This window comes from Schistocerca cancellata, chromosome 6, assembly GCF_023864275.1.
Source record: "Schistocerca cancellata isolate TAMUIC-IGC-003103 chromosome 6, iqSchCanc2.1, whole genome shotgun sequence".
Taxonomy (NCBI): Eukaryota; Metazoa; Arthropoda; class Insecta; order Orthoptera; family Acrididae; genus Schistocerca; species Schistocerca cancellata.
Window position 1 is genome coordinate 455,369,274 of NC_064631.1, and position 72,089 is coordinate 455,441,362.

Consider the following 72,089-nt stretch of genomic DNA (forward strand, 5'->3'; position numbering starts at 1 on the left):
TGCAGTTCTTTTATGGCTGCTTCGTGATTCTGTAATGCATTTTCATGCCGCGAAAAAATAGGTTGAAAATGCTCACAAATTTGTGTTTTTACGTCATTACAGACTTTTTGACATTTTGATTCAATGTTATGTAACTCAGTAGTTAAATCTTCACGTGTTTGTTCAAGCATAGTGTAAACAATTCCAGTGCGTCTAACTGTTGCTGTGTTTGTCTCTGATTTTGTTCCATTGTGTCTAACTTTTGAAGCTTTTGTCCCATTTGTTACATTAATTGTAATAACAATGCACTGGTGTCTGAAACATGTTCCTCAGTGCTTTTCGGCAGTGAAATTGCACCAGCAACATTCACATTTTGACAAGCGGAAAATGTGTCTTGACTCATTTGAGAAAACGGTGAGAACCCAAAACCTGAGTCTACAGTATTTGCAATATTGTGTTCTGTCATTCCCGATTCCTGAGGCGAGCTGTTGCCGACCGATCGATCGATAATGCTTCCCTGTTCACTACCTGTTTCACTGTCTACACCATTATTTGACGCCCGCTCCATTTCCCTATGCACAGTTACCAAATTGCTACTTTGAATATTAGTTAATTCATTACATGGTGGCGCTAACACACTGCTTTCGTCTTCACTGGTCTTCACTGTCATTTCTCAGTTTACTGTGGAGCCTAGTATTGCGTTTTTCACACGCCATTATTGTCACAATATTTCACTCGACAACACAGAAAAACACAATTTGAAGAGAAAAAATAGGGGAACACATTAACATAGCACTGAAAATAATATCTAGTTAATTGCAAGCGCAGCTGCGAAATACTTGGTGCAAATCTACATGCATGCCACAACTGTTTTACTGTACAACAATGAAAGACTGCAACTACAAAGGAGATTCTCTCTACAATTACGCAATAGCAATAAACAAAATCTACACTAATTACACAAACTACAAGAACAAATCAGAAGATTCCAGTGAGATATCCTCGGCTAAGGGTCGACATATGAAACGTCCCCTTAGAAGAATTGTATACGAGACTGTGCTTAAACTGACACACAATATTTTTTAGCGCAACTCTATCTGACTTTCAAAAATCCCTACAAAAGAATGGCCCTGACTAACATTAACCTGTACCTTTCACAAATCACTTACCTCACCAAAAATCTTCGTTACTCGAACTACTGCAATACAGCGAACGCCACTACTGCCAGCTAAATAAAAGATTCAAACTACTGAAGGCACTAACTACTGATAGGCATAGTTAGCAAATGAAAGATTTTAATAGAGAACAAACAATGTATTTACCTTAATAGTGTTCAAAAGTCATAATGTATATAGCAGTTCATGATATCCAGTGTTGCAAATTTCAAAACTCCGCCATCTCTCTCCTCACATCCACCACTGCTGGCGGCTCACCTCCAACTGCGCAACGCTACGCGCTGTTCACATCCAGCTGCCGCTGCCCAACACTACAATGGCAGACAACAATGCAAACTAGCCACAGACTGCACACAGCACAGCCAGTGATTTTCATACAGAGCGCTACGTAACGTTGCCAATAAGAAAACATAAACAGCCTACTTACAATATGCAAAGCCGTCAGAGGACACTGCGAATCTGGAAACCATGCAAGAACGAATGGATTTGCTGGATGCAAGTGTCACTATGACAATGCTGGCACAATCGTTAGCAGACGGCGTATGGGATGCACGAACGACGAGCTTACAGGAAGCTATTCATCTTGCATTACATGGGCAGGTGACTGCTGTCCTATTATCACTAGCGCAATATTTGTCGACGTTGCAGAAAGTGCAAGGGGAGACCTGTGATTGATTTCGGCGCCCAGTAAGCTGAGTTTATCTTTTATTACCAAATGACATCAACAGAGGTGAGAACTGATCGGGCATGGTTGTACATGCTGGTTAGGTTCCCAGTAGCGGGGAAGCATGCATCATTCACCGCTGTCCGGTGAAATGGGGAACCATAGGAAAGTCTGTATCGGTGAGGATAGGTGGTGTGTTGGTGATATCTGAACAGGGGGCTAGACATGTGGTGATCGCACAAGAGCAACTGCAGCATTTTCAGAGGGGAAATGTTACAATGTGTCCAACCCAAGTGATTTAAACTAGCACATACAGATGTGCATTGCAGTTATTCACGGACAGGAGGAGGACCGGATTCTCCGAGTGCTGATTGTGGAACCTAAATCTCATTTTCAGCAAGGAGGGTAGCATTATATGTATTCCATGAACGATAACTAGTAATGGTGGCGAGTTGCTACAAGCAGAGAAGGATAAAACACAGTAAGGGCGGGAGCGATGGTTAGGTTTTTCAAACGTTAACGAAAACCTCTGCTACCCCCGCAACTTTACGTTACTCTGAGAGTGACAAAGACGCGCCTCGCGCCAAGAAGATGGCAAACGTTAACAATTATCTTTATCCTCCAGTTGAGTTGCTTTGGAAGTGAGAAACATGTCTTTGAATGTGGAAGATGACTAAATGTGGGGCCACCATGGAGAGAATCATTGCCACTTTCGAGTTCTAACGAAAATTCCTGTCCACCACTGAGTAGAGACAGCCGGTTTTGGAGTTGAGAGAGGAACGCAGGACTGGAAAGAGGCAGAAAAACGTGTGTCTCTCACGGCCTTCAATTTGTGTGTTTCAAATTCACCGGTCGTCTCTTCCCGTTCTACTTACGGCCGAGCACCTTTCTGGAAAAGACAAGGAAGTCAGAGTTGTAAGTCTTGTAATGCTTGAATGTTTCAAAATCTAACGAGTTTATCCTCTTCTTTTGGATGTGAAGCAACACTCGTGAATGAGTAGATATGGTGAACGAGAGAACTAGGTATAGATTCTGACGAAGATAGAAAGTTTTGTACGGCTGCTGGAAAGATTATAATGTTGGTCACTCCCAAATTTAAAGAATTTTGTATTTCCCTCTCCTAAGCACCTAACAATGACCTGACTTGCGCCAATGATTTTCGAACAGACGAGAGTGGCCTAGTAGGCAGCAACTACAGAGCGGTAATGTGTGGGCGAGATGGGGGATGCAATGTGACGAATGGCTACAATAAGTGTGCCTTCACGGGTGGATGGAGTTTTTCGCGATTCTCTGGAAGTCGTTATTTAGGCCGTGAAATGTCGTTTTCTGTCGTGTTTTGTTCACTTGTATCAGTCAAATCTATATTAAGATGACGGTGAGTTCAGCAAAAGCATCTCTTACGGCCGAGTCGTATCCTGTTTTTAAATAGTAGTCTGCAGCTAAAAAGAAGTATGATTCTCAGGTGTGTATGTAGATGTTTGCCTCTAATAAGTAACAGACTGGTCATCTCCTTCCTATGTTAGTGTTATCCCATATCTTTACAGAATTAATGTGTTAGGGGACCACAACTTGATGTGTAGCTTTCAGCGATCATTTATTGTCTGTTATATTTTGCCATTGTTTATGATTTCTCTGTTAATTAAAAACGACTTACTCTATGAGTCATGGAGACTTCCACAAACTATCTGTTCACTGTTGTTATATTTTCCACTTCTACAGTTCATCAGATTCCACCTATGTCAGTAGACACCAGAAGACTTCCAATGGTTTCCAGGTGCTGCGTTGAAAAAATAATGCAGATTGTATGTCGCAGGAGGAACAGTAGTCTAGGTTTCATTTGCTCAACAAGCAATCTCAGCATTTCACAGTGTTTGGTGCGCCGGTTACCAGTCAAAGCGAAAGGAGTGTTTCTGATCGAAGATTGCAGGTAACATTGTGACTGTCCTTGAGTCTAGAAGGTCGTGAGATTTAGCAGACATCGAGGGCATAATGTTAACCCCACTGACAGTCGGCAAATTTATGGTTGCCTTTCAGACATCTCATAAAAGGTAGGTATCACTTCATCTATAAAAAACTGAAATTAAGAACCCACCTAATTTGACTGCATCTACATGACATCTGTTGAAGCGTTCATTTGATCTGCAATAGACACAAATCTCCATTGTAGAGATCCACCCCCAACTCAAATTCTCTCATCCACGAGTGTACTTACTGATAATTTTCTAGCTTTGCTGTTCTAAATTTCATTCTGTTTTTCTTTTCCTTTACTTTTTACATATCTTAGGAAGCGAGGCTATAGTTGTCAGTCCCAATATTTTATTTGTTGTCTTTCCACAAACCTCTTTAGCAGTCCTGGGATGGTATAGACGGTGTGACATTCAAAAGACTTTTTACATTGAAACAAATCTATAGGTAGTGTTTCCTAAGAAATAGTAGCAGAATCAGCGAAACGAACACCGGGATGTCCGACTCCTTTTCGCTGGGTCTTGTGGCTTGTAGTGAAATTACTTTACCTCTCTCGATAAGCAAGAAACTTGCATGCTACAAGAGTGAGTCTATTAAGACAAATGTGTGGCGCCATGGGACTGGATAACATCGTTACGAGCCATCAGAGCGCTAATTAGTGGCTGAGTATGTACACATGTTTCCGAGCAAGGTGATGATGGCATGTGCTGTATTGTACAATCGGTGAACATACGGTATGGAGGACGAAACAGATGGATCTTACGGGAAGGAAGAACATGTGAACATGAAAAGCGTGAGGGACTCGCAGAGAACTGAAGAGGCGGTAAAAAAATTGTATTCAGGAACTGACGAAGCTTAGAAAAGGAGGGTAACTATTGTTGTTTCATTGGATGTTCTGGGCAGAATGAATCTGTGTTTTAAACATAGAGTTACACGAAAATCGCCTCCCATTCGTCTTTGGGTTCTTTCCCAAGTTCATATGCCATCGAAACCGTGAGTGTGTGAGTCAACGCATACTTCTGTCGCTGTATCTAACTCGTAGACCACCAAGTTAAGTTTCAGGAAAACTATATGTTATTCTCCAAGAAAATTTCTTAGAGTGATGGTTAGGAACAGCCTTTCTGCGTACAAGTGATCTCAATGCCTGAAAAAATTCAAGTTTCTCACTGAAAGCACAAACGTGCAGTTGCATCTGATCTCCTATGCTGCTTAATACCCAGTTGTTACCACGTCTCGTCTGGCGTGGTTAGTTCGTGAAATAAATGATGGTTCCACAGTAGGGTAGACCAAGTCTAGTACCGTAATAGCTGGAACGAAACTTCCACAGAACTCTCTCTAGTCCGTAATGCTGTGCTGCCATCATGCCTCTTTCAGCAACATAGCTTCTCTAGAACATAATCGGCAGCTGTCGACTGACAGACTTCCCGAACTGCAGAGGTCGCCGAATGTTTGTATCTAGACGTTATCAGCTCCTACTCGCCATTCACTCCGATTCTCTCAATTTTCAGTACAATTTTCTGACTTCTATAATGTGATGCCGATTTTGATATTACTTACACAATTCTATGCTCGCTTACCTGCTTGTGAGTTTGGAACCTTATAATTTATAATTTCATGCCTGTAAAATCATCAGCTACAAATTTCGTGCAACATATGTGGAGGTTTGCGTGATTAAGAAATGTCGTAAATCCAGTTGCTGCTTAAGTGTTCGACTATTATAGTTTAAGACGGAAGTTGCGAGATAGAGTGCGACCGGATGCACCTCATGTAGCACCCCTTCCCTTTCCCCAGTGGAACAGGGAAGGCTGCGGCTTCAGGCAGACACAAGAAGCACCCACAGTCACGCACCGTCAGGGGGCTTGCAGAGTGCAAGATGTAGATGTAAATCCTGGGCTGATAAACATTCGCAGTTTCCCATTATTCTTCTAATGAATCGTAGTTGACCCTGTACGATCGCTTCGTTTTCTACGTACTGTTATTTCCTAATACTGTCGGAAATAACTAGTTATGAGCCCTGCACAGGTATGGTGCGAAAGCCAGCAGTGAGCCTCAGTAAAACAGTATGTAGACTGTCTTCAACTCACTAGTCCTTCCATTGGTTCCATGACATCTTCCACATTCTGATATTTTTCTGTGTGTTTAATTTTTCCTCTCTGAGCAAACAGATCACGATGAATCCATAATAATAAGTGTAGTTTCTTCTCGTCTTCTTCTTTCCATTCAATGAAGAAGGAATATATATATAACAAAAGACATAAAAATAACAGACATTCAATCCAAAATTAAAGACATAACAACCACAGAACCATTCAAATTAAGAAGTTCTCATTCAACAAAAACTCTATAATCAATTATTAAATAATAGATACCTAAAATAATGATTATAGTTCTTGAAAAAAACAAAGAAAAAACTCAAAGAACAAATAGAAAATAATATACACTGCCCAAGGGTTAAATAAATCTGAATGATTATTTACCAGTTCCTTCCTCTGACAAGATCTCTTTCTTAATCTCCTTTCTTTTTTTTTCTTTTTACTTCTTCATTTATTACTTTATCTCTCCGCTTAGTTATGATTACTAGTTATGACCCTTTTATCAGTTAATCACGCTTTTTAAAATATGTGAAGTGCACTAGCGTGCATTTCTAAATATTATGAATTAGTTACCAATCTGATAAACACTAATATCAGAAAATTGAGTCCGCCTTGATGCAAAACACCTTGTTATTCGTTTTTTTCTTTATTCTCCGAAAATAGTTTCGGTGACAAATATCACCATCATCAGTGGGTTTTTTTTAATCTTATTTATTGTATGTTACAGCATGTTTTAAGCAATTATGGTCGTTGCCTGTGACATATTTTCCGTGCGCTTTTTTTCTGTTGCCGTTTTTTACTTAGCGAACATCATGTCATGCTCATTGGATGGTATGTGGCTGCTTTTATACACAGAAAAACAAAACTTTCGCACTCTGTTTCTGATCCAGATCATTACGCCATCTTGCTGTTCGCGAACTTGCTGAGTGAAAAGGCGTGACATTGTCCTTGCTTCTTCATGAGGAGAAATCCTTTACTGTTGCTATTGTTCTCTTTCACATCTCATCCAATAGTGACAGCTGGTGTGGACCTACTCAAGGCTCGTTACTGAGGAGTCAGGTTCTCAGTATGACGTTGCATTAGCATATTTATACGTCTTCTTCATCGACTGGATTGTAGGACTCCACTCAGGGGTTCTTTTGTTGGCTGCCATTGCTTTTAGCCCATTGATAAAGATGCTCTATGGGTTGTTGCATCTTATACGCACTAATAAAGAGCATATTTATACAAGGTACTCATAAGGATATGATGCAGGAAAATAGGAATGGCATTTGGTACTGCAACAGGTTAACTGGATGTGCTGTCTGACCCCTGGTCGACTGTATGGCTCTAAGAATCGGGTTAACACTGATTTCAGAGTGGATTATCTTATCTCCATTTCACGTGATGCCAGCTCATGTTGTTGCTTGACTTTCACTGCTGTTTGCAGAATCTTTTTTTTCAGTGTCCAATCTCTGCCATCAACGAATATCGTACCTCCAACCCCACCATCTGCGTCTGCTTCGATGGATGAATCGTAGCATTTGCTGTTGTCTCGTGATCAGGAAACTATTCTGTAGGGACGACACAACCCCCCATGCAAGATAGTTTGGGCCCCTGCTGCCTTGCAGTACTCGCTTTCTGCTCTGTAGTCTCGTAACGCAGAAAGTGGATCAGTCAGCCCGTACTTTCGCTTTCGTAGCTGCTGGTCATCTTACTGTGGTTTTCTTCTAGTCTCGAGAGCGTGAGATCCGCGCACCAGAGCTACGTGCTGGGCCTTCTGCACGTTACCTCCAACTAAATATTGGGTGCTTACAAACAATTTGCACTTACATAGTAAATCAGAAATTAACATGATTAAACCTTAACTGAAACTATTCCTCAGTAAATTATTTATGAAAGTGTTTTGTTTTTCTTTTATAAAAGCTAAATTCCTTGGCTCAGTCGCCTAAACCATTCAAAGAGATACAATAAATTCTATATTTATTTACTACCTGTAGTAATAGGAATACATTAGGAGATGGATCTCTAGTTCTTTATGAAAACTTATGTATAGACTCGAGTGTGAATTGCTAGCTTTATTAATAATTTAACATGTCCTAAAATCCCATCGCCGTCGTGGTGGTATAATCGTACATGTTTTCATGCTCTTATGTAATTTTAACCTAATAGACTTTCTCTCACGTTTAGACAGCCAGCCGGATCAAATGAGTTCCTCCCAATCATGCTTGTCAATCTACATCCATTTATCTACTCTGTCTAACTACCTATCGATCGACTTTTTATATGGTACCTTCTCCTTATTACTCTTCCCGTGGTCGTTCTCTCGGATTGGGTGTCGATTTTGCCATAAACACACACCAAAGAAAACAGAAACACAAACAAACAAATCCTCAGGGTTTGATAGATAAGAAAAGCTGTTTTTCTACCTGATGGAAGAATACTTACAGGGAATATGGCCAATTCCATAGCCCTGTACAGGAGTTTCATAACAAGTACCGATCTACATGGATATTCTGCAAATTACATTTATGTGCCTGGCAGAGGGTTCATAGAACCACCTTCACGATTCTCTATTATTCCAAACTCGTATTGCGCGCTGAAAGGACTCTCCGTACGAGCTCTGATTTCCCTTATTTTTTCGTGGTGATGTTTCTACCTATGTAGGTCGGTGTCAATAAAATATTTTCGTGTTCAGAGGAGAAAGTTGGTGGTTAAAAAATAAATCGTATAAACAGGAGGAATCTACGTTTTGCGTGAGAAATTCGAGATGTATGGCTAACAACATCGGTGCCTCGGTTTGGGTAAACCAAACTTTTTAAACTGGTGGGTCTATGGGCGGATGGAACTGTCTAGAACTACTGTATATGTCCAAGCTGCAGCTGCTTATTTTCCAGTGAACTGTGACTGCCTGAAAGAGCTGTCACGAGGAACTGGCAACCAGAAGTAACAGATTAGGTCAACCTGTGACCTGTACAAAGAATGCGCAGACCTGTCTGGTGTTGCCCGCAGTGGGGAGGGCCGGAAAAGTGACCAGTGCGCTAGGTGAGAGCGGCAGAAGCGGACGTGTGTGTTTGTGGCGTGAGAGAAGATGCAAAATGATGGATGTATTGATAAAATCCAAATTCATACCGTTCCAGTCATCCCTGGATACCCTCCATGACCGGGGTTGCGCATTCTGTCATATTCGTGCATCCACGACTGCGGCTGCGGCCGCGGCAGTAATTTTCACGCCGGCAGGGGTGGCCGAGCGGTTCTAGGCGCTACAGTCTTGAACCGCGCGACCGTACGGTCGCAGATTCGAATCCTGCCTCGGGCATGGATGTGTGTGATGTCCTTATGTCAGTTAGGTTTAAGTAGTTCTAAGTTCTAGGGGAGTGATGATCTTAGAAGTTGAGTCCCATAGTGCTCAGAGCCATTTTGAAGTAATTTTAACTGACCTCTTTATGTCGACACTAGTGGCATATAAGGGCATGGCCTGCATGAGTTTTGACCTCAGGACATGAACGTCCGGGATGTGGAACTGATTTCAGATGTCTCCAACATCTAGCCATGACAACTACTGCTATAGATTGTATTGCGGTTTAAATGTGTCGTGTTTAGTGCTTCTCAATACATCGCAGTGGACTTAGTGCTGCAGTGGTACTTGCTGCTGTCTGTTCTGTCATGCAGTAGAACCTTTCTCCCTCCTTCCGAATGTAGTGAAGAGAATCAGTTTAGAAATTCTATAGTACTTTTAAGAACCCATTTGCGACGTCAAATTCCCGACTGATCAAGATCTTGTTCCGATAGTTGCATTACATGCATGCATGTGTTCGACACAAGTGGGCATGGCTTGCATGAGTATGGATCTCTCTTCCGGTTGGTATGGATGGGAGCTAAACTGTAGATGGTGAACAGCGCATACCTCACGATCGTTAGTTTGTGTAATCGGTAGGAGTTTTTTCCATCAGATATGTTTAGTGGTATGTTATGGTGGATTAGGGCGTATGTGCTCTCCAACAGTGGTGGATATTGTCGAATATATTTAGCACTAAGATCTATTTGTGGTGGGAATTTCGTTACTTGATTTGCATAATGTTTGTGTGTGAAACTCAGACAATGGAAATGTGTTTTATTACGAAAAAGGATCGCCATAAGGTGGATGTGAGTGTTTTTTAAGAGATCTGTTTGACTCCGGCAAATTGTTAAACAATTAATTTGATAGAGTAGTGCAAGTGGTTTATTTCACACTATTTTTGATATCGAAATTGCGTCACCTCTCCCTTTGTCGTCAGCTTTAGCCAACAGGAACACTGAATTCTTTGGAGTGATACAAACCTCCGTCTGCATGTTTCAGGATGTTGGTTCACACAGACAATCAGGGAGTGACTTTTGAGAAAGACAGACACAGGAAGCGAGTTTGGAATTTCTCGATCAACAGAATTCTACCACTTGATGCTGTGTTTGGGGACTGCAAGATCAAAGGAGGCCCATATGCGGTCCATGGTAGGTGGTATTTAGTAATGTCATCTGTACTTAGAATACTGGGTGGTTCTGACATTCGTAGCGGTGCCCTGATGATGACACATGCACAGGACACCCCAGATGGTGGCTACTATACTCACTTCATTCCATTCATGATCTATAAGCCACTTTTGCAGGATTTAACACTCAGTGCAATATGGTTGCTGTATGTTTCTGGATATGTACAAAATACAGTAGTTTGCCACTGAGATTCTAGCAATTTGTCCATCTACAGGAAGTGACAGTGGGTTTCGAAATATGTCATGAACTTTTAGATGTGTGATTTTTCTGATTTTCTCGTCTGTGCTGAGACACCAGTGTTCTTTGAAAACTGAGAAAAATAAATAATAAGAGCCTTAATATATCTGACTCTGAGAGCAAATATAAACTAGGCCTACTCAATGTTTCCATGTGCAATCTGAATAAAAAAGCACAGATATTGTTTAAATATTCCGTACTGCAATCGATTTACTGACAAATTCTTTAAATGAACTATATTCCATACATCACCTTGTACCCTGTATACTGTTTACATAAACAGTATTCCAAACACTGCAGTCAATGTCCCGACAAATTCTTTAACTAAATAAACTATACTCCAAACACCGCCTTGATTGCGGAAATATTTTAAATAAACAATATCCACACTTAGTCTAAATTGTGTAAGCAATATTCCACAGACCGCAATCGAGTTCCTGCCAAATGGCCAATCAACTACGTCTTCTTCCCATCAGTTTCCAGTTAGAGGATGGGAGCAGGAGGGCAGGGAGATTTCCCAGAGGGGGCAGTTAATTTATCGATTTAATTAATTAGGCAATCCAATTGATATCAAAAGTGTGCTTGTATCAGCGAAAGGAGTTCCCAGAGGGATGGGGGAGGTGGGGGAGCAGGAGGGGATGTGGTGGGTGGGGAAACAATAGGTTGAGGATCTGTCAAACAAATGAAGGATTATCGCCAGGGGATCATAATCCTCTTCGCAGAAGAATAGATTGAGGACCGGTCAATCAAAAGAGAACACCAGATTTGCCCCTGAATGTATACTTGCCTCTAATGTAAGCAACCTGCAATGTGCACAGAAACGAACTTTGTCCCACTACTGGCCAGAGTGAGTAAGTATTGCTCACTGCAAATAGACATGTGCATTAAGTCACGATACATGACTACACAGACATTATTGTCACAGTAAAGTTGAATCATTTCTTAAGCCATGCCTTTGTGCTTCATTTCTGCCGGCGTTGTTATTAAAGTAGCACTGAACGCTTTTCCCATTTTCTATAACATTGCAATATTTCAAATCACTGCAGATTGTACAATTAAAAATTACTCCTTTTTTTAAAAAAACGTTTACTTGAAAACGAAAAATTTCAGTATTGCTACTATGGCTAATTGATAATAATTATACTCGGTTATTAGAAGAAATAAAAAGCACCTATTATAACCGAGACCAAACAAATACCGAAAACTACCGACTATTCAGAACTAAAGTACCCGTATCGGGCGTAAGTGATCGGTTTTTTCCGTCCCTGACGCCAGGTGACACGACTCACGTACAAGTGTGGCTTCGCCGCCCGCCGTGCATGGCCGAGCTGCGGCGGGCGGGCGTGATTAAACCGGTCCGGTCCCCCTCACGTTTTAATCTCGGCCCGGAAGCGCCGCCTGTTACGCGCTCTGCCGGAGCCCGGCCCGTCTCGGCGCGGCTGCATTATTAAGATTGTGTTTCGTTGTGCGGGAATTATGCAGCCGTATCGCGTGGCGGGTCGCGGCCGCCTGCTGACCTCCGGTTCGCATAAATCATTTGTGAGCCGCTGGGCGGGCGTGGCGGACCGGCAAGTGCCTCTAAGTGGAGCAGGATTGACGGTCCGCCTGCACTAAACATGAACCCGCTGAATACGCGCCATCGTAAAAGCCACGCAATTTGAGTCCCCTCCCTTTCTCTGGAAAGAAAATTAGACCGCCGTAATAACTGCGCAAGCGTCGATTACGCCGCGGTTGGGGCTGTCTCATCTAGCTGTGCTGTATACTTGATGGTCGAGTTCGCCTTTACAGCGTCGTGAGGGATGTCTTTCCGCAAGAGACGCGTCTAGTGTCCGAGTTATCCAGTACCGTAACGGGACACGTGCGTGCTGCTTCCTTTATAGACATTCCTAGTTGAAGCGTGAATTATGGCAGCATTTCGTGGTGTTCACAGCTTTTAACCTGCTCAGGCAGAATGAAAAACCACAAATGGAGCAAAGTAACCCTAGGTGGACAACATTGGAAAGGCTATAGGAGATTATTGCATGCATTTAATTAGATGCCGGTAATCTACTGAATGTAACGATTATTCTCAACTAACCTAAATGAGAGTAGCAGTTCTGTCAAAAAACTGGGATGCATTATGAAGGGCTAGTGACTAATGAAGTGCCTTATCAAGCACACAAGCAAAATAAAGATTGCCAAAGCCAATTACTCTCGCTATGAATCTAATTTATTGATGTTTATAGACAGAAATTTTTCCCAAAGGCAATGTTTTTTCAGTTGCGTCAAGCGGTCTAACATAGTCTTATTGGCGTTTTACCCTAAATTACTAAACTTACAAAACTCACGATTGCAGATGGTTCCAGTTAGCGGAGCCCACGAATCTGGTCTAAGGTGTAAAACAGAACATAATTTACATATTTTGTTTGTGACATATCATTGGAGACCTTATAGTTGTAATTAACTAGGACACAAACTATAAATTACTACTTCCTTTGAATAAAATATCGAGCAGTAAAATGTACGATGGTTCAGTAAACAATGTAACATTTTCCCGCTCTTTAGTGTCCCCTGGTTAATGTGACATTGAAGTTGCGAGGTGCCAGGCTTGGAAGGTGGACATGTAATCAACGTTCATTTAGGGAATCTGTACTTCAGTCCAGAACCGCGCTGCTGCTACGGTCGGAGGTTCGAATCCTGTCTCGGGCACGGATGTGTGTGATATCCTTACGTTGGTTAGGCTTAACTAGTTCTAAGTGAATGGGACTGATGACCTCATACGTTAAGTCCCTTAGTGCTTAGAGCCATCAGAATCTGTACTAGTTGAGCTAATACACGCAACCCCCCCCCCCCCCTCCTTTTAACTGCCACAGTTCCTATCACGCAAAAGAATATTTATGGAGGAAATTATGATATGGTTCTGTTTGTGGTCACTTTAACAGTTACCCATAATTGTATTTGTGATGATTTCATAGCTGTTTACTCGTATCTGGCAAAAGGCACTGATAATATAGGTAAAATTCAACTATTAAATAATAGAAATATCTTGGTATCACAAAGTGATTTATTACGAGAATTCCTAAAGTATTACAAGACACAAGTATTGATTGGAATATAAATAAGAATAATGTACCTTGGATAATGAAACGTTTATTGAATTCTTGTACAGAAGTGGAATCAACTATCTAGCTATAGAACTCTATAAAGTTTGTGCGTGAGAGTGTGTCTTAACACGTTACCCCTGACTATTAAGAGCAATGCTGATCAGGAATGAGAGCCCTTGGCGCGTATCACACATGCAAGCCGTGGCTGTGTATGCCACAAAGCGACAGCATAAGCTGAAAGTGTCAAATCAATTAGACAGGTCCATAACGCGCCGGTGGTGCAAACACATTACCACCTGCAAGACTGGCCACGGTCCGACAGCTCGCAGCATTGGGACAATGTTGCAGCTGCTCTCAGTGGCGGTGGATTAACACCCAACCGAAAAAGAGTCAGTGCGAAAAGAGAAACAATAGCGACTGTTGTCACCAAATGGTAACAGACAGGCTCTGCCCCGGCTACTGTGACGGTAATATTTTTGACTCTTGCTGACCATGAGAGAGGAACTCTAACGTTCGCTCTGGCGGTCCAAAAGTGAAACCCGACCGATCTCTCTGGCCATCCAGAAATGAGCCCCACACTTCCAATTCACACCGAAAGATGTCCTCACTCCACAGGAATATTTCAAATTGTGGGGGAACGCAGAAACAGCCACCAACCGTACTCTTTAGATTTTAGTCCTATCGCGGTTTGTCCCGCCAAATTCGGAGTGCGCTCTTTTGCGCCAGGACAAATCATACCGCGTCACCAATCAGATGGCCTTATTCGGCCTATGTGTGGGAAAGCATAGGCCTGAAAACGCCTCTGGCCGTTGGACGGCAGTGGACTACGTGGGCGCCATACTGTCGACCCCCGTGGACGCAGACATTAAAATCTCCGAACCGCCATCTGCTAGGCGGGCAGCGGGCCCCAGTGCACTAACATGATTTGAGAGGCGCCAGGGCCGACGCTGTCCACTTCCCGGACACCATGTTTGCATCGCTACAAAAGGCGGAAATGCCGGACACACCCTATGGTGCCTACCTCTCCAAACACGAGGTTACCCGTCTATGTTCCTTGAAGCTCTCACTGAAGATTCCATTACTTCATTGGCGTTATTTGGCCGTCACCACTAGGGAACATAATGGCGAAGTTAAATCAAGGCAAAAAATGGAAGAGGACATACAATTTGACAATGGTGTCACATGGTGAGGTGTCAGCTGATTCAGGCATTTGCAACTGTGATCATGTTTTTATGTGGCTCAACGTCGATTTCTCGAATCAGACTGATGTGCACCATAAAATTTCGCAACTCTATTGACTGTTTAATACCTATTTCGCAGCACGGGGCAGCCGCATGGTCTTGTGCGCCTTGCCACGGTTCACACGGCTTTCTTCGCCGGAGGTTCGAGTTCTTCCTCGGGCATGTCTATGTGTGTGTGTGTGTGTGTGTGTGTGTGTGTGTGTGTATTGTCTTAAGCATCAGATAATTTAAGTTAGATTAAGTAGTGTGTAAGCCTGGGGACCGATGACCTCAGCAGTTTGGTCCCATAGGAACTTACCACAAATATCCAAATTTCCTATTCCTCATGTTACAGTGGGTTTCTTACTTATAATTGGCATTTACAATATTTTTATTAAAATTGTATGTAAAGCATAGGAAAGTTCTAATAACATCTCAGTAAATATTCTGTTTTTGGAATGAGATTAATATTCGACAACTCGTTTTAGCCATTGCTCAGGCAATAAAACAAAAGTTACAATTTTTTTAAATTTGTGCTAAAAGTGCGTCTTTACCATTATATATCTGCTAAACTAACACGTTTTAGTGTGTTCTCATTGGTTTTCTCTTGGAAAGAGCTGTTATTTGATATACATATCTCTTACCTAACTATACAACGTCATGTACCTGCCATTATGACTGTGGTTCCAAACAGTCCATTAGATTGCCGCATTCAGTTGGGGCATAGAAAGGACACAAAAAGTGTGTTCTGGAGGATAATAGCCAGTCTTGACTACCTATTTTAACATGCGTGTTTGTCAGCAAATCGCTCTGGCCAGGCAGGTGACGCTTACCATGGTGTGCTGCCCGAAACAAGAGCCATCCCGCTTCAGACATCTGTACTCTGCCGAACACGCATCGGGAAATTCTGGCCCTTCTTCTCAGACTGGCGAACACACTACTGTAAGTGACCTCGCTCTGTGCTCAGAGTGCTATACTAGCAAAAATATATTTTAAGAAAGTTGTGTTAGAAAATACGCCGACAGCTGCTAAGTGACTCTCTTTATTCTTTATTTTACTGTAAGTTTCGATGTAGAACATCGTCATTATATGCATACAGACACCACAGACACACACACACACACACACATACACACACACACACACACACACACACACACACACACACACACATTCAACAACGCCATGTACTCTCCTAGTAAGAAAGATACATAAAGTATCAATTTCAGTTTTGCTCGTATCTGACTTCTCATAAAATGTTTTAAGCTTGGGACAGAACGGCCAGTATATATAAAGGGTGAGTCATCTAACGTTACCGCTGGATATATTTCGTAAATCACATCAAATACTGACGAATCGATTCCACAGACCAAACGTGAGGAGAGGGGCTAGTGTAATTGGTTAATACAAACCATAAAAAAATGCACGGAAGTATGTTTTTTAACACAAACCTACGTTTTTTAAATGGAACCCCGTTAGTTTTGTTAGCACATCTGAACATATAAAGAAATACGTAATCAGTGCCGTTTGTTGCCTTGTAAAATGTTAATTACATCCGGAGATATTATAACTTAAAGTTGACGCTTGAGTACCACTCCTCCGCTGTTCGATCGTTTAGGTTACAATATCTCCGGATGTAGTTAACATTTTACAATGCAACAAACGGCACTGATTACGTATTTGTTTATATGTTCAGATGTGCTAACAAAACTAACGGGGTTCCAATTAAAAAAACGTAGGTTTGTGTTAAAAAACATACTTCTGTACATTTTTTTATGGTTTGTATTAACCATTTACACTAGCCCCTCTTCTCACGTTCGGTCTGTGGAATCGATACGTCAGTATTTGATGTGGTTTACGAAATATATCCAGCGGTAATGTTAGGTGACTCACCCTGTATATTCACTTTTGTTCGTATCTGACATTTCATAAAATGTTTTAAATTTGGAACATAACACTAACATGATTGAAATTGATATTTTATATTTTGTTTCACTTTTTATTTCTTTTTTACTGTGTTCCAATCCTCTATTAGCCTATCTCCTGCATCCCCTTTCTCTGTTCATCTCCTCCATCCCACCTCGCAAATTTACTTCCTCCACCCCTGTCTCTGTCTATCTCCCTGTCCATTTGCATATCCCCTTCTCTCTGTCCACCTTGTGTAGCCCCTCCCTCTATCCATGTGCTGCCCCCTCTTCCCCATCCTCTCCTACCCTCACTGTCAATCTTCTACTCCCCGCTCTGTCCATCTCCTCCACCCTCTCTCTGTCCATCTCCTCCACCCTCTCTCTGTCCATCTCCTCTAATCCCACTCTCTGTCACATTCCTAGTCCCTCTCTCTGCACATCTCCTCCCAACCCACTCTCTGTTCGTCTGCTCCTTCCCCTTTCTATGACCATATCGTCCTCACCGTTTCTCTATCCATTTTCTTCTCCCCCTCCATCTCCTCCTCCCTTCTGCCTTTCCATTTCCTCCACTCCTCTCAGTCCATCTCCTCCTCTCACTCACTAATTGGCCATCTCTTCCTCCCTCTGACCATCTCCTCCTCTTTCTCCTCCTCCTCTCTGTCCATCTCATCTTCCCTATCTCTGCCCATTTCTCCTTTCCCCTCTCTCTGTAATTCTCCTCCTCCAATTCTTCTCCATCTCCTCCTTCCCACTTTCTGACTGTCTTCTCCTCCTTTTCCTCTCTGCAAGTTATCAACTTCAGCCCAATAGTAGGTTGCTGGTTCGTATCCCCACAGTGTTTCCTATTTACAGATAGTAAGATGTGCACCAAATTTCATTGAAATCGATCTGGGAGTTTAGGAGAACCTTTTTACCCTTGACATTGTCTGCGTACCCACATGTCACATATATTTAATATATTTCACACAAATCTGTCCAAATATTTCACCTGTATCTCTATAGAAATTCGTCCTTCAGTTTCATGCGCACGCACCTTATTGTTTACGACGACGTATCTCCTGAACTATGTGTCGTACAATGATATAATCTCTCTGGTACAGTGAGTAGTATAAGTGAATGTCGTACGCAAAATGTATCGCGAATACAGTTACTAGCAAGGAACTAAGAAATTGATGCGGCACGCCCAATGCTGCACGCCCAATGCGACACGCCCAATGCGGCAGTTTTACTGCATGAACAACGGAAATTTAGTAACAGATGAAGTTTCTTACTTTCAACATTTTATGGGGATAGTCAGCGAGAAATTTTTCGTAAAGGTTTCAAATTATGTGCAAAGCTTGTTGCAAGTCACTAAGTGCTCTCATTCTAAAATACTGAACGAATACAGTCTGGCTATTTGCAAGTCCCCCCCCCCCCCTCCTCAACCAATTACCCATAGCCCTTGCCGTCGGTGTGGTGGCTCGCGTGTCTTAACGATACAGATACCTGTACCGTAGATGCAGCCACAACGGAGGGGTATCTGTTGAGAGGCCAGACAAACGTATGGCTTCTGAAGAGGGGCAGCAGCCTTTTCAATAATTCCAGGGGAAACAGTCTCGATGATTGGCTGCTCTAATCTTGTAACACAACCCAAGTGAGCCTTGCTGTGCTGGTACTGAGAGAGGCTGAAAGCAAGGGGAAACTACAGCCGGGATTTTTCCCGATGGCACGCATCTCTAATGTATGGTTAAATGATGATGTCATCCTCTTGGGTATAATATTCCGGAGGAAAAATAGTCCCCCTTTCGGATCTCTGGGGTCTACTCAAGTGGATGGCGTCATCAGAAGAAATACAGATCAGTGCGTGGAATGTTAGATCCCTTAATCGGGCAAAATGGCTAGGAACTGTAAAAACGGAAATAGATAGGTTGAAGTTCGATGTAGAAAAAATTAGTGAAGTTCAGTGGCAAGAGGAACAGGACTTTTGGTCAGGTGAATACGGGTTAGTTAATGCAAAGTCAAATAGGGGTAATGTAGAGGAGTAGGTTTAATTATGAATAAGGAAATAGGAATGCAGGTGAGATGCTATGAACAACATAGCGAAGGTATTATCGAAGCCAAGAGAGACATGAAGCTCACGCCTACCTCAGTAGCAGAAGTTTACAAGTTAACTACTTCAGCATATGATGATGAGATTTAAGAAATGTATGATGACATAAAAGAAATTATTCAGATACGTAAGGGAGACGAAAGTTTAATTGTGATGGGAAACTGAAATTCGATAGTTGGAAAAGGAAGAAAAGGAAAAATAGAAGGTGAACATCCGACTCTGCAAAAAGACTCAAAGAGGAAGCCATCTTGTACAATTTTGCACAGAGGAAAATTTAATCATCGCTAACACTTGATTAAAGACTCATGAAAGAAGGTTGTATACGTGGAAGTGACCTGGAGACACTGAAATGCTTCAGACTCATTCTGTAATCCTAAGACAGAGATTTTGGAGCAAGATTTCAAGTTATAAGATATTTCCAGGAGCATATGTGGACCCTGACCACAATTTATTGCCTATGAAGTACAGATTACAACTGAAGAAACAGCAAAAAGGTAGCAAAATTAAGAAAATTTGACTTAGATAAATTGAAAGAACCAGAGGCTTTTGAGAACTTCAGAGGGAGCATTAGGCAACGTTTGGCTAGAACAGGGGAAAGAATACAGTAGAAAACGAATGTGTAGCTTTAAGACATGAAACAGTAAAGGCAGCAGAGAATCAAACAGGTAAAAAGACAAGGCCTAGTAGAAAGCCTTGGATAAGACAGGAGACATTGAATTTAATTTATGAATTTTCATTAGGGGAAATTAGGTACCACGTACAGGAAAAGTGAAGAGAATTTTGGAGAAAAGATGTGTGAATTTCAATAATTCAGATGGAAAACCAGTCCTAATCAAAGACGGAAAAGCTGAAATGTTGGAATATATAGAGGGTCTATATAATGGAGGTGAAGTAGAAGGCAATATTATAGAATTGGAAGAGTACGTAGGTGAAGATGAGATGGGAGATATGATAATGTGAGAAGCATTTGACAGAGTACTGAAAGAATTAAGCCGAAATAAGACCTCTCGAGTAGACGACATTCCGTCTAAACTATTGATAGCTTTGAGACAGCCATCCATGACAAAACTCTTCCACTGGTGTGAAAGAGGCGAAATACCATAAGACATCAAGAAGAGTGTAATAACTACAATTACAAAGAACGCAGGTGCTGACTGATGTGAATATTACGATCTATGAGTTTAATAAGTCATGGTTGCAAAATAATTTGTTACAGAAGAAGGGAACAACTAGTAGAAACTAGCTGCGGTGAAGATCAGCTTAGATTTTGGAGTGATGTACGACCACGAGCAACGGTACTGTCCCTACGACTTATTTTCGAAAATAGGTTAAAGAAATGCAACCCTACGTTTATAGCACTTGTATACTTAGAGAAAGTTTTAACAATGTTGACTGGAATTCTCTCATAGAAATTCTGAAGATAGCGGAGGTAAAATACATGGAGCGGAAGATATCTAGCAAAATTGAGCAGACAGTAAAGGAAACAAATGATAATTTTGGAGTAGGAATAAAAAGAAAAAGGGAGAAGAATTAAAAACTTGGAGGTTGGCCGATAGCATCGTAATTCCACTAGAGACAGCGAAGGAATTGGAAAAGCAATTGAATGGAATGGACAGTGTCTTGAAAGTAGAATATAAGGAGAAATGTCAACGAAAGCAAATCAAAGATATTGGAATTAGTCGAATTAAATCGAGTGATGCTGTGAGAAATAGACTAGAAAACGGGACGCTTAAAGTAGTAACTAAGTTTTTTCATTCACACAGTAACATAACCGATAATGGCTGAAGTAGAGAGGATATAAAATGTAGACTGGCACTGGCAAAAAAAGCGTCTCTGAAGAAGAGAAATTTGTTGACATCGAACACAAAGTATTAGGAGTCTTCTTCTGAAGGTATTTGTGTGGACTGTAGCCATGTATGATATGAAATGGATTAGAACTCCTAACAGTGGCTTTTTCATTTTTGATTTATTTTTTATTATATTTCAATTTCTTTGTAATATGTATATACAGGGTGAACAACAATAAAACCGACAAACTGCAGGGACGGATTCCTGACTGGAAATGGAGGAAAAATGTACTACAATGTGAACATATGTCCAGAAACGGATGGTGTGCGCACAACAACTGATCGTCCTGGTACACAGCACAGATTGATACCATCTAACCATTGGTTTCTGGGAAACTTGCTGTTGACAATGTGGAACCAGAACCCCCAGATGTCAAATGGAAAGAAATGAGCATTACAGTCTTCCACACCGTCGACCTTTAGACGTCTGAGCATTCTGCCTCCAATGTGTTACAGGACTGCGTGTCAACAAGATCTTTCACTTGTGATGGGTGCGTTGTTGGAAGAATATTTGAGAAAATAAATGGAAATATGATACAGCATGACAGCACCGCAGCAGTGTGTGCCACATTGATTGGTGGGGCAGTTGAGTCCAGCATTACGATATCCAAGATTCAGTGAGTAAGGGATGATGAAAGTTCCCACCAGAAACTCAAAATGGTATGTATATGTAACGTGGTGGTTGTGGACCAAACCTTCACAAGGCTGAAGCCACTTTTTGTGAGAATGTAAGAGCGAAGATGATTGTCTAGTGCCAGATTTTGAAGAATGTGCCAGCCAAAATGAAGTACTCAAGGGCCTGTTGGAGTTGACATCCCAGGATCAATGGAAGAGAGAGTACGTGGGTGGTGTGGACCAATTTAGCTTACATGTATGTCTGTAGTGGGTTCAGGCTGTGCAGCAGGTTGTGATTCATGAGGTAATGGATCCACTGCAGCAACTGATGGTACATTTTTGCCATGGTATGCTGGGTGGAATGGATAAAGTCGATATTCGGGTAAAGCAGCATTGTCACAATAGTCAATGCTGGTGGTCCCTCATCTTGGAGTCCATGATCATCAATTTGGTAACATTGAGGTGATACCCAATGACTGCCTGTAATGTTGGATTCATGCTATGACTTCGTGTATTTCTGTGGACGTGTGTGCGAAAAGCACGAGGTTGTCTACATAGGCCTGTCACTGGAACATGTGGTCATGCAATGTAAGTCTCACAAGATGGGGTAGAAGGCCTTTGATGAGAAGCTTGAGAATGATAATGTACAAAATAGTGGGCAAAGGGCGTCCCTGTCTGACTGAATGCCAGAAAGGGGTCAGCCAAGCCAGTAATCTGTTCACCTGAACCACAGACATGGCACTGCAAAGTAAACAGTGAATGGCATCTATGAATGTTGGGGGGAACCCCATGTGTTCTGCCACTGAGAGAAGACAGCAGACTTGCTTCTAGGTGCTGCTTAAATTTGTCAACACAGGGCAAAATGGAGGTGGCAGGACACAGTCAGTGCAATATGGTCTCAACATTCACATGCGGCATCTGAAGGGAGGTCATGCAGCATTGTGATGTTTGTTCCAGAGAAAGTACTGCAGGGAGCACTGCATGCATGCTCCACCAAGGGATGAATGTAGACTGCATAATCCACCTTGAGTAATTTGAGAGGATGAAAGTACGTGATGTCAGTTTTGGCACCAGTATGAGAATGCCATTGACAAAATCTACTGGTATGGACCAGAAAGACTGCAAAACTCGTGGAACATCTTGGTCCAACATAGAAGCATCAGTGCACTGAAGGTCCAATAAAATTCAACTGGAAGACCATAGGGACCCAGGATTTGTCATTCGTGCCTTTGCCGATTGCACCTCTCGTCTGCTGTGATCACTGTGACCAAGGATCCCGCCTCTGTGTTGTTAAGGGTTTGGGTGAAGTGTTGAAGAACATCGTCAGAAACCACCGCTGCTGCTGGTTTGTCATTTCAAAATTATTGTTAATAATCAGTGATGGCTGTGATGCCCCTTCTTTGGGTGTTGACACAGTAGTCATCCTGGTTGGCAAGGATAGAGACAAGGAAATTCGACAAGGGAATCCATTGACAATGGAGGTCAGATGTGATATGAAACATGGATGGGGCTCGACATTGGTGGTATTATGACAGCATGATCATACCACACACCTCATAGTTTGTTGCATAGAAGGGACAGAAATTTGGATCTGATACATTGTAGTTGACAATGGAGGACAGACGATGGTGGGAGGGCATCAGGTTCACTTGATGTAATAATAGTGCATAGTATCCCAGTGCCACACTGCCGCATCTGTGCTGCTTTGGATGAACACCTTCTTGATTGCTGGTTTTGTGCAAGTAATCCATCACTGCAGTGTTGAACAGTACCAAGAAAGACGTTGCTTGCAGGGCATTCGTGTAGCAGCAATGCATTATGGACACATGGGATAGTGAAGAAGAGAGATATAGAGTTTACAGTGATCTCGAGCACACCAAACTGGTTGTGGCGGCAGGAGTAGAGCAGAGATGAATGCACGATGGTATCGCCTCAGTTGTGCGATTGGATTCGTGATTTCCTGTCAGAAAGATCACAGTTCGTAGTAATAGACGGAAAGTCATCGAGTAAAACAGAAGTAATATCCGGTGTTCCCCAAGGAAGTGGCCCTTTATTGTTCCTGATCTACGAGTATGAGAATAACTTCACACTTTTCTTTATTCAGGGTTAACTGCTCATTTTCGCACCATACAAATATCTTATCGAAATCATTTTGCAATTCAACCAAATACTTAGGGATTACATATACCCTAAATTGGAACGATCACATAGATAATATTGTGGGTAGAGCAAACCAAAGACTGCAGTTCATTGGTAGAACACTTAGAAGGGGCAACAGGTCTACTAAAGAGACTGCTTACACCACGCTTTGCCGCCCTATCCTGGAGTATTACTGTGCGGTGTGGGATCCGCATCAGATGGGACTGACGGATGACATCGAAGAAGTACAAAGAAGGCCAGCTCGTTTTGCATTATCGCGAAGTAGGGGAGATACTGCCACAGACATGATACGTCAATTGGAGTGACGATCATTAAAACAAAGGCGTTTTTCGCTTCAACGGGATCTTCTCATGAAATTTCAGTCACCAGTTTTCTCTTCCGATTGCGAATACATTCCGTTGGCACCCACCTACGTAGGGAGAAATGATCATCACGATAAAGAGAAATCAGGGCTCGTTCAGAAAAATTTAAGTATTCATTTTTTACGCGCGCCGTCCGAGAGTGGAACGGTAGAGAGACGACGTGAAGGTGGTTCATTGAACCCTCTGCCAGGCACTTTATTGCGAATAGCAGAGTAATCACGTAGAGATGTAGATACACAAATTAAGTTTGTATGGAACCCTTAGCGCAGACCGACTCGCGCATGTAGTTGTTCCGCACTAAGTTCAAAAAATGTGTGTGGGATCTTATGGGACTTGACTGCTAAGGTCATCAGTCCCTAAGCTTACACACTACTTAACCTAAATTATCCTAAGGACAAACATACACACCCATGCCCGAGGGAGGACTCGTACCTCCGCCGGGACCAGCCGTACAGTCCATGACTGCAGCGCCTGAGACCGCTCGGCTAATCCCACGCGGCCTCCGCACCAAGTCTCTTCCCACGGTTTCTCTGTTCGTTCAGACTGTGTCTCCACCGAAGGATGGAGGGAGAAGGGAAAGAAGAATGACGCCTGTTCTGTAACAGCTTCTTCGACGAGATAAACAACTCATCGTAGCTGTAATGCGCCGCCGGCCGTGGTAGTCGTGCGGTTCTAGGCGCTTCAGTTCGGAACCGCGCGACTGCTACGATGGAAAGTTCGAATCCTGCCTCGGGCATGGATGTGTGTGATGTTCTTAGGTTAGTTAGGTTTAGGTAGTTCCAAGTTCTAGGGGACTGATGACCTCAGATGTTAAGTCCCATACTGCTCAGAGCCATTTGAACCATTTTTGTAATGCGCCTTGCCGTGGTCGGCTTTGTCCTCTCAAATAGCAGTCCGTGAGTGCAGGTTTCTTGCAAACTGTTGCCAACTCGTAATGTATGTCACCTGAATCCCTTCTTAATACTGTCGCTAGGAGCGTAGTGAGAAGGCCTCAGTGGGATTGTCTGTGCCTGTATACGGTCTCTTGAGCGTGCTTCCACCGACAGGCCTGTTCAGTGACACTTGAAGCCACAGAAGACGCTTAGAGCGCACGTGGCGGGCAGCAGTCGAATCGACTTGAGCCGTCGCTTTCCTGTTAAAGGTACGTTGTCCAAGACGCGACGCACGCTAGCGACTGCGACGGGTCGCTACGTGACGTCAGAAGTTGCCTGCTGGCGCATGCGCAGTTCGAGTTTGGGATGCGACGCGCGGCTGTTGCGACAGCTGCCGCAGGACTGCACCAGTGAGCAGTGTTGCGACGGGAGTCGCACGACACAAAGACGTACGGCTGCCAGAAAGATGTCGAGCCAGTCAAGGAAAACTGAAATGAGCCACTCACAGGATGTGATGCTCTGTGAGCTGGTCTCGCAACATCCTTGCCTTTACGATTTTGAAGAACCCTAAATATAGAGACACTATGTTTAGAGACAGAATTTGGGAAGAAATTGGTGCACAGTTGAAACTGGCAGGTGAGAGAAATATATAATATTTTCCCATTAATGCAAATTTTTCAGGTCTGTTATGAAAATCAGTATAATCCATGCAGATGTAGAATTAGAATGATGAAAATGACCTTGAAGGTCAATTTTCGCATTACTCTTTTTTGTGACGATAAAATTTGAAAACGTCAAGTACATTATAAAATGAACAATCTAAAGTACAACGAGAAAGTTACATTTTACAATACCTTCACTTTGAAAGTAAACGGTAGATTGGTGTCTTGATGATACCTTCTAGTTGTGAAAAACCACCACCAGATTGTTGTACAGCTTTCTGTAATCAATAGATGCTCGTTTTTGAGGAAGGAGTTTCTCAACAGATTGCGCAAACAGTACGCTGCAATAAGTAATTTGTCACATTCGCTTCAATTCATTGGTAGAAGATGGTGCTCAAAAAAATTGTGCCAAAAGTGCACTACTGTTTTACAAGGCACTTCTGGTCTGACACAGTTCACAATTGAAATTCGTCTTTTGTAAATCCTGGAGTCATCTTTTGAGTGCAGCTTGGCAAGATTAAATGTTCATGTCATCCATAACGATGTATGCTGTCAGAATATATGAATATGGAAGTTCATTTGGATGGGAATAAAGACTCAGTCGGCTATGAAAGTTGCCTTAGCTTGTTCCAAAAGTTTCTGCATGGGAGAAACTGACAAGTATAATTTGAGGAAATTTTGTGAACAAGCACGGACATTATTTCTTCCACATTTCTGCCAGTGTATACTGTAGACGTTCAGAATGAAAATTCTAGAGATGTTTAAGGTGTAACCCTATCTTGTTGTCAGGAACTTGAAACAATGCAATGACGCAAGTGTGCGCTTATTGTTAATAAACTTATCTTTCATTGGAATTTTAGGTGAAATGTGCAAAAACAGATGGAGGAATATTCGGGACTCGTATCAGAGAAATAAACGAGAAAGAATGCTGGGAACAGGTTCAGATGCCTCAGCAAAACCACGAAAATGGGTTCTGCTTGATCACTTGGGTTTAAGAAACCTACATTTCGTGGCATTTTAAATGAAATTGTCAAGAGCATATGGAGAAATATTAGTAACTCATACCGGAGAAATATGACATAAAATGGTTTCATTAGGTCCAAATGTGTCAGCGAAACAAAACAAATGCATTCTCTATCGTGTGATGACCACACGATTCTCGTTGCGCGTCGTTAGAACTGGCGGCTAGTCGCGACGCTCCCGGAGATATATGAGTCCAAATCTCGGTAACGGAGTTCGATATCACTCTGATCTCAACTTTAAAAATAATTTCAATATGCTAGCTTCTTTTCATCGGCAACGATGTATGACCTAACGTAAACCATACGTAAAGTAGCCAGCGACCACATTTTTCACTGTACACAATTCAAATTTTATGCAGTAGGTTACTTGTAAATTAAGTATCGGGATAACTGTGACGAATATCGGAAAAATAGACACCTCATTATCAAGCTGTGATGTGAAACTGTAAGATACGCAAACATCAATTTTTTGTGCCTTTTACTTTCCTCACAAGTGATAGAGAAGTAATGTACAGCGAAAAAAACACGCAAAACCGGAAGAGATACTTTTCAATTTTTTAAAGTAAAAGCAGAATCTGTATCGAAAAACTAACTCTGGGAGCCGATGTAACTTTGTTGCATTAACATACAGTATTTTTTACAGCAAGAAAATCGGAATTCTTATTTTTCTTATGTATTTGAATCCGCCGCCGCCGACCGCAGCTTGGGAAACGGCGACGACTCCAGTCGTCTTGCGGCCGTTTCGCCGTCTGCCAGGGTGGGAAAAGAGGAGGGGGCAGCGTCGCAGTCGCAGCCAACTGTTGCGTCTTGCACAACGTAACTTAAAGGTACGTTGTCCAAGACGCGACGCACACTAGCGACTGCGACGGGTCGCTACGTGACGTCAGAAGTTGCTTGCTGGCGCATGCGCAGTTCGAGTTTGGGATGCGACGCGCGGCTTTTGCGACAGCTGCCGCAGCACTGCACCAGTGAGCAGTGTTGCGACGGGAGTCGCACGACACAAAGACGTACGGCTGCCAGAAAGATGTCGAGCCAGTCAAGGAAAACTGAAATGAGCCACCCACAGGATGTGATGCTCTGTGAGCTGGTCTCGCGACATCCTTGCCTTTACGATTTGAACCCTAAATATAGAGACACTATGTTCAGAGACAGAATTTGCGAAGAAATTGGTGCACAGTTGAAACTGGCAGGTGAGTGAAATATATAATATTTTCCCATTAATGCAAATTTTTCAGGCCTGTTATGAAAATCAGTATAATCCATGCAGATGTAGAATTAGAATGATGAAAATGAACTTGAAGGTCAATTTTCGCATTACTCTTTTTTGTGACGATAAAAATTGAAAACGTCAAGTACGTTATAAAATGAACAATCTAAAGAACAACGAGAAAGTTACATTTTACAATACCTTCACTTTGAAAGTAAACGGTAGATGGTGTCTTGATGATACCTTCTAGTTGTGAAAAACCACCACCAGATTGTTGTACAGCTTTCTGTAATCAATAGATGCTCGTTTTTGAGGAAGGCGTTTCTCAACAGATTGCGCAAACAGTATGCTGCTATAAGTAATTTGTCACATTCGCTTCAATTCATTGGTAGAAGTTGGTGCTCAAAAAAATTGTGCCAAAAGTGCACTACTGTTTTACAAGTCCCTTCTGGTCTGACACAGTTCACAATTGAAATTCGTCTTTTGTAAATCCTGGAGTCATCTTTTGAGTGCAGCTTGGCAAGATTAAATGTTCATGTCATCCATAACGATGTATGCTGTCAGAATATAAGAATATGGAAGTTCATTTGGATGGGAATAAAGAGTCAGTCGGCTATGAAAGTTGCCTTAGCTTGTTCCAAAAGTTTCTGCATGGGAGAAACTGACAAGTATAATTTGGGGAAATTTTGTGAACAAGCACTGACATTATTTCTTCCACATTTCTGCCAGTGTATACTGTAGACGTTCAGAATGAAAATTCTAGAGATGTTTAAGGTGTAACCCTATCTTGTTGTCAGGAACTTGAAACAATGCAATGACGCAAGCGTGCGGTTATTGTTAATAAACTTATCTTTCATTGGAATTTTAGGTGAAATGTGCAAAAACAGATGGAGGAATATTCGGGACTCGTATCAGAGAAATAAACGAGAAAGAAAGCTTGGAACAGGTTCAGATGCCTCAGCAAAACCACGAAAATGGGTTCTGCTTGATCACTTGGGTTTAAGAAACCTACATTTCGTGGCATTTTAAATGAAATTGTCAAGAGCATATGGAGAAATATTAGTAACTCATACCGGAGAAATATGACATAAAATGGTTTCATTAGGTCCAAATGTGTCAGCGAAACAAAACAAATGCATTCTCTATCGTGTGATGACCACACGATTCTCGTTGCGCGTCGATAGAACTGGCGGCTAGTCGCGACGCTCCCGGAGATATATGAGCCCAAATCTCGGTAACGAAGTTCGATATCATTCTGATCTCAACTTTAAAAATAATTTCAATATGTTAGCTTCTTTTCATCGGCAACGATGTATGACCTAACGTAAACCATACGTAAAGTAGCCAGCGACCACATTTTTCACTGTACACAATTCAAATTTTATGCAGTAGGTTACTTGTAAATTAAGTATCGGGATAACTGTGACGAATATCGGAAAAATAGACACCTCATTATCAAGCTGTGATGTGAAACTGTAAGATACGCAAACATCAATTTTTTGTGCCTTTTACTTTCCTCACAATTGATAGAGAAGTAATATACAGCGAAAAAAACACGCAAAACCGGAAGAGATACTTTTCAATTTTTTAAAGTAAAAGGAGAATCTGTATCGAAAAACTAACTCTGGGAGCCGATGTAACTTTGTTGCATTAACATACAGTATTTTTTACAGCAAGAAAATCGGAATTCTTATTTTTCTTATGTATTTGAATCCGCCGCCGCCGGCCGCAGCTTGGGAAACGGCGACGACTCCAGTCGTCTTGCGGCCGTGTCGCCGTCTGCCAGGGTGGGAAAAGAGGAGGGGGCAGCGTCGCAGTCGCAGCCAACTGTCGCGTCTTGCACAACGTAACTTAAGGCGCGGCCGAGTCGCGGTTCGCAGTAGCGCGCTGAGCTGAGCGACGTGAGTCGGCCCTCTAGCAGACACAATTAGCGCCTCTGACTGTGCGCACGAAGCCGCCCAAGGCCCCCTGGCCTTGCCAGCGCAGTCGCGACACAACACAACACAACACAACGGTACCGACGGTGATTAACAGAGCGGCTGTTGTCCGCGGCCGGGTGCGTGCTGCGTGACTGCCGCACGCTCCGTTACGCAACCGGCAGACCACCTGCGGATTGTCTGCTCTCGATGACTCATCTGACGCCAGGCTCTTTAGCACGGCACAGACGCTGTTGCTGTTTGTTCTCGCTACTGCCTCTGTGATAACAGCAGCGCTAAGCAAGCTACTTTTACACGTCTATGATTCACACTTACGAGCTTGGCAGAGAGCGCATAAAAACACTGTCACACTGTTTCTCTACTCCAGAACGTCTCTTGGGAAAAATGAGCACACAAACCATCTGAAGCCAAGGATTTTAGCACGGAAGGAACGCCGTTCGCTCTCGCCAGTGTCTTTGTGTTGCCGGGCGGGGTGGCCGAGCGGTTCTAGGTGCTACAGTCTGGAACCGCGCGGCCGCTACGGTTGCAGGTTAGAATCCTGCCTCGGGCATGGGTGTGTGTTATGTCTTTAGGTTAGTTAGGTTTAAGTACTTCTAAGTTCTAGGGGACTAATGACGTCAGAAGTTAAGTCGCTTAGTGCTCAGAGCCATTTGAACCATTTTTTGGTCATAATGTTACAGCGGCGCTGAGCAGACTGCATTTATACGCCCATGATTCACACTTAAGACTTCGGTGAATATTTTACATAACCAATTTCAGACTATTTTACTTCTTTAGAAACCATGTGGTAAAAACGAATACCCAAATCGTTCCTGCGAGCTCTGATGTCATTTCTCACTATGTACTAGGAAGTCAACATGTGAAAACTATATAGGTGTAACACTCCTAAACACAGCTCATAAGATCTTTTTAAGTATATTAAACGAAAGGATATAGAAGTGTGCAGAAGGCATACTAGGGGAATATCAGTGTGGCTTTCGACCAGACAGAGTAACAACTGACCAAACATTTGTCATAAGACAAATGATGGAAACGTTCTATGAATATGATATAGATCTCCATTTCCTATTCATCGACTTCAAACAAGCCTTTGACAGCATAAATCGGCAAGAACTATACAGAGTACTGAAAGAAGTTGGTATATGTGCTAAATTAATAAGACTAATCAGAATGACAATGACAGAGACAAGAGCAAAAGTAAAGGTCCTTAACAGAACAAGTGAAAGTTTTGACTTTAATGAAGGTGCGAAGTAAGGGGATAGTCTCTCCACTGTCCTATTAAATATAGCCCTGCATAGTGTAGTAAATAAAACCAAAAAAAGAGGCACCATATTTATGAAAACTAGCTAGATATGTGCATAGGCTGATGACATTGCTATAGTAGAAAGAAATACCAATACACTCCTAGAAACATACCCGGCAATGGTAACAGAAGCCTTAAAAATTGGGCTCATAGTAAATGAAAACAAAACAAAATATATGGTAATGTCGCAAACTGAAGCCAGAAGAAACCCTAAAAACCTAAACATCAATGGGATATGCTTCAATGGAGTGTCCTCTTTTAACTATTTGGGAGCCGTAACAACAAATGATAACAGTATTGGAAAGGCGAATACAAGCAGGAAACAGAGCTTACTTTGCAAATATGCAACTTTTAAAAAACAGCCTAGTTACAAGAAAAACTAAACTGCTAATATATAATTCCCTAGTCCGCCCAGTTATCACATACGGCTCAGACGTATGGACGTTGACAGTACACGATAAAAATGCACTAAGAAACATTGAGCGGAAAATACTACTCAAAATCTATGAGCCAGTAAGGGAGGAAGAAGGCTGGAGAATACGCTACAATGCCGAATTACAAGAGTTAATACAAGGCAGGGACATAGTACAATTTGTGAAATCACAGCGAATACGATGGCTAGGACACTTGGAGAGAATGGCACAGGATAGAATTCCAAAGAAAATGATGAAAGGTGTAATCCATTCAGTTAGGCGAAAAGGGAGACCTAGAAGAAGATGGATCGACGAGGTAATAATGGATATCACCAGCATGTGAGTCCGGGGGTGGAAAAGAGCAGCAAATAACCGAGAAGTGTGGCGGAAGATTGTTGAAGAATCCAAGGCTCACCAAGGGCAAATGATCTAAGAGGGCCGTTCAGATTGCGTTGCAACTCGTTTGTATAGATTAAGAACAACAGAAAAAGTTTCACTGATTACCCAGATATCACTTGAGGACCTCTCGTCAGTTACTACGAACTATTGTGATTTTTCTGACAGGAAATCCGAATGTAGTCGCACCACAGACGCTACATTGCAAAGGCACACAATTTGACTGGAAGCCGTATTTGATGAACAGTGTCAGAAGTCTGCAGGAAATTTAGGTATATGAAATTAATTTTAGATCCCTTGTCGAAAGTACTCATTACTTCTTGCGGATAAAAAGCCAATCGTGTTACATAAGAACGGTGTTTTCCAAGGCCGTGCTTATTATGTGTCGCTAGATCATCTTCTTCACGATGTTTCACGATTACGTACTCTCATAATGTATACAGATGGGTTTCTTATGAATGTATTATGGAAGCGGCTTTCGGCGCCACTGGCTTACATGTCGTAGTTCCAGAGAATAACGCAGCATATAAAGTGGTAAAATGTACTCAACTTTCGATACAACTGCATTACGTTTTCTGGAGTTTTTTTTTATATAAAATCGCTTAGTGCCTGATTAGTTATATCGTAAAGGCTGAATCTTTTTCTATATTTATGTTAATATGCTTTCAGACTTATAGGTATCAATTTTCTATAACGGAACATTTACCTTTTTTATTCACTCCAGACCTTTCAGTGGGCTATTCGAAGTATCTTTAGGACGTTTACATTAACTTGTAGCTCTTACTATAAATGGTGGTTGCTCTGTAGCAGGCGTTTCCGCTTTCACTAAATCATTCCAGTGGACATGGTACAGGTAATCTTTTGTTGTTAATTGGAAGGATAGTATCTGATTTGACTCTGTGAGACGCATCATTCTATTTTTTTCATGTTTAAGGAGAAAGACTAAAATTACATTACGACGAAATTTTTGAAATATTAGAGCAATCTCCAGCAGTAAATATAGGCAGAACAGCAGTTTCGTATTGATTTACAAATAGCGCATTTGGCAGATAATTAAATATTTGAACGTTGCGCACGTAGGAATTAACTCCAGATGTTGCAGTATTTCATCCTAATCTGGTAATGTTTCTCCGAAGCTAAAAGCAAATTAAAAGCGACTGTATTTCACGTTGTACCGTTTTCCACGAAATTTAGGAGTCCTTTCTTCAAATGGAGTACAACCTGGCGACTGGTTTAGCGATAGGAAAGCAATCGGAAAATTTAATACTGGACCCAGCGCTTCTGGGAAACATTTTATAACTGGTCAAGAAACCTGCTACGTAGGCAGTTAGTTAAACGCCACCTGTTACGCATGATTGGTTTAGAGGTACGTTCTTTGAAGCTGGTTTAACAGAATACCAGAGATGAGCAGTGTTTGTGGATAGGCTTAGAACAGCGCAGACAATAACATGTGGTCTCTAGGACGTGACAAGAGATACAGAAAAAAAAGGTTAAATAGTATCTGGCAGTCGTTCTGTAATTGTGTCTATTGTAATTACGATATATCTCTGAACTGTAAAGTACATATAGAAGATGGATATGAGTGCAATCTAAATACATGTTCTTGTTATGAACAAATATTTATTAAGTGAAAGAAGAACAATACACGAAAGGATTTAGTGATTCAGGTCTTCCACGGAAAATACTTTCAGCGTATACAACTAGGGACAATAAAAATACAAAACACTAATCATATAGATTGCTTTCCGATCGTGACTGGCTGTTAAAATTGATAAATACATTCCACAGCAATTACTAACAGCTACGACCATAAACAGAACAACGGAATAACGAATGAAGTGCCGCATTGCAAGAACATGCATAGACTTTCATTCAGAAAGTTACTGTAAAAAGAGCGTAATAGTTGTACGTATATATGAATTTGTATTGAAAACTGCCTCCTCAACGTTTTAAAATAATTGTAAACATTTGGAGTTATATGTTTTCCATAAATTATAAATGGTAGATAGAGATCCCTAAAAATAGCCACACACTTTGCCAATTAGTAGCAAAGATGCGGTAGCCAGTTGTGCAGGAGAGAATACAAGGCAGTAGCAATCACTAGCACTACCACGTAGTAGAGAACTACAATAAGGCCTCGTTTTGAACCACCATCTCAGTTTTAGTGCTCAGTGGCAGTGTCGTGTTGCCAGTTCACCTCACGAGACTAAATGTAATGGTCATTGAAATTAAAGTGGACTCGTATCCGGGACGACGACGATTGAAATCGCCGTCCGGCCGTTTACATTTATATTTGTCTTTGTTTCCCTAAATCATTTAACGTAAATTTTGGGGCAGCTCCTTCAAAAAAGACAAGGTAGATTTATTTCTCTTCCCCAAAACGAGATTGTACGATATCTCCAATGGATTTGCTGTCGAGAGGACTTAAGGCAGTAACTTTCTATTATTTTTGTAGGAATTGAATTGTTGTTATGGTGGAAAAATCCTCTCGGAGGTTAGGTCGGCTCGATTCCACTCGACGTTTCGACTCTTCTGCTGAGATCTTTCTCAGGAGTCTTCTGCTGTTCGCAAGTGGCTTACATATTATATGAAAAGATCTTTAAACAAGGTTCCAATATACATTGTCTGGTAGATTACTATAAAACGTTTTTACAAGATTGCATATCTTAACAAGACAATTCTCGCCTGAGACAGAGACTACATATTTTCTTGCAAAAGAAAAAATGTTAAGCCGTAATATATGCTACTAAATGTTAACAAATACCGAAAACCGTAAGGCATACAGTGGGGGCCACTTGCTCTGTAAGACATATGCAACAGAGCGCTACAGCACCGAAAAACGTTTTCTGGGCACATCCACACACCTCTCGACAAGCCACAAGTAAAACATCGTTTATAAGTGATGCTTACTGAAAGTAACTGTCGACTTTTTGAACAACACATGTGTTATTAATTAATCTTGAGTGAAGGGGAGAGAGAAAAACGGTATGGAAGAAAATCGAAGCGTTTGAGATATAGTGTTGTAGAAGTATGCTAAAAATTAAACGGATTGAGAAGAAAAGAAATCAGATTCCCTTCAGAAACGGCGAGGAGAGGAATATGGAAAACACTAACTTGAAGGGGAGAGGTGAAAGAACATATGCTATTCCCCTCAGAATCGGTGAGGCTAGGAATATGGAAAACACTAACTTGAAGGTAAGAGGTGAAAGAACATATGCAAAGACATCAGTGAGCAATTTACGTGATGGTGAAGGGAACAGTAAAAGAGAGAAGCTGCAGTGTGAGGCAGATATTAGAAAATAAAGAAGAAGTAATTGAAGACATTGAGTGTGAGTACAACTGTGAGATGTAAAGCTTTGCACAGGAAGGGAATGGCTACAGCAAATCGTCCCAAAGACAAATGACCGAAGAAAAAGTCACAGTGTCATAATCATTATGAACGTAGTTGTTCTACTGATTGCTCCATGTCAGCATAAAATCCCATACAAAATCACAAAATCATTAATTATACATTGCACACGAAACAACCGTAGTCTACACTGATTAGCTCACAATAAAGCTGATAAGGCGAGAATGACACATTGCTTTCGCAGTGAAGACCGCAGTTGTAGTGGTACGACCCTGTCTGTTATGAAACTTTAAATTAGTTATCTAGTGTGAGGACTGTGATGAATGCTTCTGCTACATGTACTTATTGTGACATGCTTTTTACATATTGATATATGGTAGTGTTTCAAAATTTTTTACATGGCTAGAGCAGCAAATTCATTACCATGATTCCAACGTTTATAAATACATCTTCTTGAGAAGGAAATGAAACAGTGACGACCGAAACGGGCTAACAGGGTACGAATACAAAAAATTCTTCAGATTTACTGGGTTACATGTTTTGGCGGAAGTGGTCTACGTTAAAATATAGCCGCAAGGCACCATTCAGATATAAAATTTCACCTGCGTAATAATTAAAACAGGCACAACATGGTGGTTGTTATTTAGTATTAGATCACCAATGTACAGCTGGAGTAGTAATAGGGGCACTAGTTCTATGGACGGGGAAGGCGCACAATAGTGAATGAACATTATAATGCTAAAATTCCTTCAAACGATAAAGTTGTGACATTAAAAGCCAGAATATATTTAGCATCGTACATATTTAAAATTAACAAAATTAAGTAAGTAATACGTAATGAGGTAGAACAGGTAATTGTAAGAAATAACGTAAACCGTGAGATGTTGTTGCTGTTGTGGTCTTCAGTCCTGACACTGGTTTGATGCAGCTCTCCATGCTACTCTATCCTGTGCAAGCTTCTTCATCTCTCAGTACCTACTGCAACCTACATCGTTCTGAATCTGCTTAGTGTATTCATCTCTGCCCTCCAGTACTAAATTGGTGATACCTTGATGCCTCAGAACATGTCCTACCAACCAATCCCTTGCTCTAGTCAAGTTGTGCCACAAACTCCTCTTCTCCCAATTCTATTCAATACCTCCTCATTAGTTATGTGGTAGCACCACATTTCGATAGCTTCTATTCTCTTCTTGTCTAAACTATTTATCGTCCATGTTTCACTTCCATGCATGGCTACACTCCACACAAATACTTTCAGAAACGACTTCCTCACACTTAAATCAATACTCGATGTTAACAAATTTCTCTTCTTCAGAAACGCTTTCCTTGCCATTGCCAGTCTACATTCCAAATAGCAAAACTCCTTTACTACTTTAAGTGTCTCATTTCCTAATCTAATTCCTTCAGCATCACCCGACTTAATTCGAGTACATTCCATTATCCTCGTTTTGCTTTTGTTCATCTTATACTCTCCTTTCAAGACACTGCCCATTCCGTTCAACTCCTCTTCCAAGTCCTTTGCTGTCTCTGACAGAATTACAATGTCATCGGCGAACCTCAAAGTTTTTATTTCTTCTCCATGGATTTTAATACCTACTCCGAACTTTTCTTTTGTTTCCTTTACTGCTTGCTCGATATACAGATTGAATAGCATCGGGGAGAGGCTACAACCCCGTCTCACTCCCTTCCCAACCACTGCTTCCCTTTCATGTCCCTCGACTCTTATAACTGCCATCTGCTTTCTGTACAAATTTCTGTACAAATAGCCTTTCGCTCCCTGTATTTTACCCCTGCCACCTTCACAATTTGAAAGAGAGTATTCCAGTCAACATTTTCAAAAGCTTTCTCTAAGTCTACCGATAGAAAGCAGTAGCAAAAGACCAGAGCGGGGAAGGGTGGGGGGAAGGGGGGGGGGAAGGAAATGGGAAAAGGAGAAACAGAGAATGGGGGTAGAGGGAGGGGAAGAAATGGGGTGGAGAGAAATGGAGGAGGAAGAGGGGAAGTTTGCAAAACGTGCAAAACTCTCACATGTAATATGTCTGAAAAAACTGTGAACATCAAACCTCTAGAAATATATTTACATCATAACAAAGAAGAAAGACAAGTACCACTAACGGTAACACACTAGGAAAGTAACACATCCAATAGTCGTCTGGTAGATCGAGCCACTTCTCTGCTACGTTAATGGAAGTATGGGACTGAAACAATCTAGAAAATTTCTATTTTTGAGATGCATTTATTCATTTGAAATGGATCAATCTATATAAGCAAATGTTTAAAAATCTCGCCGCGCGGGATTAGCCGAGTGGTCTCAGGCGCTGCAGTCATGGACTGTGCGGCTGATCCCGGCGACGGTTCTAGTCCTTCTTCGGCCATGGGTGTGTGTGTTTGTCCTTAGGATAATTTAAGTTAAGTAGTGTGTAAGCTTAGGGACTGATGACCTTAGCAGTTAAGTCCCATAAGATTTCACACGCATTTGAACATTTTTTTTAAAAATCTCAAATTCTTCTAGCAGGTCAAGCCTGTAATCTTTACTTACTTTATGTAAAAGTTCTAATTCCTCTAGTCTGCGTGGTAAGTGCTGGAGAGGAAGCAGATGTTCAGAAAAAGTGGCGCTGTACTCATTTCCCCCAACTTTATTTAGCAGGTGCTATTTATATCTTACTTAGAGCGGTCTCCATGTCTGTCATGAAACACCAGAGTTGGTGAAACGATCTTCTTGTGTCCTAATGGAATGGATTAATTTTTGTTTTGGATTATTGTTTAGAAAGAGAGAAACAGCAGATCTGGAGACGTATTTCTTTTTTAACAGTCTGCTTATCCTGTGCGATACCTTTCCTAGAAATAGTATTACTCTCGCTTCCTGTCTTCCAACTGGTGTTGCCTAAAGTTGAACACATTGCAGCTGTTTTTTTTCTATACAATTTCATCATCCAACCAGGGTCATATCCACTGTTAAATGCAATGGATTTAATGGCGAATATTTCTTTTTTAAAACAGTGCTGTTCTAAAGGAGTGCACACTGTTCGATGTGTTGCCGAGTGGAGAAATGAACCTGTTTAGGTTGTCACCATTTCCTTCTGAACAAGATGTATTTATAAACCTGGAAACCATGGTAGATGGTTTTTAAATAAATCTTACGATTTACAACCGATTGGCTGTTTATTAATTCTACAAGACGACATTGTTTTACTATTCTGCCACTGCTGCATCCTTATTTTATTGAGAGCACTGAACATGTTTGGTTGGGAGGAAATATTTGCATCTTTCTCATTGGGAAGGTGCACTACCGATATGGTCTGTAGATCATGTTTGTCCGCAGCAGGCAGTCAGTGAATCTCATTAGGATGGATGAGCATTCCTACGGCACTGACCACTTTCCCGGAGGTTGATCCACGGCCCGCTACATGCTTTTATTGCCTAAATCCAGCATCTGTCCCCGCTGAGAGGAAAGACTGTTGTGCCGCCATTGCCTCTTTGCACCAAGCACGGTGGTGTCGGTGACTCATTTGGTTGGATACACCCAAATTTTGACCGAAAGCAACCAACATTCTCATGTTGCTTGGGCAGCACAATGGTATCCCGTCCTTCGATGTCTATACGGAAAAGGCAAAAGTATCATGTTCAATTACTCTCCAGAGAATTCTTCGTGAGTCACTTGTTTATTTTGCCACACCTTCAGGTGTAGAATTACTTATTTACATGAATGGTCTTGGTGAAGAAAACATGCGTCTTTTCACAGTCGCTGGCCAAGGACGTGTAAGTTGTTTTGCGTCTTTTGAGGAACGGTAGAGTTGTAAAAAGGCTGCGTGCTGTTGCTTAATGTGTGTGGAAAGGACATACAGTATGCAGACTTTACAACCCTACCGTCCCTCAACAGACGCAAAATAACCTACACTGCCCTTGGTAGTGTAGTGGAAAAATAAACAAGTGACTGACACAGAAACCGTTTTTTTTTTGTAAGCTGAGTTTTGTACGCCTCTGTGGAAAGGTGTTTTTTCGCGAGAAGGAAGTTTCTGGGCAGTTCGTCTCCTGGCCGCAACCTAACTGATTTTCGAGGAACTGCGGGTGTCGCAGTTGTGGTAGTACGATTCATACTGTGAGCAGCTCGCAACTTATATGTTTGGCCACACAACTTATGTTGTCTGTTTGATTATAATTTTGGCTCTCTTCTGTGGTGTTAACTTTGAATCCACAAACTGTCCACGTAAGGAAATCTTGCTGCGTTTTCTCCACATTCTATGTATTCTGGTACTCCCCCCCCCGCCCTCCCCTACACTGCCAGTGTCATTTTGCGTAGTTTTTACTGAGATTTTAGAGAACTTTCTTTTCTGTCAACTTTATGTGAAATATGTACAGCATACAACGCAAATAAAAATCTGTTGTACTCCCTCTTGACTTCGATTTTAAGATATTTTAATTGGGTTAAAACAACATTCGAGATCGTAATAACATTTGTTTATTATGACCAGTTTCGGCTTATGCTAAAGCCATCCTCAGAAGTTTTTGGGCCCTTATGGCTAATCCTGGCGGCTCGTCGGACCAGACCGCTGCGCTCCACGGACAATGTTGTCTAAATTTATGATACGTTTATTGTCCTGCAACTTTCCCACAGTTAGGCGGCCCACAAATAAAACGTATAACCTGTTGTATACCTAAGTCGTTGTTTTCATTGTGATGGTTCAAACGGCTCTGAGCACAATGGGACTTAACTTCTGAGGTCATAAGTCCCCTAGAACTTAGAACTATTTAAACCTAACTAACCTAAGGACAGCACACACATCCATGCCCGCGGCAGGATTCGAACCTGTGACCGTAGCGGTCGTTCGGTTCCAGACTGAAGCGCCTAGAACCGCTGGGCCACTCCGGCCGGCCATTGTGATTGTTTTGTCGTTGTGTGCTGTGGTCAAACACGACCAACTGATGTCCACAGTAAGTGAAAGAGAGTCAGACTTTGTAATTACCAAAGCTCACATTTGTCAGCAGAACCAGAAAACAATGTATCTCTTTTTGTACAGAACCTATTTCTACCCAAAATATTGAAAAGGTGTTCTGAGACAACATAATTATGCTGCTCGACACATCTCTGCGAAAGTAATGAGACAAATTAAGAACGAAACAACTTATTAATAACGTTATGGTTGCCATAACGAGAAACTCACTGCTTCTAATTGCCTATAAGAATTTTTCTTGTGCTCCATAATACTGAGAAGCCTTACGTTTTATTGTGATAATGCAAGTACAGAAAAACAGCAGTAATGTTACAATTTATAGAAATGTAGTCAATAAATACCATTTCCCACAGTTTGTAAACGTGTTGCAAGAGAACAACGAAATTAAATTAAAAAAGAAGCCTAGTTATTGGTTTATGCCTCTTACACAACTCCATTCTTGGAATCCGATGTTGCATAGTTAGCAATAGAGCGCACTGTTCTTTTGCAGATGAAATGGGTTCCTATAACATTTTTCAGACACACGTTGCTTTGCCTGCTCACTTCTCCAACTTCTTTTGCTGTTTGTAAACCCAAATTACCTCCGTAGATTATAAATATCTTTTGTTGATACGAACGAAAGCTTACATACATCCTGCTTACAACACAAACTGTGCACCAGCTACTTGGAGGAGAAATTGACGCATTGCACCTGGAATTCCAGAGGTGACTAACTCCTGCTTGGTACAAAGACCATGCACCACCTGGTAATGAACGTTTTAAACATTTTGGCACTTGGAACACGTAAATGAAACAGATTATCGAGAACACAATGTCAATGAAACCACATTTCATGAAAAAATTAATTCCAAATCATGGAAACTACCTGGTGCCAGTGCGTAGCGTACTCCTTACAAATGAAGCAGATGGTGTCGATTTGTGGCCCCTGTGTGGACACACAAAATGCAGTGGGATGATTGGTGTCTTTCCCCAGGTAAAGGTTGGGTTATTCCAGTGGAGAAACAGACAAGGGACCTACAGATTATAGGAGTTATAGGAGGAGCACTAACTGGTTGCTTTAGTTGCCGACAGCAGTATTTAGGGGCGTCGAATGATGCAGAATAGTGTACAGTGAAGAGTACAGGCTGCACATTTAGTGTACTGGATGATCAGTAATATCACACACGGAAGGATCGTGGGTACAGTGTGGCGCCCTATGGTTGTTGTGTTGTGGCAAGTTGAGTGTGCAGACGTTTGCTCTAAAAGTGAGAGCCATATTTATTTTTTTATTTATGTACAATGGGTGTGATCCTACATCTATGCTCCGCAAGTCACCGTAAAGTGTACTTTATGTCCACTGCCACTTTTATCCTTTCCTGTTCCAATTACGAACCGCGCATGAGAGGAACGACTGCCGGTAATCCACGGTGTGGGATCGAATCTCTCTAATTTTATCTTCATGGTCTTTTCGCGAGGTATAATTGTTGACTGTTCGAGGAATGTACACTCTCTGAACTTTAACAATAAATCACACCTTGATGCAGGGCGAATCTCTCGCAGCGTCTGCTACTGTTGACTGACTGATCATCTCTATGACGCTTTCGTGCTTGTTAAATGAACCTGTAACGAAATGCGTTGAACTTCTTAAGATATTCCCCGTTTTCTTTATCAGTTCTACTTGGTACAGGACAAACACCGGCGGTTTTCTACGTGCCAAGTTACTACATGGTGAGTGTGACTGATTTCGTTTATGGCTTTTACCAAGAACTATCTTTTTATTTTATCTTGTGAGACCGATCTATTTTTTATATCATGTTGGACAAAATGATGTAATGAGAATTTTGCCTGGCTGATCTTGTAGATGGTTGCAGTAGCTCTACTTTAGTGACTAGTTGGTGATAGGACTTGTCGTAGATCTATATTCAGTTGAGTGCTAATGTAAGTAGCCTTAAATAAGTCACAGAGCTATCTTCCAGTTGTTGTCCTTCGGTAAATTATGAAAGCTAATTTATTTGCCATTTTTCTGCCTGTGACCAGGACCAAGATAATGTAAAAATTTATTGTTTTAGGCCATTTCTTTCTGCTGGGGGAAGTATTCTTAATTTGTTGTTACTGTGCTAAAATTATTTTCTGTAGTTATTGTCTTGTTGAGCCCTGCCATCAAGAACTATGTTGTGCTGTAAATTAAGTTATGTTTTGTGATCATTTCTCTACTAAGAAGATTTTTTAAAAATATAAAACAGAGCCCACGCCTGTATAACCGCAGTCGGAACTCCACTCAGTCCAAATCCAAATCCAAATCCCGCCCTAGATTGTTTGTAGGAAAGCGAGCGAGAAACAGGTTACAACATTATTACGAGAGACGGGACTTGCGCCACGTATAAGGCATGAAATAAATCACTGGTTCTCGAGAACATTTGCTATAAGCGCCTAGGCCACCTGGACACGGTTAATGGCCGACCCAGATTCTCAGCTTGTCACGCGCAAGTAGCCCTACCGCTCGTAGCATTCGCTACGTCCCGCAGGGGTTCGGAAGATATGCTACATCCGCGCTGAACACACCAAGAGCAGTTGTCACTCATCCATCCTGAAATGTGGTGTCTATTCTGTCGGACATATTCGACACAACAGATACCACATTTCAAGTTTATAACATGTTTATGATCGTAGGTACACACTCTCGACTCCTTCAGCGTTTCTCGTCTCATGATCACAAAACAAAGGAAGTTACACACTGCTAAATTTAGCGGAAGTGTTTTGTAGTACAAGGAGGCTTCTCTGATATCCCCACCCTATCTCACGTTATTAGCCATGGCACATCCAATGGCTTACAGTGAGAAAATTGAAAATATCAAATTTTGACGCTTTCAGCGTCTCCCGTTTCCAATCCTCAGTTTGGAAATCGCTTCTGATTCAGACGTGGCTATATCTTCAGTCCAGCTTTCGACCTGTTTGTTTACATCACTTCGTTATTACTCGCAAAAATTTTCCTCTTTGACTCGTCCAATATGCAATTGCAGTGGTGTCCATCTGCGATTGTGAACCCTCAGGTGCTCTTGCGTCACCTTGGACGATCTCCATTGCGGACACAGCTAAGCAGTTTGTTGAAGCTGTCCCACCGCTGTTGCACTGTCACTTCGGTGGAGAGTTCATTTACAGTTTTTTCTCTTCACGTTGCTGCTATCGCTGTGCTATCACCTTCATCTATACAACCAGTCTGTGCTTGACTATTAGGTCAAGGGTCAGTTCCTTCCTCAGAACGAAGAAGAAACTCACGAAGTCAGATCTGACAATACGAAAGGATCTTAATTCTGAAAGATTCAACATTTTAAACAACGTGATTTCGGTAATTGGGCCACAAAACGTATGGACAAATGATGGGGGGGGGGGGGGGGATAATGGTGAATACCGAAGATGTGAAAAGATCATTCAGCAACGCAGATGAACACGAAAGTCTGTGCTGTCATATATTTCAGAACACAGACATCCATATATTTCTTTTGGAGACCTGGCTTAAATCAAATATCCGCACAAGTTGGATAAATCTAGACAGCTACATCTTTCTAAGACAAGACAGATGTAACACACCAGGGGGTACAATACGAGCTTACATACGCTATGATTTATCAGCTACTGTGCTACACACATCCAACTATAACGAAGATGAACCAGTGGAATATATGAAATTGCCTGGCAGATTAAAAATGTGTGCCAGACCGAGACTCGAACTCGGGACCTTTGCCTTTCGCCGTGAAGTGCTCTACCAACTGAGCTACCCAAGCAAGACTCACGCCCCGTCCTCACAGCTTTACATCGGCCAGTACCTCGCCTCCTACCTTCCAAACTTTACAGAAGCTGCGAACTTTGCAGAACTGCTGTGAGGATGGGGCGTGAGTCGTGCTTGTGTAGCTCTTGCCCGCATAAGGCAAAGGTACCGAGTTCGAGTCTCGGTCCGGCACACAGTTTTAATCTGCCAGGAAGTTTCATATCAGCGCACACTCCGCTGCAAAGTGAAAACCTCAATATGCAGTGGAAGATATGTTCATAGATATCAAATCCCCTAACAGAAAATATGTGTAATCTACAAACCTACTAAAGTAGGCGGGTTTCCCTGCTTCGAAGCTGTTCTTTCAAGACGCGAATCGAAATACGAACATACATTTAAACGTAGCTGGTGAGATTAACATAAATTTTCTATACAGCAGCCCTTCCAAAGTGAAATTTAAGCAGATGCTTTCTTCTTCAAATATGACGCTACTTCAGCTTACTCGTACCCATCATAGGATCAGCAGTCACACTCTAATAGATATACTACACTCTCATAGATATATTTGCAACGACATTCCCAAACGCAGTAATTCATACCCGTCAAATATCTGCACATGAACCGTCAAATATCTGCACATGACGTACTCACTAGAATGTCCAAGAAAGCAGCCACAACTGACTACATAACGAGACTTCAGAAGCATTAACTTATCTGAATTTGCAACAGCGGCCCAAGAAATAGTTTGGGGGACTTCTATCTCTTCCTGGACATTTTATAGCAAACTTACTCGACTATTTGACAAATATGTTTCCCTAAAGATCGAAAAAGTATGAAGGAAACATGCACCTTGACTAACTGAAGAACTAAGCTTATGGATCTCAGAGAGGCTGCACATTGAGCATGGAAGCTGAGCCCTATCTCTGAAAATCGTATTGCTTAGAAACAGAAGAGGAACAGAGGCATTTCAGCTGTAAGAGACCATTAACCAACAACGTAAATAGACCAGCTTCCTGGTAAAGGCAAAGTAAAATCCGCAGCTGATCCCATTGTCCCTGCTAAAGAACTGAACTGAAAGTTCACATTACCTACAACCACAATTGAACCGCAAACGAAACAGAGACTAATACGTCCCTCTCTGTCTCTCTCTCTCTCTCTCTCTCTCTCTCTCTCTCTCTCACACACACACACACACACACACACACACACACACACACACACACAAAATCGTTCCATTGGTTGGCAGCACTCACAACGTGAACGAAAACAAACAAATAGGTATAAACACTGTAGCAGTGATGAATGAAAAACAGTTAAGAAAGTCAATTTTAAACAGTGCAGCACAAGAAATGCCAAAAACGGCAGATGTGAAATGAAACCCGTCGACATCAGCCACTGGTAGGAAGAGGGGAAGGTGCAGACTATGTAACGAAACACCGCAAGTAGCTTACAGGTCAACTTCATAAAGAAAACATTGTTTTTAACCTAAAAGAATCAAATAAATGTACAAACGTGTGTATCCAATTTACAGAATACCACAGAAGATGCTCTTTAAATACAAGCGAAACGCGTCTGGCATAGTTCTTTTTAATTACATTGCAGTCAGCTCAAAGACAGATAACCTATAATAACAGAGAAACGGAGACTGATTGATCACTTCGTGGGGTAAACGACTATAGGCACGAAAAATTCTGTCTAAAGCACGTTACTTGTAATACCGTCAAGAAAGCTATCATACGTACCAGATCAGGATCTACTGGACACAATGGCGTCACTGTACAAATGATGAAGCTTATTACTGACCCAATAAAGGCCAATATAACAGATATCTTCAACCACTCTTAACCATAAGTTTTTTCCCTGAGGCTTGGAAACAAGGACTAGTTAAGCGACTACTTAAAAAGGACGTTGTCACATCACCCCCTATATCCTATGTATTTACTTTGTTCCTGCACTGTTCAAGGGCTTAGAGCACATAGTCTACGACCAGCTAACAAACTAGCTAACTACAAATAACGTACTAGACGAATATCAATCAGGCTTCCGTAAACATCGCAGCATAACGTCTGCATTAATAAAGGTAACAGAAGACCTTAAGCTTGCTATGGATGCGCAAGAGGGAACTATCGTGTGCAAAGCCTTTGACACTGCCAGTTTCGAAAGTTTACTCACGAAACTTAGCAGTCTAAATTTCTTGTCAAGGCACTGCAGTGGTTCTCTCATACCTAACGTCTCGCCAGCAATGCGTCATGTCCTGCACCATAAAGTCACAATGGGGATAGGCAGTATTAGGCGTCCCACAGGGTTCAGTATTAGGCCCTGTACTTTTTTCGTTATATGTCAATGGCGTGTCATCAGTTTTGTCCTTCTGCAAATACCATATATACACCGATAACTTTCAGTTGTACCTAAGTGCAAAAGCAATAAACTTGAAGACAAGCTATCGAGAACATCAGTACTGTTCTGTGTGTAATATCAAAATGGGGACAGAATAGAGGGTTAAAGCTCAGCCTATTCAAAATCCAAGTGGTGTTGGTTGCTCATATTAAGCTCATTAGCCCAAAATATGGGGAATCCCAACTTTCTTTAGTCCTAAATGAATTGTCACCTTGCCTCCCTCAACACAGAGTCTAGGAGTAATGATATATGAAAATATAAATTGGACAGAGCACGTAACTGCAATGTGCAAAAAGGCATCTGTATCCCTTCATGCCCTACAAAAATATAAAAAACTCTTCCGTCCTAACCTGAAAAAGAAACTTGTACAAGCACTTATACTTCCAACTATTGATTACAGTGATATTATCTTGCAAGGTCCATTTCGAGAAAACTAACGGCCTTTGCAACTAGTTACGAATGCTTGAGTTCTCTGTATATGTGATATTCAACTCTTTGATCATATTTCACCATCATACGCACAGGCCGTCTCTGTCTATCAATGGTTATCACAGCAGACTGCCACGCCCACGGACTGCCAAATACATATCATTATACGCACAGCACTATCTTGGCTCCGTTCAGCCATCCTCAAAGATTTCTATACCCTCTAATTCCCTACCGCTTTATCAACGTACGCTGTTTCTTATATCTCTCCTTGACCTTAACGCTCTTGTCTGAACAAGATGGTAGAAACTCTCGTTTCCATTAGAGTAAAATCGTTTCTGTTCCACTCCATCGCTCAGCCACTTTCTTGAACTTCTTTTCAGTAGCAGGAATTCGAATTTGAGATAACCTCGAACCCTGACTTCCTCATTTTCCTCAATCCCCAGCATTCTTAGCTGATGAAGTGTCCTTAGATTTACCTTTCCCCAGAATTCACTGTAACAGAAACATCTGTTTTGTACATCTATAAATTCTTTTTATTTCTGCCATTATCATTACTGTTATTATGGGCGTAATTATTGTCATTATTAGTGGCAGCGGCAACAATAGTAGAAACAATGCCAGTATTAACTTTATTGGTTCATGGTCAGCATTATTTACTCACATTGTCTCTAAGCATTTTCATATTATCAATCAAATCATTTTAATATTATTTTTCATATTAAAATTGTTATTTATTAGGTAAGTATACCGCAAAGAAGATACTGTATGTGTGAAATCCTGGGCCGATGTAAAAGAGGACTTGATGGCCATAATCGGATTAGGTTAAATAAATAAATAAAATAAACAGTCATGACGCTCTCCAACTACGCGCAAAGGCAGAAATGCAAGGTCGTTTGAAACATTTCGAACATCATTTCTATATTCAAGCTTACTGTTTACAGTCTCGGCACCATTTAGCTGCTGTAGCACCGTTTGTTTTTGGTTGTTTACTTATTCCTGTAGCGAGGTCAGAAAATAAACATTTAGTCATGTTCAGTTCAAGACGAAATTTTGGTCTACGACAGTGCTATACACTCTATGAAGCAGTTTGGTAGTTGCCCCATTCATGCAATGTGTGCTTCGTAGCCCCTAAGAATTATCACGGATGGGATCGGTTTTTCTAAACGTCCATATTTATAGATCTCGTTCCATTTTGGAAGGGGAATGGATAAAAATCTTCGCAGACCTCGTTCCGAATTGCATGAACGTGTTCACCAGTCTGCTATTCCAATTTTATTATTGCATGCTCGACTAACACTAAACGTCGATACAGAGCTTGTTACTGTTGCTAAAGCTACCAGCCAAATCGCAGATTACTCGCTCGAACACGAAGTTAGAGCGAAGTCTGAAATAGTGGGAGGACTCTTTGGTATTAAGTTGCCCACTGTCTGTGTATTTCTCGTTGATGCTCAAGTGAGCAGTTACCTAGTTCCGCCGAGGCGAATCTACCACTAGACCCCAAGGTCCGACATAATTACTCAAACTTAGAAGGATGTGAGCTAACGCAACTGCAGAAGGCGCTCTCTTGACTAAATTCGGTCATAGCCACAGGAACTTCACATAAACAGCGAAAGACACCTGAAAAAAAAAAACTGGACCACACAGGTGCTTCAGTCATGACGCGGAAAAAGCTTTCCATTCTTTGACAACTACTCAGTATCATCATATAGGTAATGAACAAAGACAAACGATATGTTAATTTCTTTTATTTCTCTATTTTAGAAAGGTGCAAACCAGAACGTTTATTCTATTAAACCTGGTTATATATGTTAGTCATTCTATTATTTTCACCAGCACTATAGAATTTCGTATTTACATTTTACTCGTTATCCCAGCAGATGACATCAAGATTTATCCGTAATATGCAAGAACTCTTCGCGTTCTCTAACATGTTTCTGATCCCTCACTTTGCTTATGTTTATCCGGTCATACGGGTCCATTGTTTCCACTATTTGGCAGATTTATTTTATTTTATTTTTGTGGTCGGAAGACCTCCATATCGCCACCGTCGTCGGATGAACCTAAGGGAGGGAGGTGTGTGAACCACATAAACAAAGTTCTGAGTGTTATTTAATTTTAACTTTTTTATCGTATTTTCTGAGACGGAGTACTTATCCAAACGATCACGGGAAACCGTCAAAATCACGCTTAGCCAGTCTGGTGTACCATACCAACGGTTGTTAAACCGCTAGGCCCATTACATCAGGGTTTAGTTACTCATATATCTCTCAGAAACTAGTGCGCTGCCCCTTAAGCTACAGGAGCAGTCTACATTATTGCTCCACCTGAAGAATGATTCCTCCAAATGTTAATAAATTCTTAGCGCAAGAGTATTTCATCAGTTTTATCGACCAATGCGACAAACAACGAGAGAATAATAATGCTTTAAAGTAGTCGAGAGAAGCCTACTTCTTTAAAACAATGCTTAAGGCTACTTCTCACGAAAGGAAGGAAATCCATATTCGATTGTCAGTCAGACACAAATTTTATATTATCACTAGCTGCGCCCCGCGGTTTTACCCGTGGTTACACAGTTATTTGTAAAGAAATGTTAATGCAAAACTCACTACCCAAGGTACGCGCCATCACAAAAATTATCTCTTGGAGGTATTGATGCGCGAGCCACTTGCGCCTCAGCAAACCGCGCGACATCGGAAGAAACACCAAATTTTGAATGAGTAAACCGCCATCTGCCTGTGTATTGGTATATTTGTCTTCAGTGCAACCTAGATTTCTGCTTTTATGCCTTGAACAATTGCAGTGCTATGTCAAATCTGTTAAGGCATTAACAGATGTAATAATGATCTAGCAACTTTTAGTATTGTGTTTGGTAAAGGCATAAAACCCGAAATATAGACAGTACAGAAGAAAAATACAGTAATACTCAGTCAAACAGCGGTTTACTCAATTAAAAAGCATTTCATGCCTGTGACTCAAACGATCGAAAACTTTTTACCAAATTTTGAAACGATGGGAAGAGCTGTCAGATTTGTCGCTCACAGTTCACTCGTTTACTTAAGGAAAAATCTAATCTGTACGCAAAACTTAATGCGTTCATTTGGTAGTTAAATTTCAAGGATGATTGATTAGTCACGTTATCCATCTCACGGGAACAGTAGTCACGTTGACCATCCCATGGAAAAAGTGGTTTTTTTCGAATAAATGGTAGCCTAAGTCTTAATTCAGGATATAGGCCATCTACATGCCAAAGTTCATTCAAATCCGTCCACCGCTTCATCGTGAAGGAGTAACCAACGTACTAACTCGACGAAGAAAGAAAATAAACAATTTCTAGTTCGGAGCAGAGCGTATTTTATAATATTTGTCGGTGCAATACATGCCCTCACGTGTGTGCCTTTTACCACCGGCTATGCTCGCATATGATAATCAGATCCAGTCTCAGTGAAAACCTACCACGTTCTACATGTAAAGGCATGACGTCCTCTGCCGTACAGCATTTAAATGACGCCGTTGTTGTGAGTCTTCAAGCGTCTGACAAGCTGTGAGATGCGCCTGATGCCCAGCGCCTAAAATGCAAGGGGCTTGTGTGGAAGCGCGCATTAAACTCTTTGACGATTGTATAAGTATTGTATTCATTACGTTGAATCGTATTATGTAGCACATATTAAACAGTAAAGACATTTTCACAAATACAATACAGTTCAAAAATCAAGGAGAATAGCTCTCTCAGAGACTAATTTTTGTTACATATTCGGGGTTATATTCTTCATCTCAATGAATAACTTGGACTACTTACTCTGCAAAGTAGCCTATGCGTTAATTACTTGTTGAACATATTCCAACCTCGGCCTTCGCCCACCGTTTTTACTCTCTTCAGCTCCCTCTATTGCCATGGAGGTCACTTCCTACCTGTCTCATCGTCCTGTCCCTTTTTCTTGCCTATGTTTTACACGTTTTTCTGTTCTGTCCGATTCTGTGGAGAACATCCTCTTCTCTTATTTTATCAGCCCACCTAATTTTCAGTGCCCTTCCAAAGCATCACAAGTAAAACGCTTCGATTCTCTTCTTCTATGTTTCCGGCACAGTCCATCATTCACATTCATATAATGCTATTCTTCAGACACAATTTTTCTAAGATTTCTTCCTCACATTAAGGCTAATGTTTGATACTAGCAGATATCCTTTGCCAGGCGTGCCCTTTTTGCATATCCTAGCCCGTTTTTTATGTGCTCTTGACTTCGTCCGCTGCGAGTTATTTTGCTACCAAAGTAGCACAATTCTTCACTTCTATTTCGTCGTTCCCAATATTTATGTTAATTTTATAATTTCTCATTTCTCCTACTCCTCATCACTTACGTCTTTCTTCGGTTCATTCTACGCTAAGCAGATCATTTATTTCGTTGAGTATGTCCTGTAACTCTTTTCCGCTTTTCCTGAGGATGACAATATCATCACCGAATGTTATCATTGATATTCTATCACCATGAAATTTAATCTCACTTCTGATTCTGTTTATCGAATCTAAAGTAAATTTGAGTCTTCCATTATAATTTGTTTGTTCCTCGTCTACTACCCCACTACGCTGGTGATGGCTCATCACCGCTTACCTCTTTGTTAGAGGTTTGAGTATTTTACTGTGTTGAGTGAGCGGTATGCCAATAACTAGAAGTCTGCTCATAATAGAAGTGGTACCCGCATCCGCAAGTCCCTTATCCTCACCAGGAAGTATTCTGTCCGCAAGCACGGGTATTAAAATTTTGAAAACCACTTTTATCTGATTCAGTACCGCGGGCGCATGGCCTGAATATTCGCCTGCTGAAGTTGTTTCTAGTAGTTTACATTCATTTATCTGAGAATATAGTAGCCAATCATGAGCAAATTTTAATGCAGTTTAATCGGTCATGTTCTTGATACGTATCGTTACAGTTTTCTGTCGCAGTTACTGAAAGCCATTCTGTGAATTTTTCATGGAATATTTCAGAAACATGGAGAAACGAAATGAAGTAGTTCCAAGATGTCGTCTTATATGTACATCTACGTATACACACTGAATCATTGTGTAGGGCATGGCCCAGGGCACGTCCAACTGTACCAGTTATTAGGGCTTTATCTCGTTCCTTTCACGTATGGAGGGCAAACAAATGTTAAATGCCTCTCTGCGTGCTTTAATTAATATAATATTTTCCTCAAGATCCCTATTGACGCCATGAGTTCTGAGCTTTACTATATTCCTATAATCAACATACACTCCTGGAAATTGAAATAAGAACACCGTGAATTCATTGTCCCAGGAAGGGGAAACTTTATTGACACATTCCTGGGGTCAGATACATCACATGATCACACTGACAGAACCACAGGCACATAGACACAGGCAACAGAGCATGCACAATGTCGGCACTAGTACAGTGTATATCCACCTTCCGCAGCAATGCAGGCTGCTATTCTCCCATGGAGACGATCGTAGAGATGCTGGATGTAGTCCTGTAGAACGGCTTGCCATGCCATTTCCATCTGGCGCCTCAGTTGGACCAGCGTTCGTGCTGGACGTGCAGACCGCGTGAGACGACGCTTCATCCAGTCCCAAACATGCTCAATGGGGGAAAGATCCGGAGATCTTGCTGGCCAGGGTAGTTGACTTACACCTTCTAGAGCACGTTGGGTGGCACGGGATACATGCGGACGTGCATTGTCCTGTTGGAACAGCAAGTTCCCTTGCCGGTCTAGGAATGGTAGAACGATGGGTTCGATGACGGTTTGGATGTACCGTGCACTATTCAGTGTCCCCTCGACGATCACCAGTGGTGTACGGCCAGTGTAGGAGATCGCTCCCCACACCATGATGCCGGGTGTTGGCCCTGTGTGCCTCGGTCGTATGCAGTCCTGATTGTGGCGCTCACCTGCACGGCGCCAAACACGCATACGACCATCATTGGCACCAAGGCAGAAGCGACTCTCATCGCTGAAGACGACACGTCTCCATTCGTCCCTCCATTCACGCCTGTCGCGACACCACTGGAGGCGGGCTGCACGATGTTGGGGCGTGAGCGGAAGACGGCCTAACGGTGTGCGGGACCGTAGCCCAGCTTCATGGAGACGGTTGCGAATGGTCCTCGCCGATACCCCAGGAGCAACAGTGTCCCTAATTTGCTGGGAAGTGGCGGTGCGGTCCCCTACGGCACTGCGTAGGATCCTACGGTCTTGGCGTGCATCCGTGCGTCGCTGCGGTCCGGTCCCAGGTCGACGGGCACGTGCACCTTCCGCCGACCACTGGCGACAACATCGATGTACTGTGGAGACCTCACGCCCCACGTGTTGAGCAATTCGGCGGTACGTCCACCCGGCCTCCCGCATGCCCACTATACGCCCTCGCTCACAGTCCGTCAACTGCACATACGGTTCACGTCCACGCTGTCGCGGCATGCTACCAGTGTTAAAGACTGCGATGGAGCTCCGTATGCCACGGCAAACTGGCTGACACTGACGGCGGCGGTGCACAAATGCTGCGCAGCTAGCGCCATTCGACGGCCAACACCGCGGTTCCTGGTGTGTCCGCTGTGCCGTGCGTGTGATCATTGCTTGTACAGCCCTCTCGCAGTGTCCGGAGTAAGTATGGTGGGTCTGACACACCGGTGTCAATGTGTTCTTTTTTCCATTATATGTGTATAAATCCGGTTGGTGGAAACCTTGTAAGTAGGCATAGTTGGGAATGTTTACATCTTCAAGAGTCTGCCAGTCCATTTCAACATCTCAGTGACACCTTCCCGCCGGTCAAACCAACATGTGACCATTTGTGCTGCCATTCTTTGTATATGTTCAATATCTCCTGCTAGTCCTATTTGGTACCGGACCCACACACTTGAACAATATGCCGGGAAGAGCCACATGAATGATTTGTAAGCAATCTTCTTTGTAGACTGACTGCACTTCTGCAGTATTCTACGAATAAACCGAAGTCCAGCACCTGATTTACCCTAAACTGAGCCCATGTGATCGTTCCATTTCAAGTCCCTATTAAGTGTCACATCGATGTATTTGTATGAGTTTACAGATTTAAATTGTAACTCACTGATATGATATTAATAGGACACTATGTTTCTGCTGTCAAATGTTTCTAATGTAGTTCATCGCATCTACGTTAATTCGCCACGACTTTAAATAATGTTTCCGAGCAACACCTCTCAATGTAATAAGCATTGCAATGTGTATTTGTAAATATATTTAAGAAAAGTTTCCTTGATCGTATATCGTACATTATTTACGTCGTGGAACGTGAACAGGAATTAGAACAGGGAGAGAAGGTCTCAAACAATGGAGTGACTAGGAATATACTTCATGGCTGCTTTTAGAAGCTGAATGAGTGACAGTTGTTAGTGAAAATGAAACAGCAATGTCTCAGACATAAGAGAGCTGTTGGTACGACAGAAAAAGTATATTAGTGTAACTGCGTGGAAAATCAGGAAGAAGCGCATGTCACCAAGTTCAGTCCCTATAGATATCAACAAGGCTTCTACCCTCTCCAGGACACTATGTACTTCACCCAACATAATGATACTCAGTTCAGAAAGTTGGCTTCATACAATGATGATTATCTTCTTATTGTTGCAGTTCTTCTTATTTCCGTGTTCACTAAGGAAATTGGAGAGGAATTCCACTTTATGCAAGACACTTTGGGGTTTTGGTTTCACCCAAAACTCTGAGCTTGGCGAACAAATCGTAGGGAATACATGTGTATCGACAGAAGCGCAAGCGACAAGCGTGTTACCTCGACACAAACAAAGTAAAAACACCACAACATCAAAAACTATGACAAGTTGTAAATTGCGTAATAGGAATCCAACAGCTTCAAGTGAGAATAAACTAACAAAGACTGGTGTGTTACATCAGGCAGAATTCCTCTTCAATAATAATTATCACTATGACATCCAAATACAAAAAGGCAATGTTGACACTATCCTTTAACATTGAACCACGAAGTAATTATCGTTACGGATATTCGAAGATATACTCTACTGGCAATTACAAGTGCAACACCAAGAAGAAATGCAGATGATAAACGGGTACTCATTGGACCTATGTATTATGCTGGAACTGACATGTGATTATATTTTCACGTAATTTGGATGCATAGATCCTGAGGAATCAGTACCCAGAACAACCACCTCTGGCCGTAATAACGGCCTTGAGACGCCTGGGCATTGAGTCAAACAGAGCTTGGATTGCGTGTACAGGTTCAGCTGCCCATGCAGCTTCAACACGATACCACAGTATTGTGACGAGCCAGTTGCTCGGCCACCATTGACCAGACATTTTCAATTGGTGAGAGATCTGGAGAATGTGCTGGCCAGGGCAGCAGTCGAAAATTTTCTGTATCCGGAAAGACCCGTACAGGACTTGTAACATGCTGTCGTGCACTATCCTGCTGAAATGTAGGGTTTCGCAGGGATCGAATGAACGGTAGAGCCAAGGGGTCGTAACACATCTGAAGTGTAACGTCCACTGTGAAAAGTGCCGTCAGTACGACAAGAGGTGACTGAGACGTGTAACCAATGGCACCCCATACCATCACTCCGGGTGATACGCCAGTATGTCGATGACGAATACACGCTTCTGATGTGCGTTCACCGCGATGTCGCTAGACACGGATGCGACCATCATGGTGCTGTAAACAGAACCTGGATTCATCCGAAAAAAATGTTTTGCCATTCGTGCGTTCAGGTTCGCCGTTGAGTACACCATCGTAGGCGCCCCTGTCTGTGATGCAGCCATGGTCTCCGAGCTGATAGTCCATGCTGCTGCAAACGTCGTCGAACTGTTCGTGCAGATGGTTTTTGTCTTGCAAACGTCCCCATCTGTTGACTCAGAGATCGAGACGTGGCTGCAAGATCCGTTACAGCCGTGCGGATAAAATGCCTGTGATCTCGACTGCTAGTGATGCGAGGCCGTTGGGATCCAGCACGGCGTTCCGTATTACCCTCCTGAATCCAGCGATTCCATATTCTGCTAACAGTTATTAGATCTGGACCAATGCGAGCAGCAGTGTCGCGATACGATAAACTGTAATCGCGATAGGCTACAATCCAGCCTTTATCAAAGTCGGAAAAGTGATGGTATGCATTTCTCCTCTTTACACGAGGCATCACAACAACGTTTCACCAGGCAACGCCGGTCAACTGCTGTTTGTGTATGAGAAATCGGTTGGAAACTTTCCTCATGTCAGCATGTTGTAGGTGTCGCCACCGGCGCCAACCTTGTGTGAATGCTCTGAAAAGGTAATCATTTGCATATCACAGCATCTTCTTCCTGTCGGTTAAATTTCGCGTCTGTAGCACGTCATCTTCGTGGTGTAGCAGTTTTAGTGGCCAGTGGCGTAGCTATAGATATTCGCACTGGCGTGAGCTTTTATCCACAAAGTAAATATCGCTATTGGTGTCCAGTTTCACACAGATCCTTAGCAACAACCGCTGCAGGTACATACAACGCTATCGAGCGCCCCGTTTCGCAGACGTACTCCGCAAATTCCCAGCGGTGTCAGCGAAGAGCGCCCATCCGCTGCCGCGTGCTGTGACTCACGTCGTTGCCGAAACGTGACGCACCCATCTGCGAGGCGCTTTCTAAAGCGCCATGAAAGCGGCGGCCCTGACTCATTACCTGAACCTGATGAGTGCGGCAGTGGCAGTCCGATAGCGGCGACAAGCTCGTTTCGCAATGTTTCCCGCGTACACACAGCTGCGCGGAGTGCAGTGGGAGAAAACTGGGTCGTCGTGACGCGGGGGTGACTACCGACTGGCGGACGCGGAAGGCGCTGGCGATAGCAGCGCCCCAAGGGCGGCAGCCGCGGAGAAAGTGGGCTGAGTCAGGCGCCGCCTTCCGCTCTGTGACCGCCGCAGACTGTGACGCCTTGCGTCGTGACCGGGACACGACCTTTCCACATCCAGCTCTCTACAATTTTTGCTTTTTCGTCACTACGGGCTATCCAAACTCCCTGTAGTAGCATCGCCATTTTAAGTGTATGTAGGGCAGACATCATTGTAACCCACCACATACCCTGATGAGCCAGAAAATTATGACCGCAGAGGGAACATCTAGAACCGCAGCGGACCGAAAATGGAACGGCAACGCTCCAGTAGGTCACAGTGAGCGGGAGAGGAGGGGGAATGCCTGGTACCACAGACAGGACTCCAAACGCACCAGACCGGAGATGAAACACCCAGGAGCGTGCCTGGAGGGCGAGGACTGCAAAGAGAACACCCAAGACTGCAGCGGACGGAAAAGGGAACGGCAATGCTCCAGAAGATGGCAGCGAGCGGGCGCAGACCGCAGAGGGAGAGCCTGGTGAATGGGGAAGGCCACAGGCATAAATACTGGACCAGGTCCACTCGAGGAATAGTCTCAGGTCACACCTGATGAAGGTAACGAGTTACGCTACCGAAATATCGTGTAAGTACGACGCTGATATCCGGCAGAACACCCAACAACCCAAGATGTCGTTAGATCACCGGGAAAGCCTGAAGAATTACATTATGACCACCTGCCTAGTAACCACCTTTGGCATCGAAAACATCGGCGACGCGTCGTGGCACGTGAGCAATGAGGCTTGGCAGGTCGCTGGAAGAAGTTGGCACCACGTCTCAACACGCAAGTCACACAATTCCCGTAAATGACGCTGACGCCAAGTTCAGTCACATCCCAGATGTGTTTGATTGAGCTCAGATCTCCCGAGTTGGGGGTCTAGCACACCAGCTGGAACTCGAAACTGTGTTCCTCGAACCACTCTGTCACTCTGCTGGCTCTGTGACATGGAGCACTATTATCTTGTTGGAAAATGCCACTGTCGTCGGGAAACACGATCGTATTGAAGGGGTGTACGTATCATACAACCAGTGCATGATACTCCTTGGCCTTCATGCTTACTTGCTGTAGCTACGCTGGATCCATAGATGCCCACGTGAATGTTCCCCAGAGCATAACGGAGCCGTGTCAGCTTGTTTTCGACCCGCTGGGCGGGTGTCAAGGAACTGTTGCCCTGGAACACCAGAGGTTTGCGCCCTCCCATCGGCATGATGAAGACGGGATTCGTCAAACAATGCAACACTCTTCCACTGTGCCAGCGTCCAGTCGTATTTGCCGATGTCATCGTGTCAACATCGACATATGCAAGGGTCGTCGGCTGCGGTGTACTGTGTGTACAGACACATTTGTACTCCGCCCAGCATTAAAGTCTGATGTTAGTGCCACCACAGTTCGCCGCCTATCCTGTCTTAACAGTCTGCCCAGCCTACGACGTCCGACATCTGTAACGAGGGGTGGCCACCCAACCCCAAGACATCTGGACGTGCTTTCACCTAGGTTTCGAGACGTGTTGAAGATACCAAAGTACTCCTCGAACACCGGATAAGTCGTTTAGTCTCCGAAATGATCATTCCAAGCCTCCGGCCCATCACAATCTGCCCTCTGTCAGACTCAGATACGTTGCGCTCCTTCCCCACTCTACACACACCTTCTGATACTAAATGCACCTTGCGTGTGTCTGAGTTGCAATCATTCCACGCCAGGACGGGCTTATATCGATAGCAGGTCAGTGGTCGTAATGTTCTGGCTGATCAGTGTATGTAGACGCTTTGAAATAGCGATGGTGACTGTGTAACTTCATATTTTTCTCGGTTTGCCATTCAGGGGTGATAATTCTCGGAGAGACATGCCGGCCAACAATGCCATACGACCACTCAATTTTCACCAACTCTCAGGAAGAAAGGTACTTTGCACACTGAACACACCCACATAGTTCGGATCAATGTTTCTCTTGAACTACAAACTGCACTTTTAAAGCGTATTTACAGCACGAGCTGATATTTCATGCATTGTTGGTGTTGTTCGTGGAAGTTATGTGTATTTCTCTTTGTATCACTTCTTTATACGGCTGTTTTTTGTTATAATTTTTTTATATTTATCTCCTACGTTCCATAAATCTGTACATAACATTAGTTTTTTTTTTCGAATAGAATTTTCGATACATCACAGATGAATTTCTGTATGGTTATTGGCGCTAACCACTGCTCTTGTTGTACATCTAGTACGTGTCGCCCAAAAAATACAGAGAAAAAATATGACCGAACATTATTTGATGAAATTCCTTGTAGTGACAACATTGTTGACAGTGACGCAAATGATGACAATAACGTGACATTCACATTTGTCGAGAAGTGTAAAAAAGTTTGTTGACTCCAAAAATAGTATCAGTTACTGCTGCTTCATCATCTGTACACGAACGTAATTTATCATCTCAGTTTAAGGCGCACCAGCCATAGGTAAACGAAAGTATTCGCCACAAAGACAATACACATCAGCCTATTCACTCATCATCTACAAGATGTGCAGTTTGTAGTTCAAGAGAAACACTGATCCGAACTTGTAAGTAGGCTGTTTAGATTTTTATATTGGTAATGCCACGTAGCGCTCTGTATGAAAATCACTGGCTGTGCTGTGTGCAGTATGTGGCTAGTTTGCATTGTTGTCTGCCATTGTAGTGTTGGGCAGCGGCAGCTGGATGTGAACAGCGCGTAGCGTTGCGCAGTTGGAGGTGAGCCGCCAGCAGTGGTGGATGTGGGGAGAGAAATGGCGGAAGTTTTGAAATTGAACTGCTATATATATTATGATTATTAAGGTAAATACAGTGTTTGTTCTCTATTAAAATCTTTCATTTGCTAACTATCCCTATCAGTAGTTAGTGCCTTCAGTAGTTTGAATATTTTATTTAGCTGGCAGTAGTGGCGCTCGCTGTATTGCAGTAGTTCGAGTAATGAAGATTTTTGTGAGGTAAGTGATTTGTGAAAGGTATAGGTTAAAGTTACTCAGGGCCATTCTTTTGCAGGGATCTTTGATAGTCAGATTGCGTTGCGCTAAAAACATTGTGTGTCAGTTTAAGCACAGTCTTGTATAATTTGTTCTAAGGGGACGTTTCAAACTATGTGGGTGTGTTCAGTGTGCAAAGTACCTTTCTTCCTGAGAGCAAGCAATAACTATTTGAAGAGCTTCCAAGAAAATCAAAAGAAAATTTACCAAGGTTGAACCACCAATTATCGAACTAGTGTACTGTAATTGGCGTGATGGTTAGCTGCGGTGACCACATTTAATGCTAATCTTTTGTTGTTTTAAACTGAATTTTTACTACCCTACTGTAGAAAATAAACTAACATAATAAAATTAAACTGTTCCGAGTGGACCAAATTTGAAAAATGTTAATTAGTAATCATCTAGGGTAAATTTTTACGGTCCCTCAAAGAGTTAAAGGGTACCGGTATCCAACGATGTGCTCGGGAGGTAGGGACGGCGGTTATCGCTGTAACGACCGGTTTTCGGTTACATCATTTCCTTCAACATGCAGTTTAACCTGATTGTTAAAACCACTCAACACAACCAGTTTCAGAGATGACCGATTTTCTGTTTTTTATATCTGTTATTTCCTGCAACTAAGGTACACATCGAACAACGATTGCAAAATTCCAAGACTTTTGCATTACACATTTTAAGCTACATAGAATCAAAGAATACAATAATATAGGTAAATAAATGAATGCTTAGTTCTCCCTTTGTTCCTTGATTTTCTAGGAATGTAATGATGCGTTGAATACTTCAAAAAATTCACCAGTATTCTCTTACTGATTCTGATTTTTTAAATCTCCAGTCAAAAATCATGTTGTAGTCGGGTATCATACCACTGTTTGGGCGTTATGAATAGTGAGTGCTAAAGGGATGTGAAAAATGAGGCTGGAGAACTCTATTTTTCTTGTTGTCTATTTCCAAGGGCTACAAGCGATAAGGGCATATTATGTAGACAAAGGCAGCAGATTAGCTGCTATCTATTTTTACTGTAACCTAAGAATGCGTAGTTAAGTTTTCAATTTATTGAGGTTGTCATAACTTATTTCATACATTTAAATATGGTGCAAGACATAGAAAATTGAGTGATCAACGACAAATAGAGCAGTATTCATCATTGGTATTAGTCACTGGAGTAATCAATCGAGATCCAAAGGTTTTTCTGTAGAGTGTATGAGCTTCTGGGACATTTCCTACCTGTTGTAAGAGTCCCTCCTCTGGTTTAATTTCACATTCAAATACAATATTTCCTTATTTTTGTGTCTTATTGAACGGAGTGGATACAAAGTTGATTAACAGGGCATCGCTCTGACAATCAGCTCTAGTTTTTTATTTAATCTTTGACGTTTCATTATTGATACCACTGCATGTAAAGTAACACAATTGTTTTGATATTTAGAATATGTGCTTGTACGTCAGAGCATTTGCCTTTACCAGAATTTATCTCTAGTCTCCCAACGTAAGTTACTTTTTTCTCCATCGTGTTTCCTACATATGGCATCAGCCTGGTGTCCTCGATTTAAATTGTAAATATTTCTCCGTACTCTCTTTCTCGGAGTAACGGCGTGACTTTTGTCCGTCAACGCTATCGAGAGCAGAAGCTTACAGTAGGCAGCCTGTTTATTTAGGTTCATCTCCGTTCACGCAGGAGTCTGCTCTCCGACCTCGTTCTGTTACAGCCATTCAAATTATCGGAGGACCCAAAATTGACGTACAATGAAGTTTATTTCGTGAGTACGAAAATCTAAATTACCTAGTCATTATCATATTTGCGTCATTTTCTTCACCTTAAAGTCGCACCTTCATTCAACGTTCTTGTTTATTTGCTGTATATATTCTAGTCACTGTCTTTTATCATAGATTTTGTCTTCAAAAACTACCTCTAGTACCGTATAAGGTATTTTCTGCATTTAGTGCTCCACTAAAAACTATTATATTAATAATTCAATGTTAATTTGTCGTCAGGTGTAAACAAATGTTAATGCGTGGCGTAGCCTCCACGGGCGGCAATGAGGCGCTTGCTCTGCCATCCATTCGATCGTAAAGATGGCAATACCGTTCTGGAACACTTATTCCGCACTTGCTCGACCAGTTCAAGTAGTTCTGTAAGAGCCACTCTAGTCACTTCCCGTCCCGTTACATCTCACACGTGTTCGATTGGAGACAAATCCTTAGATCGTGCCGACCAGGAAATTTGGTGGGCGTTTTGAAGAGAATGCTGAGTTTCATGGGCAGTATGCGGGCGAACATTATCGTGATGGAACGGCAAATCACCTTCAAGTTGCAGGAACGGTAAAAGAACGAGTCTGACAACATTTTGCAAGTATCGACCGCTGCTTAGCATCCCCTCCAGAAACACCAAAAGTGAACAAGAACTGTAGCTAATTGCATCCCTTACCGTAAGGCCTGGGATGGTGCCAGTGTATGCCAGTGTAGCCGAGCGGTCTCAGGCGCTGCAGTCATGGACTGTGCGGCTGATCCCGGCGGAGGTTCGAGTCCTCCCTCGGGCGTGGGTGTGTGTGTTTGTCCTTAGGATAATTTAGGTTACGTAGTGTGTAAGCTTATGATTTGATGACCTTAGCAGTTAAGTCCCATAAGATTTCAAACACATCTGAACATTTTTGGTGCCAGTGTATCTTGGACGAATGCACTCTACGAGACAGTGCTCACCAGGTCTACGTTGTACAGGCAAACAACTATCACTTGCTTGCAGGCAGAATCTGCTTTCGTTGCTCAAGACCACACCGCGACATTCCATCTTTGAAGCGATCCTCTGACGGCACCACTCGAGACATGCAAGTCGATGCTGTAGCTAGAGTGGCAATCATTACGTTTTTCGTTGCTGCTGGATCTTCTTATGAAATTTCAATCATCAACTTTCTCGTCCCGGCGGAGGTTCGAGTCCAACCCCTCGTCCAAGTCGTGGGAGATGGGCAACGGCACAAAGTAGGGGATTGCCTATAGGGGCGATGTACAGCGGGGACTTCGTGTGCCCCAGGACCGCTACGGTAGCTGAGAAGGCTCTATGGGAACCCTGAAACGTGACGGCTAACGGGGCTCTGGTGAAGCTGCGATAGGCCTAGCAAGCCAGTAGTGGATAAATCAACTGCTTTTAAAAAGGGAACATGCCTCGGATCACGGAACGGATTTAAAGGAAACCGACCAAGCAATGGAAAAGGATTACGAGATGGTTTACGACTGGGCACCTTAAACGTAAGGACTCTAACTGGGAAGTTAGAAGAAATTGTAGAAATGATGGAAAGGAGGAAATTGGACATCTTGGGACTTGCTGAGACTAGGTGGAGAGGAGTTGGTGAAAAACCACTAAGTAAAGGATGTAAACTGTACTGGATAGGGAATGAGAGGGGAAGAAATGGAGTGGCAATAGTGGTCAGAGAGGGTCTGCAGGAGGAGGTGGAAGGTATCAATGATCGAATGATAAAAGCCAGAGTACGAGTGAAAGGAAAAAGCATTGAAATCATCCAAGCATATGCCCCACAGGTGGGGTGTACAAAAAAGGAGAAGGAGGAATTTGAAGATGACATGCAAAAGCAGCTAAATGGAGGTAATCAGATTATAATAGGGGACCTCAATGCACATGTTGGCACAGACAGGAAAGGATTCGAGGAGATAATGGGACCAGAGGGCTGGGGGAACCGAAATAGAGAAGGAAAATTGTTGCTGGAATTCTGCAAGAGGAATGGGCTGACGATCGCAAATTCCTGGTACAAGAAGAGAAGTAGTCACAAAATAACTTGGTACAGTGGGGACTGGTCCCAAACTTCAGTAGTAGACTATGTACTAGTGGATAGGCAGATGATGAGCAGCCTCACAGATGTTAAGGTCGTTCCATCTGAGGCCTTAGACAGTGACCATCGGCTGTTGGTAGCCACCCTGAGAGAGGAAAAAGATAGGAGGGCAACAGATATACAGGAGAAAAGGTTGAAGACATGGATGCTGAAAGAGGATGAACGGAGGACCCAGTACCAGACACTGATCAGGAAGAAGCTGCCAAAGGAAGATCAGAGAACAGTGGAAGAAGAATGGGGAGATTTTAAGAGGGCCCTAGTTGAGGGAGCTGAGATTGTGTGCGGAAGAACTAGCACAAAGAGGAGAAGTAAGGAAACCCCATGGTGGAACAACATATGTAAAGAGGCAGTACTTCGAAAGAACAAAGCCTTCAGAGAATGGTTCCAGACCCGAACAGAGGAAGCTAGGGTAAAATATAAGGAAAGCAAGAAAGCGGCACAGACCATAGTAAGGGCGGAGAAGAAGAAGTGGATGGAAAAATGGACAAGAATGTTAGAAGAGGACAGTGAAGGGAACAAAAAAGTACTTTACACCATGGTAAGAAATAAGAGGAAGGACAGAAGCGAGTGCCTGAGGATCATGGATAATAATGGAAGAGTTGTGGAGGAAATGCATGAGCTCAAAAAGATTTGGAAGGAGTACTTTGAAGATCTGTTGAATGCCGCCAAGCGGGTAACTAACAGCGATGGAGAGCCTAGGCAGCAGACGATGATAATAGTGGGGAAATTGATGATCTAACTTGGAATGAAGTGGAAGAAGCCATAAAGAGGATGAAAGGGGGCAAGGCACCAGGTTGGGACGAAGTAACAGTGGATATGATACGAGCAGCAGGAGAAGTAGGAACCCAGTGGCTATACAGAGTGCTGAGGGCGGTGTGGAAGGAGAACAGAATTCCTGAGGATTGGAAGAAAGGAATTATAGTCCCGATCTTCAAGAAAGGGGATAAAAGGAGATGTGAGAACTACAGAGGAATCACCCTGCTATGCCACTGTGGAAAAATCTATGAAAAGATCCTGGAGAAGAGAATAAGAAGCAGTATTGAAAGTAGACTGCAAGAGGAGCAGTATGGTTTCAGACCGGGAAGATCAACAACGGACCTCATATTTGCGGTAAGGCAACTGCAGGAAAGGCACTATGAGTACGGGAAGGACTTAATCATGGCCTTTTTAGATATTGAGAAGGCGTATGACAGTATCTGTAGGGACAAGCTCTGGGATGTGCTGAACGCAAAAGGGATAGATGAAGAGATAACACGAAAAGTCAGAAAAATGTATGAGGGAAGTGAGAGTTGTGTGAAAGTGGGGAGGGAATGTACTGCATGGTTCAAGCTGGAAAATGGGCTGCGACAGGGAAGTGCACTTTCGCCTTTATTGTTTATTATTGTTATGGATGAAATCCTACAGCAAGTGTCAGATGCAATTGGAGATCATAAAATGAAAGCAGTGCTTTTTGCCGATGACCTGATGTTATGGGGAAATTGCGAGAAGGAGGTGCAAGAGCAGTTAGATGCATGGGAGGCAACGGCAGCACAATATGGAATGCATTTCTCTGCAAAGAAAAGTGAAATAATTGTCACAACAAGGAAGACGAATAGGCCAAATGTGGATATAACTTGTGGAGGGAAAAAACTACAAGTGGTAGAGAACTTCAAGTACCTGGGAAGCGTGATTGAAAGTAAGGGGGGAAACGCAATGGAAATAAATGAAAGGTGCAGAAAAGCAGGGCAGTTCTACAAATGCATTAGGGGGCTTATTTGGAGCAAGGAGGTGCCACAGAAATCCAAGGGAATTATATACCGAACCTACTTTGTCCCCATATTGGCATACGGAAGTGAGACATGGGTAATGCACAAAAGCGACAAAAGTAGAATACAGGCTAGCGAAATGAAGTTCCAGAGGAGCAGGTTGGGTGTAACAAGACGAGACAGATTGCGAAATGTGTATGTGAGGGAAAGACTAAAGGAGGAACCAGTACAGGACAGGATAGAAAAATCAAGACTGCAGTGGTATGGACACATGAAGAGAATGGATGAGGGAAGAATTCCAAAGAGGATGTTTGATCTGCAACTGGAGGGGAAGAGGCCCAGAGGAAGACCAAGAGATAGATGGGTGAAGGGAGTGAAGGAATGTGTGACGAGAAGAGGAGAGAACTGGACGAAGGTGGAAGAGGGAGAATGGTGGAAAGACAGAACACGATGGAGAGGCTTGTGTTCCCGACAGACCCAGCCAGTGGCTGGAAACTGTCCAAGATGATGATGATGATGAACTTTCTCGTCAGAGTGTGAAAATACTTTATTGGAGCCCACCTACGTTGGGAGGAATGGCATTATAATAAAATAATCAGAGCTTGCACAGAGAGATTTAAGTGTTCATTTTTCCAGCGAGCTGTTCGAGAGAGGAAGGATAGAGAAATAACTTGAAGGTGGTTCGATGAACCGTCTGCCAGAAACTTAAGGGGCTCCGGAAAGGCTCAAAATCATGAAAAGTTCAATTTTTACTTTTTTGCGTTTTCTGAATCTGCAGACTATTACCTTTTAATAGATATATAATTTATTCAATTCCGAAGACTACAACTATTTTTAAATTTTTTTTGAAATGTGTTCTACATGGGCGTGACCCACTGTGGCGCTGTTAAACTGCTGTCAAATGGTGTTATTATTAACGTCCGTGTTCATCAGGTACATTTTAGTGATGTGAGATAAAGTATGTGTTGTGGCTAACCTATTTTCAGAGACTTAGCAGCACCTGAACTGTTGAAAAAGTGTATTCACGGAAAAACTCAGAACCCCAATGAAAGTGTAAGTAGTGTTATATGGTCGAGAATCTCCAAGACTGTATTTGTTGGAATAGAAACACTTCATTTTGGTGTGTATGATGCTGTTGCGACTTTCAATGATGGCAACATTGTAAGGTGCAAGGTATTTAGAAATATGGGAATGAAGATAGGTTCTAACATGGTGCGAGCGATGCTTGCTTTAGACAAGGAACGCCTTCGGGCTGCAGACAGGGCTGTAAAGAATCTAGAAATACAAGCAAGAGTAAACAGGAGGAGGAACAAGAGGAAGCTGGAGGAGGAGTTTGCAGAGGATGAAGATAATCCATCCTATGGACCTGTAATGCACTAAAAAGTTAATCCAATCTTTGTCGCTCGATTCCCAAAACTTTTATTTTCTCATACTAATTACATGTTTTCTAAGGATCTTCCAAACATATTTGTTTCAAACTTTCAGTAAATGTTACACAGTACCTTCTGCATAATTTAACACAGCCTTTTTCCAAAAAACTGTATATTTTTGAATATATAAATAAAAAATTGCAAAAAAATGTTGTGAATTTTCATTACAATTGAAAAAAATCATCTTTAATAACTGAACTAAAATTTTGTAAAATCCCTGTGTTACGTTGTAGCCCATATTCCAATAAATAATCTGTAAAAAGTTCAACTTCCTACCTCAAATACTTTGTGAGGAAAGATGTAATTTATAAGCGTTATTTTAACATTGCAAGTATAGGGCGTTCCGGAGCCCCTTAATCGTGATTTGGAGAGTTATTATGGGGATATAGAAGTTGTAAAAGACAGTTTAGACGTGTGTGAGGCCATATTCCTACTGCTAGTAACCAGTTCACAACAGTTCGTGTTAACACGTCTGGTCTTACAAGCCCTCTAACCTGCGCTGTGGTAGCTGTACGATATGCCACTGCTACCCTTACAATACGACGACCTTAGCGGGCGGCTGTGCTGCGTGGACGTCCAGAACCGTATTCAGCAAAATGCGCAGGAACATTCTATTCTCTTGTAAATATGAAAGACAGAACTCAATAATTTTTTGCACCTCACCATCGCTATAAAAAAATGAACATTTGCTTAGTATTTACAGAATACCCACAATCAAAGATTTAAATATCAACGCTGCTTCATGCCACCCACAAACAAACACAAATTAGCACCCTATAGATCCATGTATCACGGTGCACACAAAATGGCATTAAGTAAGGAAACGCTCCAAAATGAATCTGGTTTTATCGAACAGATAGCAGCCGCAAATGGTATTACAGCCTACACTCATAGAGAAAGCACCTAAGAAAGTTAAGAAAGGAATAGAGAGAAACGTAAATAAGAACAACAAACAGACACCAGGACAGTATGCCTACCGTACTTTGGTACCGTTTCATAATAATTTGCTAGTGTATTGAGACAATACAATGTAACAGATGCTTTCTCCACAAACAATAAATTAGACGATAGACTTCCACACATTACAAAAACAAATAAAGACAGCTCAGGTGTATGCAAATAAAATGCAGTCAATGCTCTGTGCAGTATGTAGGGCAGACCGGACGAAGCTTTCGAACTAGATTCAAAGAACCCATTAATGCATTTAGATACAACACACTCAATTAATCTGTCATAGCTACAGACATTCAGGACACAAGAAATTCGTTTGATAACATGAAGGCCGATCTTACACTACTTCACAAAATGAAAAAAAGCCACGAACTCAATGTTTACGGAGAACAGGAAATTTTCATTCACAACAGAAAACATGGACAGAACACAGTAAATGAAAAAGCTGAGACAGTTGCAAAGAGCTTCTTTAGGAGCTTTGCACATACACGAGATGATGCATTATAACTCTTTCTATCTTCTTCTCCACGAGGCTATATACAGGGTGGTCCATTGATCGTAACCGGGCCAAACACCTCACGAAATAAGCGTCAAACGAAAAAACAACACAGAACGAAATTTGTCTAGATCGAAGGGGGAAACCAGATGGCGCTATGGTTGGCCCGCTAGATGGCGCTGCCATAGGTCAAACGGATATTATCTGCGTTTTTTTTTAACCAGGAATCCTATTTTTTTATTACATGTTCGTGTAGTGCGTAAAGAAATATGAATGTTTTAATTGGACCACTTTTTTCGCTTTGTGATAGATGGCGCTGTAATAGTCACAAACATATGGCTCACAGTTTTAAACGAACAGTTGGTAACAGGTAGGTTTTTTAAATTAAAATAAGGAACGTAGGTACGTATTAACATTTTATTTCGGTTGTTTCAATGTGATACATGTACCTTTGTGAACTTATCATTTGTGAGAACGCATGCTGTTACAGCGTGACTACCTGTAAATACTACATTAATGGAATAAATGCTCAAAATGATGTCCGTCAACCTCAGTGCATTTGGCAGTACGTGTAACGACATTCCTCTCAACAGCAAGTTGTTCGCCTTCCGTAATGTTCCCACGTGCATTGACATTGCACTGACGCATGTTGTCAGGCGTTGTCGGTGGATCACTATAGCAAATATCCTTCAACCTTCCCCATAGAAAGAAATCCGGGGACGTCAGGTCCGGTGAACGTGAGGGCCATGGTATGGTGCTTCGACGACCAATCCACCTGGCGTGAAACATGCTATTCAACACCGCTTCAACCGCACGCGAGTTATGTGCCGGCCATCCATCATGTTGGAAGTACATCGCCATTCTGTCATGCAGTGAAACATCTTGTAGTAACATCGGTAGAACATTACGTAGGAAATCAGCATTCATTGTACCATATAGATTGCCATCGATAAAATAAGGGCCAATTATCCTTCCTCCCATAATGCCGCACCATACATTAACCCGCCAAGGTCACTGATGTTCCACTTGTCGCAGCCATCGTGAATTTTCCGTTGCCCAGTAATACATACAGAATTACGCCGGTTTACGTTACCGCTGTTGGTGAATGACGCTTCGTCGCTAAATAGAACGCGTGCAAAAAATCTGTCAGCGTCACGTAATTTCTCTTGCGCCAAGTGACAGAACCGTACACGACGTTCAAAGTCGGCGCCATGCAATTCCTGGTGCACACAAATATGGTACGGGTGCAATCGATGTTGATGTAGCATTCTCAACTCCGACGTTTTTGAGATTCCCGATTCTCGCGCAATTTGTCTGCTACTGATGTGCGGATTAGCCGCGACAGCAGCTAAAACACCTACTTGGGTATCATCATTTGTTGCAGGCCGTGGTTGATGTTTCACATGTGGCTCAACATTTCCTGTTTCCTAAATAACGTAACTATCTGGCGAACGTTCCGGACACTTGGATTATGTCGTCCATGGTACCGAGCAGCATACATAGCGAACGCCCGTTGGGCATTTTGATCACAATAGCCATACATCAACACGATATCAACCTTTTCCCCAATCGGTAAACTCTCCATTTTAACACGGGTAATGTATCACGAAGCAAATACCGTCCGCACTGGCGGAATGATACGTGATACGAAGTACTTATACGTTTGTTACTATTACAGCGCCATCTATCACAAAGCGAAAAAAGTGGTCCAACTAAAACATTCATATTTATTTACGTACTACACGAATATGTAATAAAAATGGGGGTTCCTATTTTAAAAAAACGAAGTTGATATCCGTTTGACCTATGACAGCACCATCTAGCGGGCCAACCATAGCGCCATCTGGTTTCCCCCTAGAAGTGCCCAGTAGTGAAGCGTTCAGTGAATTCGAAAGTAAAATTCTATGTACCGACTTGACAGAAAATCCAAGGAAGTTCTGGTCTTACGTTAAATCAGTAAGTTGCTCGAAACAGCTTATCCAGACACTCCGGGATGATGATGGCATTGAAACAGAGGATGACACGCGTAAAGCTGAAATACTAAACACCTTTTTCCAAAGCTGTTTCACAGAGGAAGACCGCACTGCAGTTCCTTCCCTAATTCCTCGCACAAACGAAAAAATGGCTGACAGCGAAAAAAGTGTCCAAGGAATAGAAAAGCAACTGGAATCACTCAACAGAGGAAAGTCCACTGGACCTGACGGGATACCAATTCGATCCTACACAGAGTACGCGAAAGATCTTGCCCCCCTTCTAACAGCCGTGTACCGCAAGTCTCTAGAGGAACGGAAGGTTCCAAATGATTGGAAAAGAGCACAGGTAGTCCCAGTCTTCAAGAAGGGTCGTCGAGCAGATGCGCAAAACTATAGACCTATATCTCTGACGTCGATCTGTTGTAGAATTTTAGAACATGTTTTTTGCTCGAGTATCATGTCATTTTTGGAATCCCAGAATCAACTCTGTAGGAATCAACATGGGTTCCGGAAACAGCAATCGTGTGAGACCCAACTCGCTTTATTTGTTTATGAGACCCAGAAAATATTAGATACAGGCTCCCAGGTAGATGCTGTTTTCCTTGACTTCCGGAAGGCGGTCGATACAGTTCCGCACTGTCGCCTGATAAACAAAGTAAGAGCCTACGGAATATCAGACCAGCTGTGTGGTTGGATTGAAGAGTTTTTAGCAAACAGAACACAGCATGTTGTTATCAATGGAGAGACGTCTACAGACGTTAAAGTAACCTCTGGTGTGCCACAGGGGAGTGTTATGGGACCGTTGCTTTTCACAATATATATAAATGACCTAGTAGATAGTGTCGGAAGTTCCATGCGGCTTTTCGCGGATGATGCTGTAGTATACAGAGAAGTTGCAGCATTAGAAAATTTTAGCGAAATGCAGGAAGATCTGCAGCGGATAGGCACTTGGTGCAGGGAGTGGCAACTGACCCTTAACATAGACAAATGTAATGTATTGCGAATACATAGAAAGAAGGATCCTCTATTGTATGATTATATGATAGCGGAACAAACACTGGCAGCAGTACTTCTGTAAAATATCTAGGAGTATGCGTGCGGAACGATTTGAAGTGGAATGATCATATAAAATTAATTGTTGGTAAGGCGGGTACCAGGTTGAGATTCATTGGGAGAGTCCTTAGAAAATGTAGTCCATCAACAAAGGAGGTGGCTTACAAAACACTCGTTCGACCTATACTTGAGTATTGCTCATCAGTGTGGGATCCGTACCAGATCGGGTTGACGGAGGAGATAGAGAAGATCCAAAGAAGAGCGGCGCGTTTCGTCACAGGGTTATTTGGTAACCGTGATAGCGTTACGGTTTAGCAAACTCAAGTGGCAGACTCTGCAAGAGAGGCGCTCTGCATCGCGGTGTAGCTTGTTCGCCAGGTTTCGAGAGGGTGCGTTTCTGGATGAGGTATCGAATATATTGCTTCCCCCTACTTATACCCCCCGAGGAGATCACGAATGTAAAATTAGAGAGATTCGAGCGCGCAAGGAGGCTTTCAGACAGTCGTTCTTCCCGCGAACCATACGCGACTGGAACAGAAAAGGGAGGTAATGACAGTGGCACGTAAAGTGCCCTCCGCCACACACCGTTGGGTGGCTTGCGGAGTATAAATGTAGATGTAGATGTAGAAGTTTCGTTCTTTGTAGTTTTCTCGTTTGATGCTTATTTCTTGAGATATTTGGCCCAGTCACTATCAATGGACCACACACACACACACACACGCACACACACACACATATATATATATATATATATATATATATATATATATATATATATATATAATGTTACTGCCACAGATTTTACAATATAATATTTTCAAAAAGATTTAAGGAAAGAAAAATTTTTATAATTGCTCTATGTATCTCTGATCCACAGTGTAAACTAGCTATGAATGACCTCTCAGGTAAAGTATCATATCTTTACATTGATACAATCTCTGGTGTGTTTATATTAGTGGTTCGTCTTTCTGTGTGAAAAATCCAGTTAAAAATGTTCATTTATGACGAACTGCAAGGTTCTGTGCACTGAAACAGACTGTAGTTCGATCACCATTCAAAATGTGTAACCTTAATGCCACATATCGTTTTTTGTAGCAAAATGAAACCAAAACAAATAACTAAGTGAATCCAGCTGGTACACATGTAACAAGACAGCGCTGTTTTCCA